Source organism: Haliotis cracherodii, unplaced genomic scaffold, assembly GCF_022045235.1.
Source record: "Haliotis cracherodii isolate W230 unplaced genomic scaffold, xgHalCrac1.p SCAF_10, whole genome shotgun sequence".
NCBI lineage: Eukaryota > Metazoa > Mollusca > Gastropoda > Lepetellida > Haliotidae > Haliotis > Haliotis cracherodii.
The window spans coordinates 37,290,322-37,362,410 of NW_027266265.1; the positions used below are offsets into that span (position 1 = coordinate 37,290,322).

At 39.5% G+C, this 72,089-nt stretch overlaps 2 protein-coding genes across 3 annotated transcripts; one reads left to right on the plus strand and one right to left on the minus strand.

The window, feature by feature from the left end:
• Positions 1-2,589: 2,589 nt before the first annotated feature.
• LOC139454349 (uncharacterized) lies at positions 2,590-24,766 on the minus strand. Of its 2 annotated transcripts, none has more exons than XM_071235989.1 (3): positions 23,649-24,766; positions 6,011-7,723; positions 2,590-3,904 (listed from the first exon to the last, which is right to left on the minus strand). In XM_071235989.1, exons 2-3 carry the CDS (start codon positions 7,702-7,704, stop codon positions 2,983-2,985), a joined length of 2,616 nt encoding a protein of 871 aa, XP_071092090.1. In that variant the 5' UTR covers positions 7,705-7,723; positions 23,649-24,766; the 3' UTR covers positions 2,590-2,982. The 2 variants fall into 2 exon arrangements, with proteins under 2 accessions (XP_071092090.1, XP_071092089.1); XM_071235988.1 differs by lacking the exon at positions 23,649-24,766 and adding an exon at positions 12,797-12,891.
• A 9,787-nt stretch (positions 24,767-34,553) lies between these two features.
• On the plus strand, positions 34,554-56,864 carry LOC139453791 (scavenger receptor class B member 1-like). The gene is made up of 13 exons (XM_071235258.1): positions 34,554-34,718; positions 36,276-36,433; positions 37,122-37,263; positions 37,924-38,124; positions 39,834-39,925; positions 41,231-41,280; positions 42,498-42,567; positions 44,517-44,698; positions 47,803-47,933; positions 49,331-49,404; positions 52,622-52,673; positions 54,424-54,573; positions 55,527-56,864. The coding sequence occupies exons 1-13, from the start codon at positions 34,593-34,595 to the stop codon at positions 56,862-56,864; spliced, it is 2,766 nt and encodes a 921-aa protein (XP_071091359.1). The 5' UTR covers positions 34,554-34,592.
• Positions 56,865-72,089: the final 15,225 nt, after the last annotated feature.

Here is a 72,089-nt window from a genome sequence, read left to right on the forward strand (position 1 = left end):
GATGTGGTAGGGGGGGGGGGGGGGGGGGGGGGGGGGGGGGGGGGAGGGGGCAGGCAGTTTTATTTGAATCAAGTTGGGGACAAGTGATACTTGTACAAACATTTGCCTCCCCCCCCCCCCCCCCCCCCCCCCCCCCCCACGACGTCCAGAAACAACACATCCGGGTCCATTCCATCACGCATATTTCTGCAACTTACAGGCTCACTGACATGGTTGATGCAAAAAATACTTGTAGCCATAAAAATTTAAACTTTGAGGCCCACGACGTCCAGAAACAACACATCCGGGTCCATTCCATCACGCATATTTCTGCAACTTACAGGCTCACTGACTTGGTTGATGCAAAAAATACTTGTAGCCATAAAAATTTAAACTTTGAGGCCTGACATATGGAACATAAGAAGATGCTTGTACAGCAATGTTTACTCATGGACCCGTGAAGATCCGGGGTAGAATAGGTCTTCAGCAACCCATGTTTGCCGTGAAAGGCGACTATGCTTGTCGTAAGAGGCGACTAACGAGATCGGGTATTCAGGCTCGCTGACTTGGTTGATGCATGCCATCGGTCCCAATTGCGTGCATCAATGCTCATGATATCAATCACTGGATTGTCTGGTCCAGACTCGAATATTTACAGACCGCCGTCATATGGCTGGAATATTACTGAGTGCGGCGTTAAACAACAAACAAATACAAGGTTTTTATTTGTCTTGTCCCGGATGGACACGCTCTGGTCACGAATGTGGGCCATTCGTCACCACTCGTCCCTTTCCGTAACCATTCGGATTGTCGTGGAATGACACGAGTTGGTCATTCATTGCACCCGACAAGCAGGCAGTTCCCTCTGTGAACACAGTTGCCTTGGAGTGACGAAATCTGGCATCTGTGTTATTGGTTACATCCACTAACATACAGGAGAATATACCCATATTCTAAACACACACATGTACTTTAGTCCTCAATATATTGAATTATTGTTCTTGTCATTGGGGTCGATGAGTGATTTTCAAAGGGGAGTTTGAGACCCATATGTCATAGCCACCCCGAACTGTGGGCCCACCACTGATTTGTCTTTCACATGGATGCTCTCCCTTTCCGATCTTCGTTACCACAAGCCGTTTCCGTGGTCTAGTGGATAGAGAGTAGACCTCTCGAAGAGCAGAGGTCATGGTTCGATCCCCGACCGCGTTATACCAAAATACGTTAAACGATGGTATTTGTTGTTACCCTGCTTAGCGCTCGGTATAAGGGGATAAACAAGGACTGGTCGACTCGGGAGTCAGTATACTGTGTCTGAGTGAGGTATTCATGTTAAACTGCAGCATAGTATCTCAGTGGGTTAGCGCAATAATATCGGCCGGACTAGTACACCAGCCACACACACAGAGCACGTTTTACAAGTGCAATAATCTTTCAAGAAAGATTGATCACAGGCCTGGCGGAGTTGCCTCCCCTGCAGTACATTAAAGAAGAGGTTTCATGCTTTTGGACAGCGAGCATACACAGGGAGACAAGCTGGCAATCCATAAACTCACTTCACAAAATATGTCTCCATCATGTTATTTCTGTCAAAGTACGATCATATATACTACTCAAAATAAGTCAATGAACACCTGATTTTTCACATGACTATTATGTCGGTGTTCTTTAAATTCTTTTGAGTTGTATAATTTACACTGAATCAATTCACCGCTCCCTTTCATCCCGATTCCATTCTGTCAAAATGTAAGAAACCCTCCACAGAAGGTCACGTCAGGTGACCTTTATAATCAGCCAATCAGCTTTGTACAAAGCCTCAAAATTTGAATTTTGAGGCTTTGTACAAAGCTGATTATAAAGGTTGTGAACGTTTTGCTCGCTTGCTGAGCCTTGGCATGGCGCTAGTATCAATACAAGAATATTGATTCTTGTGACGTTTGTCAGAAAAGGCACAAGGAAATGCAAGTGAATTTTGATTTTCATGGAAAGCGTTCGAGACTTTTTACCACGGACGTTTGTTAAGCTGCGTTTTGGTGACCCATTATATCCATAAATCGTGTCACTTTTTGGCAGTTAACATTATTTATATTTGGATACAGACTAATGTCAAAAAGGAGACACTTCCAAATATGCATTGATATTTCAGTGGGAAACTTTCAAAAATTATTTTCATGAAGTGGCGTTTCTTTTGCAGTTCAGTATAGATATATTTACGGTATATATGACTTGAATTGAGAATACTACATATACACAGCTGGTCTCAACAAATGTTTACCATTAGGCTGCATAAAGAAAATGTTTCTCAGGCACATTTTTCTATAAAGTGAAGAGGGAGGAGGATTTTTCTAAAAATAAATTACCGAAAAGAATGATAAAGGAGGAACACTTCTCTTTTCTTCCCCACAAAGAACACAAACATACACAGTTGGGCACACTTTGAATTCAGCTCCTTTACAAATTGATTTTATTTTGTTCAGCTAATGGGTAAATAAGACTTCATACAATCACCTGATATTATACCATGCTGCATTAAATCATCAATAATATCAACCACAAAAGCTCAAGTATATATACTGTATGCATTTATTATTTCAAATTACCTGAACCACTTTCAAGTGCATCAAAGTGAAACTCCTTACAGATAATTAATCAAAAAACATTCTGTCCTCATGCAAACAAAATTTCATCTTCGACTTCACAAGTCTGTATCACATACCAGTACATATTTCACCTCTGGAGTGAGTGTGTGAGTGAGTATGGTTTTAGGCTGCTTTTCGCAATATTCCAGCAATATCACAGCGAAGGATACCAAGAATTGGCTTTACACATTGTACCATGAAGTGAATCGAACCTTCGTTGTGACGAGCGACCACTTTAACCCCATCGCCACTTCATCTCGGGATGTCTGTAGAAAACCATTGATAGTTGCATTATAACAATGTATGAAAGTGCAATATTGAAAGTAATAAATAGCATTGAACATCAGAATTTGGACATAAGGTGTCAGCTCTCTATAGAAGCCGTATGTTGCTGAACTAGGATCGTCCCCTCAGACGTGGTGACAGGAACTAGATTAAGATTCATCCCCTCCAGTTCTGCCTCACTGGCCTCCATAGTGATGACAGTCGGGAGGTTGCCCTGAGCCCCATCGATCAGCTCCGCCTGCTGACTACTGGCACGCTGGAGCGCCTCAATCACCTCCATTGGCTGTTCGAAATAAACCTGTTCCGTTGCCTCCATGCCCTCCTCTTCAGCCCCCTCTCCTCCATCTCCTCCTCCACCTCCAGCAGGGACATGGAATGTGATGGTGTGGGTCGTCACCCCCTGCTCTGTGGAGGACGATTTGATGAGAGTCTGTACACCGCCAAGAATGTGAGCCGACTGGGTGGCATTGCCTTGTGTGTGCTGTGGGTTCTGGGAAATAGCACTGAGGGCCTGGTAGATCAGAGATGCTGCTGAGACATCCCCTGACACCAGGCCTTCACAGTTGGAGAGCTTGGCTAGATCCTCAGCACTGATCTGGGCCTCCCCACTGGCCATTGTCTGGACTTGCATCTCCACAGCCATAGCTTCCGGACTCTGACTTTCCCCTATGACAACAGCATGAGCTTGACCAGCCACATCCGTAGCGTTCTGGACAAGCACCTGCTTGGCAGTCGGCTTTACTTCAGGGACAAGGCCATTCTTGTGGTCAAGCAAATGTTGTTGGTAACTCTGTTTGTTGACTGTTCGGAAGATGCAAGTGTCACAAGCATAGATGCCTTCTTGGCCTGGATGTTTGTTTTTCATGTGTGTTTTCAGTGAGATGGCCTGAATACAGGAGTAGGGACAATACTGGCATTTATACTGCTTCTGTCCTGTGTGCCGCATCTTGTGACGACGGAGTGAGTTGTGGTCACCAGTTGCATACGGACAAACATCACACCTGGAATTGAAACAAACCCAAAGTCAAATTTTCCGTGATTAACAACATAAAATCACTCTCAAAGATCCACAAAGAAGCAGCATTAGAAATTGGCACTAGTCCTGTAGTCCTTGTCAAACTGCCCACTAGTTAAGGTATCATTAGGGCTAGTAGAAATTTGTCATTTTAAGGTTCTCGCTACCACTAAACAAAGATCTGAGGACATCCCATTAGGGGTCACGTCAGACCAACCTTTCATCCGCCAAATCAGAGCGTCGCTTACCAGATCATGAAAGTGACAGTTGGAATGTAATTTCTAACCATGCAACCACAAGAACTTTAACACGGGGAATTCCGAATGATAGTTACGTGTTTAACGACTGAATCCATACAATCTAGACCATCTATTAGCCATTCCAGAATGTTCTTTGGTTCAGGTTTCAATATTTTAATCTAGGATTTGTCAAAATATGTTTCGAAGCCTTGTCGCCAATTTGAAATAAGTGCCGTAAAGCATGAGAAAGCTGCATTCTAATTGGTCATTCCATTGGTCGGTCAAAGTTCGCGCAAGGTCGGTCTGACATGACACCTAATGGGATGTCCTCAGATCTTTGTTTAGCGGTAGCGAGAACTACGATCTGATTTTAATGAGATTGGTGGTACTAAAACCAAGCAATCATTGTAGCCTTGGTCTATCGACTAACTAGGACCAACAAGGTAGGGCTGGGACGACCCGGGTACCTGACCCCACCTATTATATTACTCGACCCTATCTGGGTACTTGTTGTAGGTGTCAAGAGCTGCGTAGATCTACAAAATGTCTGATTGGGAATTTTTGTACCAGAGCCCCAGAAAAACTATTTACATACACATATAGAACTATCATATCATGCATACACTGAAAGTTTATCTTTACTCAAACATATAAAATTCAAGAGGAATACATGCATGGTCAAGGAGAAATGTGAACATTTGCGACAAGTGGTGCAGCCATGGAGTTTTATCGGTATTGTCATTAAACAATATATCATGTGACCGATCATGGGTCCAGGTAGTCCTGTGGGTACCCAGGTCCTACTCAGTACCCACCTGATCTAAGTACCCATCCCAGCCTTATAACATATGCAATTACATACCTTCACTTATCATTATCAATACATACTTTACAGCACAGTACCTACCTATCAAGGTACTTCCTAAGACAGCTTTGCCATACAAAAACAAAAACTGACAAATCAGGAATCATCATGATTTTTAATGACAAGCCCCAATACTAAACAATAGGGTGATTTTAAGGGACACTTCAATCACATTCACTGAGGTTGCACCAGAACAGGTATATGACTGAGATTGAATACAGACAGACAGACAGACAGACAAACAGAAGGGAGGAGGCAGTGACTAGGAACACCAGGATTTGCTTCACACATTGTACCCCATTGGAGACGCGAAGCCAGATCTTCAGCATTTATAGGCCAACAATAATGAGCTACAAAATAAAGAAGCGAATGAGTGAACACTGCCAAATGGTGTAGTCAGCATCACAGGGATGAGAATGGGTACCGTATTTGACGTAATAAGCGCCTAGGGCGCTATCAAAATTAGAAATAGGGGGCTCTTATTGGAATATAATTTTGGTGAAAGAGTTGAGAGATCGTAAATTTCGTGGTTTATGCCGACAGCCTGAAATGATAGAAAAGAAAAGTCTGTGCGTATTATACACGACAGATATATTTTTCCAGAATTTAATTGCCCGTACTTAAGGGTGCATATTACACACGAGTGCGTATTATACACGAATAAATATGTCCTTTAACATTGATCAATCGGAAGGGTGCTAACTGGGATTGTTCACTGCCAATATATTAGCAAATATCGCCGTGGGCGATTATTAGAGCGGGGGCGCTTATTACGTCGAATACGGTATTTTCCTTTTCAGGTGAAACTTCTTTGCAATGGAGCATGGTCCATAATTTAGGGGTGTTTATGGGGGAAGCCATCAGATTTTAACAAATCTGTGGTCACTAAAATTCGCAGAATTTTGCGTAAGATTCCCACCCCTGGCAAAAGCACAGTCCCATCACCTAATTCCTACCACATTCACCAGTAACATCACTGACAACTTACTTGAAAGGCTTCTCCCCGGTGTGTGTTCGGACATGAAGCTCCAGCATGGCCTTCCTGGAGGCTGCGTGGCCGCAGTAGGGGCACACATAGGGCTTCTCCTTACTGTGAACTGCTTGCATGTGTTTCTTCAGACATTTTCGGTTGGCAAACACCCTCTTACACACTTCACACTGCTTTGTGCTGTACCAGCGTTCCGGCTCCTTCACCCTGTGTTCCGTGTGGATGACCTGATGGTTCCGCATCTGACTGAACTGTTTGAACCCCTTGCCACATATATCGCAAGTGTAGGGTCGGTTTTCGCTGTGTATCTCCTTGTGGATTGTCAGCTTGTGATAGGTGTCGGTCTTTGATCCACACACCTCACATTCAAACAAGTCACAGTCAACCTCATGCTTCTTCCACAAATGAATCCTCAAGTTCTTCCAAAGATCGAACTGTTCCTGGCATTCAATACAAGAAAAGTTAAAATCCTTATCATTGTGACACTTCACATGCATGTCTAGAGCACTTTGTGCTTTGAACTTTGCGTGACAGCCAAACAGCTTGCACTTTAGTGTATAAGCCTCAGTGTAGGTTCTTCTCTCTCTCTTCTTTTTCTTCCTCCTTCCAAGAAAGTAGTCTTCCTTCAGAGCTCTTGGAGGTCGAATCTTTCTCTTCTTGCGACTCTCTCTGCCTCCATTGATGTCATACCCCGGCTCCCAGTCGTCGTCATCCTCATCAGGATCTTTGGCTTTTGGGGGTGTAGCTGGAAGGGTAGACTTCCTCTTCCTCCCTGGCTTCTTCTTCTGTGCGACCTGAGTCCCAACACTGACAAGACCTGATGCCTCTTGTTCACCATTTTCTCCACCAGCTAGGAGGGCACTGTGAGCTGTGATCATATGTTCCCGACACTCATCAATACTGCCAAAACCTGTACTGCACTGCCCACAGAGAAACAACTCCTTAGTTACAGGAGCTGTTGCTTGGTTACCATTAGCTACAGGGTATTCTGCTATTACAGAGTACTGACCAATGTTAGGATTATATACTGCCCCACTGAGGCCTAGAGTTTGTATTGCATTAGCAGGCAAAGTTACTGATGCTTGAGTGGTGGAATTTGATGAAATAGTTAAAACCGTGCCACTGCCATCTTCAGCATCAGGATTCAAGCCATTGGGCAAAACTACAGTTCCTTCGGAAGGTGTTTCTTCCACTATAATAAACTGTCGTCCTTGCCCATTAGCCTCACTAGTAATAGCTAGAGCCACTGGAGCAACATCACCATCCTCTATTTCTTCATCCTCAGGACCTTTTACTTCCAGGTCTTGCAATGGTGTAAGGACTCCTTCCGAGGACACCTCCCCCACAATAGTTCCTGTCACTTCAGAAACACCCTCAAGTTCCGATTCTGCACTAGCAGCCTCTGATGGACAAACTGATGCATCCACCGTGGCATCATCCACTTCTGAAGGTGTCACCGGGTCCATTACAAGTGATGGATTGACAACAGACATGCTTGGAGGGCTATCTGGTTGCGTTGGAGACGAAGTGATCTTCCTGGACATGTGAATCCTCTTGACATGCCTGCCCATGTCTGATGGAGCTGTGCAGGTGAAGGTGCAGAACTTGCAGCTGTAGGTGGTGACCACATTCATGAAGTCCTCCCAGTTCATGTCCTCCTCGGACATCTTGTCCCCTTCTGTGTCCTCATCCATTGTTCACCCACAGGACAAACTGTAAAAGAAGGGAATAACATTCAATTTGTAAGCATCTCAACTTATCAGGGGTCACAAACTGCAATATCATTAGTTATAGCCTTCTGTAGTAGTAGTAACAGCGTTCCCAATTACCGGTAATTACCAGTTTTTTACCGGCAAAATTAGGCTTGGACCGGTAATTCATGTAACTGCCAGTCCCTGTGGACTGGCAAATAGAGTACCTTATAAATCTTTGTTGTTGAACAAAACATCAGCGATATTCATATAAGTATATTTTTCGAACGAAGTCAGCTTGTCTGTCACCATCAGGGTTTCCTCTTGTCAATTTTAGAGCAAGGAAATAACATTTTGCCTTGCTTCGAGGTATTAGCGTAAAAATATTTTTAAAAAGGAGAAATTTGTGACTGGACTTTGTGTGAATGACATGTAAATCTAACTAAGCTCTGCAAAGATGACATCATTGCATTGAACATGATGTTGCGGGGATTAAAACCAGGTAATTTTCATACGTTTTTTTTATTTGTTGAAAGTTCGGACTGACAAAACTAAGTGGGGACTGGTAATTTTTAGATTTGCCTGTCCAACAGCACTAGCAGTTTCAAAAGCCAGTGGGAACACTGGTAGTAGTGAGTGAGTGAGTTGGGTTTAACGCCGCTTTTAACAATATTCCAGTTATATCGCGGCGTGTCAGCTTAATGTGGGAGGAAAGCCCGAAGTGATGCAGGTCTCAGACGTTTACCACTTCGGTGAAACCCACGAGCACGGGTATGGTGCTGACAAACCTAGAAACATAATTGGGGCGAACCGGGATTCGAACCCACAATCACAGGTTTCTGGCGTGCCCAAGGGACGCAACTCTGCACAGCGAATCGCGGCACCTTAGACGACTGGGCCACCCATGCCCCCAACACTGGTAGTAAGTTACAAGTAACTGTAATAGTGAGAGTAGGTTTTATGCCACTTTGAGGAATATTTCAGCAATATTATGACAGGGGACAAAAGAAAAGGGCTTCACATGTGGAATCAAACCCAGGCTTCAGTTTGACAAGCAAACACTTCAACCACCAATCTATCCCACTGACCTAATTTGACCTAATTCTAATTGTTTGTCAGTTATATATCACTTCAGAAGACTCCGTCACATGACATGCATACTAAGTATCCTGGTTTCTTAGTATTAACCTACAAGAACTCTCAGATCAGAAAACAGATGCCCCTTCATGTCCCTAAACCAAGACTCACAGGGCGTTCAACTTCTCTGGTCATTTTCTCGGGAACTCTCCATCTCTTGACATGTGATGTCCCTTTTTAGATTTTGTTTGTTTGTTTGTTGTTTAACTATGTTAACGTCGCACTCAGCCATATTCCAGCTATATGACAGCGGTCTATAAATAATCAAGTCCTGACCCGACAATCCAGTGACTGACATCATGAGCATAGATTCACGCAATCGGGATCGATGACATGCATCAACCAAGACAGGGAGCCAGTCCATCCGATCCCGTTAGTCGCCTCTTACGACAAGCTTAGTCGCCTTTAGCGGAAAGCATGGGTTGCTGAAGACCTATTCTACCCAAAATCTTCACAGGCCCCTTTTTTTGTAGTGCATAGAGAATACGCCATGTGTATGGAATTCGCGCTACATAAGTACACATATTATTATTAAATAAAGGTATTAAATCTGTGTTGACTACATTAAGAATCATACAATATGATCTGAGGATCGGATGTTTACACCTACACCTACCAAATTTGGACCAGACAATGCAGTGATTAGTTAAACTTTAACCCATACTATCCCGAACAATATCAAGACTTCCATTTTCACCTATTTATAATATTCAATCTATATAAAGGCGGTCTGTAAATAATCGAGTCTGGTCCAGACAATCAAATGTTTGACATCATGAGCATCGATCCACACAATTGGGATACGATGAAATGCATCAACCAAGACAGCAGGCCTGACCACCCGATCCCGTGAGTAGCCTCTTACGACAAGCATGGTCACCTTTTGCGGAAAGCATGGGTTGCTGAAGACCTCTTCTGAAAGTAATGTTCTGAAATAAAAAGAGTGTTTTTTCACTTATACTTCTGTTTCCTCTAGCATGTCTATTAGACGCCTGGGAATGTATTAATTTCGCATTGACCAGGTATCTATTAGAATCCCAAATTCTAGTCACACAAAGGATACACTTCCAGGAAACAGTCATTAAGTTTGGGGAGTAATTACACGCCGTAAGTTAGCGTGATAGGGATCATTAATCAGAGCTCCAGATAAGCTGCGTATCTGTAAAAATACGCATCAGAAATGCAGAATATGCAGTAAAATATAATCCAAGCGTATCGAATACGCAATGAACATTACAAATACGCTACAAAAGTAAAACTTGTGCGTATCATCAAAATATTGTGAAGTAACCCTGCGTATCGATTAGCAAATCAGCAAACTTATTTTGAAATTATAAACCGGCATTCCGTCAACCTTGCCAAACTCCATGATGACAGTTACATCATGATCATTTGCCATCACACTTTCTTGTGAAAGTATCGTGGTATTTTTGAGTCCTATAAAGTTCTCAAACCCACACAACACCAGTTTGCAGGGACAAGATGAATAGTGTTTTTAAATATTAAACTTAAATACCCACGTGTAAAAACTAGTGGGTAACAGAAATTTGAATACCCAGATAGAATTACTGATACCTAATGATCTTAAAATGCATGGGTAAAATACACACAACACCAAAAGCTTATCTGGAGCTCTGATTAATGTCATAAAATGATGGACCCGCCCTCTATTAGTGTACCATACAGCTTCTATCTTTTGGACAGAGAATATTACCTGGCATCAGTTAAGAGGCGCATATTGTTTGTTTGTTTGTTGTTTATGCCACACTCAGCAACATTCCAGCCATATGACAGCAGTCTGTAAATAATTGAGTCTGAACCAGACAATCCAGTGATTGACATCATGAGAATGCTATTGGGATATGACAACATGCATCAACCAAGTCAGCTTGCGTGTATTGGAGGTCCATTATCTAATAGAGAAAATATGGTATTTGTTTAAATTTGTTTCAATACAAGCTATTAGCATGATTAGATTTTGAGAAGAAATTATTTGCATCCATCAATTATTTGCAAAAAGATAATTTGAGTTTCTACAAATGAAGCTTCCATAAAAGAAGCAATACATTGAACTGTTGTCATATTCTTATACTATAGCATGGTAACATGCTACTAAAAATTATTCATGGTTATTTTATTTTTTAGTTCCGTCAACCTTGACCTTCACAAAGTCAACCACTGTTTATCCTACTTTGGCCAGGCGGTCCTGTAGCCTATGCCTAGTTGGTGTAATGAATATGCTATCCTAAAAGCTACTGGTGCAATAAGCTGTTGGTTGTGCTTATTTTGTATGTATAGTGACCTTGACCTTCAAAACCTTTAAAGTCAGCTAAATATATGCCAGAAAGATCACTCAAGATCACTAAATATCCCGGTGCAACCAATGTTTGAGCCCCGCCTCTTTTTGATACCAAATGTGAATGCAATTGTTATATATCTGCTGGACATGTAACCATGGTAACGGTATTGTCATAATCTTATTTTCCCTCTTCTACATAATCAACTTACAAATCACAGCACAAAGAGTATTGCAACTGGAAGGACAGGTGCTTTACTGATGTCAACACCATCACTTAATGGTACATGTACTTAACCTGACGACATGATCTTCAACCTTTGCGTCATTCTTCTGTGGTTATTCTAGCAAAGCTGGCGATTATAGAATGCTTGACATTTGACTGTCTAAATCCTGCAGTTCGCCCATATAGATGGATTGAGCTCACAGGTAAAATGGAACACTATATGGACATGAATGCTGCCTGATTGTCAGTGCAGTATTGGATTGTGTTCTATGTAATATTTTCTGTAAGTTAGCCACAGATTCCAACAGCTTGTAAGGGCCATTGAATAATCTCAGATTCTCATATCTGTGCCTTGCAGCTGCTCTTGGTAAAGGCAACTGTCTCTGGATCATTCTTCCATATAAGAAGATTAATTATGTTACGAAAGACGCATCTTTGATATTACCCATAATAACAGTTGGGAGATGGAGCTTTGCACACAAAAAATTCCAGTTGATATTCATTATTCTTTTCCAGTACAAAGAACATTTTCAATCTAAATAATTGGTGTTTAGGTAAACGGTTTTGGAACTAGAGGAATAAAAATGTATTTCCAAGATATCCTCAATGTGTCCACTGACGTAGATAAGACGACTTTAGTACTTGTTTATTATGACTAAATCTTTGCTAAGTGTGTTTGTTTTCAAGGAGCCTGTTAAGTACTGTGTGAGGACTGTGCTCCTGGGGTACGTTACTGTATTTTGAAATTGGTTAGGGTACAAATCTGTGCTGAAAACGACCTCTTCAGGATTACTAACAACCTTCTGCTTTGCACCATGTTAAGATTTGTTTATTTATTTCATAAATCAAGCATGCAATTAAAATTTTAGATTGTTAAATCATTATGGAGTATATCGACATATATATAGTAGTAGAAATAATGAAATGTGTTCAATTTATTATTTTCAAGTCTTCTTGGGCAGCTTATTGGTTGTCCTTGAGTTATCAATTAAATTTGACTGAGCAACAGGGGATGAAATTATGTCATACTCTGAATTTCGTCATATAACTATTAACAGCTGATTAAGGATATATTGATTATAAATGGTTAATTTGTTGTCCACAACTAGATGTGAACGAGCATATAAATTATGTATTCTTAATAAAGCTCTGTACAACATTCTCACACAAGTCAAGTAGTTACATATCTTTTATACAATAAACAAATACAACAGTAAATAACAGTCGCCTGCATAGAAACAACTGCAGCAATTTGTAAACATTAGCACGTGTTTCTTGTAAACTCTCGTGCCCACAACAGCAGACCGAATGAACATCTATCCTCGACGCCATTTTGCTTTATACGACAACTAATAAAAACAGCTGGAGTAAACCGAATACAGAGAAAATAGGGGACACGCGATTACTTCCTTATAATAGTTAAGGTTTCATCTTACCTAATACATCGATGCTGGTGCAAAATGTCTTTGTGTCAATCTTCTACATGAAAAATATCTGTTATAAAACGATATCGCACGAGGCTTTTCGCAGGTCGGATTTGATTGGTTACGTTTATGCCTGCCATCTGTTGGTAGCAGTGATGGGTTCATTAAAGGGAAGCAACTCCTGTAGGCCTTGCGCACGTCAAGGGTTTGAGGTCTTGGAAATCAAAGCGCGAGAACTCATGAAACTGCTCCGACATCTGTTTGTCTCAAAGAAACTACAAATGTATCTTGCATTCTAATGGAACCCGATACTGATTTTAAATCGACCGTCATAAGCTAAGTCAGAGTTCACGTCAAAGGATATATCGTGGAAGGTTTTTAACCTGTATTTACTTTAAATTGTAATGTCTATACTATATATCTTTTACTCTAAAAAGGTAAAGAACACCCAGTTCTTTTCATATGACTATAGTTATCGTGTCGGGCGTTGGGTAGTACATAATTTAAAAAGCTGTAAAGTCGACTGAGTCGAATTTTACCACTGTCTCTGATTTAAAAGAAATGTAACAGCGACCGAGGCAGTAAACTCGAGATCACTTTCATGCTTACAGGTCAGTAACTTTCGACAAACTATTCACTAGATTAAATATGTACTGTCATGTTCTTAATAAGTGGTCGTATTTTGTTGTAGTTATATTAATAATTTTATCAAAACTTTTCTTTTGAGATAAAAGATACGTATTTAGTGTGTGTGTGTGTGTGTGTGTGTGTGTGTGTGTGTGTGTGTGTGTGTGTGAGGAGAGAGAGGGGTCAGAGGTTCTTGATGCACTAACGTAATGAAAAAAAATTACCCTCCTCAAATATGTGTATAATATTTTATACCCGTCTTCTTCAGACAGGACTGTCATATTTTCTGGTGTCCCTCCCTTAATCCCTGATTCCCTCCGACCCAACACAGGTGATTTGTTATGAAGCCTCCTAAAAAAAGTTACTATTCCAGTTACATCATGGCGGGGGTCCCCAGAAATGTTCATGGGATTAAATTCACACAAATTGTAACCATGTCGGGAATCGAACCAGGGCGAACGCTATACGCCACAGGCTGCAATATATTATAAACGGCTGCTTGTGAATAATTTGGACGAGGCAAACCAGTGAAGGTAAGCATGAACAACGCATGGACCACGTGCAAATAGATCAAACGATCAAATCCAACCGGCTCCACATCAGGGACCGGGGTTCTTTGGCACGCTGTGAGGTGGAATAGAGTTCAAGATTATTGCACGAGACACAGTATACTGTCTCCGGCCCGACCAGTCCTTGTTTTAGCACCTTAAAGTCAGGCGGGGAAAAAACAAGTACCATCTCTTAACGTATTTAGGTATGGCGCGCTCGGGGATCGAACCCCAACCTTCCGCGCTCCGGGCGGACGCTCCGTCACTGAACCACAGAGTGGGTCTCTTCAGCATGAGGTACTGGGGGACCAATATTCTACCCCAGAATCCCCACGGGAGGGCGCAACGTGAGGTGAAATTAAGTTTAACGTCACGTTCAAGATTATTGCGCTTATATAACGACGTGCATGCGTGCATGCGTGCGTACGTGCATGTGCGTGTGCGTGTGCGTGTGTGTGTCCGGACTAATTTTACCGATTTTACTTTAATTAACAAACGAACAAAAGCCGCTTTTTTCACATGGCTACCGATCGCGACGGGTGATCGAACCACCGATCTTCCGCAACGTTAGAAGATGGATCAGTCTTGTCCTGATCGTCAATTTGCTGTTATCAGTGTTGCCTACGTGATATTGTCGTACATATTGCAAAAGGCTCCGTAAAACCACATTCATTTACCTTTAGCGCTGACAGCATCACGATTAAATGATATAACAAGGTACTCTGAACATCGACGGATTTCATACTTTTTCAACTGATTCAGAAGATAGTGTTTTCGTACAAAAGACTTACCTTTAGGTTTTCGGGTAGCGGGTTCAAATCCCACACGCAACACTGTTATTGACTGATCATTTGATATTCTACCTCAGGTTTCTACAACAAAAAATGTTTGTTGGACTTGAAGTGCAAGGGCGGATCCAGCATTTTGTAAAAGGGAGGGGTCCAAAATATCCAAATCTTTAACTGCCAACATACTATTTTTTTTATTTATTTATTTATTTTTTATTTTTTATTTTTATTTTTTTATATATTATTATTATTATTATTATTATTATTATTATTATTATTATTATTATTATTATTATTATTATTATTATCATCATTATTATTATTTATTTTATTTATTTATTTATTTATTTTTTTATATATATTTATTTTTTTATTTATTTATTTATTTTATTATTACTTTTTATTATTATTTTTTATTGTTATTTTTTGTGTGTGTGTGTGTGTGTGTGTGTGTGTGGGAGAAGGGGGGGGGGGGGATAAGACAGACAAGCTGGTTAAACGTGGCACAAAACACACCCTCCTGCCACGACTCTTTCATACGGGGATACGGGTGACCTTGTCATCGGAGTTGACGCAATTTGCTATGCAGAGTTGCGTCCCTTATGTGTGCCATATTCCTGTGATGGTGGGTTCGAGTCCAGTATCCCCCTTGATAATGACTCTATCTGTGGTAAGGCCGTCACCGTTTGAGACCTGCACCACCTCGAGCATTAATTCACGACACGCAACGATAACTTTGAAGTATTAGTTAAACCCAACTCACTCACTCACTCACTCACTCACTCACACATATTAACCAGCCATGCATTTCCTCATTTTACAGCTGACTTGGTTGATGCATGTCATTGTATCCCGATTGCGTGGATCGGTGTTCATGATATCAATCACTGGATTGTCTGGTCCAGACTCGATTATTTACAGACCGCCGTCATATAGCTGGAATGATGCTGAGTGCGGCGTTAAACAACAAAAAAACCAACCAACCAACCAACCAACCTCATTTTACAACTCCTAGAGTTTGATATTCAACGATGCGAAACACGAAAATATAAAAAATCAGGTTAAAATGTTTCATCCATACAAATACACTGTATTCTAAAATACATGTTCAATGAGATATATTCAAAATCCCCCGACGTATATACACAATCGTGATAAGTCAATACAATGAACTGTATAGTGATCTTAATATAAGCTTTTGTGAATTAAATGTTCAGTTTTCAATTTGAAAGTTCACTCGTATTTCGACGTATCCTGGCACCTCTTTGTTTCATCGTGGTCCTTAATTTCACACAATGAACAAACACATTCACATAAAATCCTGTTGCAATACTGGAGTGAGTGAGTATGGTTTTACGCCGCTTTTAGCAATATTCCAGCAATATCACGGCGGGGGACACCGGAAATGGGCTTCACACATTGTACCCATGTCGGGAATCGAACCCGGGTCTTCGGCGTGACGAGCGAACGCTTTAACCACTAGGCCACCCGACCGCCCCGCAATACTGGAAAGATGATCCCAATCCTCCCATTGCTTGATCTGGTGGTCAGGCGCTTTAACTTGTCTGATTGCAATGATATTATATTCAATTATATACAGGCCGTCGGGATATCACTGGAATGTGGCATAAAACAACATTGGCTCACTATTAAATTAACCGATGATGCATATCTCCCAGATGAGTCCATGCGATGATCAGCTTTCTTCTATGCTTCCAGGACAAAGCTCGGCGGACTGGCTGTCCTAGGTTTAAATTTATGAAGACACTAAAAACATCACTTTCCTCGTGTGTAGCTCAAGTTTTATATTGTACATGTCACCCATCCAGTAATTGCTGATTGTGCCATTGACGCAGAAATGTCTCCATTTCACACATGGCACTGCTTGCTCATAGTCATACAGGAGTTGCACTATTACAAATATGACTTATTACAAGATCAGGGGCGGTCGGGTGGCCTAGTGGTTAAAGCGTTCGCTCGTCACGCCGAAGACCCGGGTTCGATTCCCGTCATGGGTACAATGTGTGATGGCCATTTCTGGTGTCCCCCGTCGTGATATTGCTGGAATATTGCTAAAAAATGGCATGAAACTCACTCACTCACTCACTATTACAAGATCAGGACCACGTTCCACGAAGACATCTTACCGCTACGTCTATCGTATGTCATACACTTACATATATATTACTTTAAAAGAGTAGTACGCAGCGCTAAGACTATTGCAACTCCCACACTTTAACACTGACTTACAAAAGTCTTAGCGCTAAGACGATCGTAACTCCCACACTTTAACACTGATTTACGACCATCGTAGCGCTAAGACGACCGTAACACCCATACTGTAACACTGAATTACGAAGTCGTTGCGCTCTGTGGAACGGGCCCCGGATCGTATAAGGCTTAAAGTCTCGATATTTACGAAAGTAGGACATCTTGTGGTGGGCGCATTTCCCAATCACGCCAAAGTCACTTGCGAACACTGAATATCTTTAAGCAGGTATGAGACAAAGTCTCAGAAAGCTGTCCCCTTTCACACGTGTAAACCGTGTGAGAGCGTGCTGTTTCATATCCAGCACATCTACAGCAGCTGTTCTGTCTTGATACACAACAAAGAGCTTGCCCATATAGAAAAGGATCCCACTAATATCCCCATCAAGCTGATTCACAAATGTCGCTTTCTTTCCAGACCCTGTCAAGTCAAGCCTGAAGATGTTTCTTCTGACTGTATAATACAACATGTTGCTGCGTACATCTAGAGTGAGGGGTTTCATCCAAATCCCTTCAGCAAGTCGTTTGATTCTGGATCCGTCATACTTCATTTTGACGATTGAGAAGGAGTAGGAGACGAATAGTAAACGTCTTTTTGTGTCCAGTGCGATGTTCCTTGGGTTGCCGTCATCCTTGTACTTGCTGACCACTTTGTAATGATGTCCAGTAGTGTTCATCACGCTGACCACCTTGGACGTCCAGTCAGACATAAACAACTTACGTCTTTTGCCATCAACTGCAAGGGAAAACACTATCTTCCCCTGTTGAAGCTTGGTAAGATCTGACCCATCAAGTTCAACAGAGAATACAGCATTATGCTGATGGCGATTTGAACCCCAGAATATTTTCCGAGAATTTGGATCAAAGGTAATGCCTTCGACAATTCCTTCTGTTTCCATGGAACCTCGAACACTGGTGTTTGTGAAACCGACTCTTGTCATTTCGCCGTCATCGTTCACAATCAGAAGACTGTCTTGGTTTCGAAAGTCTGGCATAGGCGGATGCACGTCAAAACGAATGTCAGCGGTGAGATTTTGAACAGGCGTTAAACCATATTGTTCGTATGTCTTCTTCGAAACATTACCAGCCACCCTGTGTCGTGTCGGGTCGGGTGTGTGTGTGTTTTCATTAAATACCGCCGACATGTCAAAAGCAGACGACATTACCGTATCAGCCGGCGACATCATTGGTCGAGCAGACGACAATATTGGATCAACTGACCTTCGATCGTCAACAGCTTCACACTTACACTTCATATTCAAAGATTGCTGTGTGTGACCAACTGTTTTAAGTTCCTTTTTTAGTAATTTATTTTCCTCTTCTAACACAATAAGCCGAGTTTGAATCTGCCGGACCACGGTATTCATTTCGAGATGATCAGCCTTGTCATTGTTCTTCGCCAGTTTTCGAATTTCCCGATCAACCACCACTTCCACAGACCGATTAACATTCTCGTTCAAAGCTTTCATCATCTTAGGAAGAAGTTTGTTTCTTATTTCACGTTTCATCTGTCTCCTAAGTTTCTTCATGGGCTGTGTAACTGACGATTTTAAGGCTGAGAGACCTTTCTCCATTGCACTGATCCTGTTTTCAATAGTGTTCCCTTGAACGTTGATTGCAGCCACTAACATCAGAATCCCCAGCATCCGTAGCACTCCCATTGTCACCGTCAGTGGAATGCTTCGCTTCATCTGGCAATACTGATTATATTCATGAGTGTGTCAGCTATAACCACCCAGTAGTTATATTTAGTGTGCGTAACCTCATTTTGACAAAATGGTCCTGAGTAATTACTCACTTATTACATAGCATAAAGGAAGCCGGATATTATAGACTGGAAACTTTGACCTTTTTGATGGGGTTTGTTGCTGAAGCGGTATCAATAATGCCTGTTTTTTTTGTGATCAAACAACTGTCGTCTGAATATTCATAATACATCCCCCACCTGGTTCCGTGGAAACTGTCAGGGATGAAATGCAATGATTGTGTGATGAAAAGATGATTTAAGTAAATATTGTGGTGTCTGGTGTGTAGCGATTTATAATTGCCCAACTCACGAGTAGTGACACAGTAACACCAGGGTGAACAGTGCATGTCTTGAGTCATTGAGTATGACACTATGAACCGTCGAGTGTGTGGCGCTTCTCCGACGCCAGCCAAGTTCGTCCATTTCCTCTCTCAGTGCCCTCCCGTAGCCCCCTCCCCATCCCTATGGGGGTCGTGATGTGCGTTCAGCTCGCAGTAAGCCGGATATAATGATTGTATAATCAGTAATTCATAGTGACCTCACTTAACTTGGACGCCAGCAATTAAAGGTTATGTGTGCCATGGGAATGGTCAGTGCCTTCATTGGGGCAGCAATATGTAGCAGTAGCCATGCTGAGGCACATGTTGTAGCGAGCTTGCCCTGACGACCTTCACGTAGAGCTGTCCATAGAGATGGTTTGTGGTGTTATGTGTCCCATATACTACTCTTTTGTTACTTTGGATACGAAAAAGGATATCAATTACTACTCTTGTATGTTATTTTGGATACGAAAAAGGATAGTTATTACTACTCTTGTATGTTATTTTAGATACGAAAGAGGATAATAATTACTACTCTTGTATCTTATTTTGGATACGAAAGAGGATAATAATTACTACTCTTGTGTGTTATGTTGGATACGAAACCAAATTATTAATTACTACTGTTGTATGTTATTTTGGATACGAAAAAGGATATTAATTACTACTGTTGCATGTTATTTCGGATACGAAAAAGGATATTAATTACTACTGTTGTATGTTATTTTGGATACGAAAAAAATTATTAATTACTACTGTTGTATGTTATTTTGGATACGAAAAAGGATATTAATTACTACTGTTGTATGTTATTTTGGATACGAAAAAGGATATTAATTACTACTGTTGTATGTTATTTTGGATACGAAAAAGGATATTAATAACTACTGTTGTATGCTATTTTGGATACGAAAAAGGATATTAATTACTACTGTTGTATGTTATTTTGGATACGAAAAAGGATATTAATTACTACTGTTGTATGTTATTTTGGATACGAAAAAGGATATTAATTACTACTGTTGTATGCTATTTTGGATACGAAAAAGGATATTAATTACTACTGTTGTATGTTATTTTGGATACGAAAAAGGATATTAATAACTACTGTTGTATGCTATTTTGGATACGAAAAAGGATATTAATTACTACTGTTGTATGTTATTTTGGATACGAAAAAGGATATTAATTACTACTGTTGTATGCTATTTTGGATACGAAAAAGGATATTAATTACTACTGTTGTATGTTATTTTGGATACGAAAAAGGATATTAATAACTACTGTTGTATGCTATTTTGGATACGAAAAAGGATATTAATTACTACTGTTGTATGTTATTTTGGATACGAAAAAGGATATTAATAACTACTGTTGTATGCTATTTTGGATACGAAAAAGGATATTAATTACTACTGTTGTATGTTATTTTGGATACGAAAAAGGATATTAATTACTACTGTTGTATGTTATTTTGGATACGAAAAAGGATATTAATTACTACTGTTGCATGTTATTTCGGATACGAAAAAGGATATTAATTACTACTGTTGTATGTTATTTTGGATACGAAAAAAATTATTAATTACTACTGTTGTATGCTATTTTGGATACGAAAAAGGATATTAATTACTACTCTTGAATGTTACTCTCGATGTAAAAAAATGTATGTAGAAATATTTATGATAATCCACGTGTGAAATTCTTGAAAAAGAAATTATACAAAATGACGAATTGTGATATTTGTCCTTAATTACCTGGTGTGATATTTTATCTGTATAGAACTTTCTGTAGTAATGGTTAGTTATCCTTTGTCTGCATGTTCTTAATTAACGCCCTGCGATTTTCTGGATACTGAAAAAAACCTATCCATGTTGACGATTGGTGGTGCTAATTAAGATTGCCCTTAAACACACCTGTATCCCATCCGTCTGTTAACCGTCTGTCAACTATTCTAGAAGTAGTAGTGTACCAGATTTAGACAGGTTTTAGTTCTTTTACATAATAATTTGAACTAATTCTAACTTATATCATGCACCGAAGGGTTTCCGGACATTAGTCGTTATGGCATTCACATACGACAGTCAATGAAAAGTTCACTATTTCTTACTTTTTAGTTTTGGGTGTCATCTGTCGCGATGGCGACGAGTCGAAAACCAGGGTTTTTTTCTGTGTCAAAAACAGCATAATTATTCCATACCAGCGCAATTCTGTGTCAATTTTTATTTTATTAGGCTATTTTAGGATGTGTGTCAATGTAACACCTTTGCGAGTTGAGGGTAGTTGGCTTAGTGAACTGCAAATTTACTGTCAAGGTGATTGGAATAATACTGCCTTGGTAGTTAGTACAAGACACGTACATTGATTTGAACAGATTTAAACAGTGATATTGATAAAAACTGTTCTAGTGTCTAGTTAAAAACAGTTAGTCCATATATTCTCTCATAGTATTTCAATCTGGCGTAGAATACCTTCTTCAGCAACCCATGCTTGCCGTAAAAGGAGACTATGCTTGTCGTAAGAGGCGACTAACGGGAGCGGGTGGTGCTGACTCGGTTGAAACATGTCATCGATCCCATTTGCGTGGATCGATGATCATGATATCAATCACTGGATTGTCTGGTCTAGACTCCACTATTTACAGACCGCCGTCATATAGCTGAGTGCGGCGTAAACCAACAAACCAACCACTCATAGTATTTCAAGTACAGTCGGTGGACTTAAAGTATTCGTCACTGCCAATGTGTAAACATCCTCATGCGGCTTTAAACAATAAGGTATATTTGTTCTGATAAAAAACATTTCCAAAGTCATAAAACACCTCTTGTAAGAGCAATTCCCATTGTATGATTCCGATTATATTATATTATATTATATTATATTATATTATATTATATTATATTATATTATATTATATTATATTATATTATATTATATTATATTATATTATATTATATTATATTATATTATATTATATTATATTCATTGTTTGTTTATAGTTTAACGTCGCCCTCAGCAGTATTCCAGCTATATGACGGCGGTATGTAAATAATCAAGTCTTGACCAGACAAACCAGTGATTGACATCGTGAGAATCGATGTACGCAATTGGGATATGATGACATTCATCAACCGAGTCAGCGAGCCTTACCACCCGATCCCGTTAGTTGCCTCTTACGATAAGCCTAGTCGCGGCAGCATAGGTTGCGGCAGCATAGGTTGCTGAAGATAAATTCTAACGCGCTTCATAACTGGCCGGGTCGACTCTGTCTCACATAAACTAATCACATCCGGGTCTACACATACAGATAACACATTTAACTATAAAACTGAGGTTATCTGTATCAACACGTGATAAGACCGCCATGTGTCAAAGGTGCGATAACTGATGACATTACACTGTTTTATGTATTAATAACCCACCAAATTGTTATTATACACACAGGATGCAGCTGGATCCCGTGTCGGACCTGGGGAGTGATTGGAATACAACCACCAGCGAGAGGTAAATGATTACCTGAAACATGTCATTGTATTCTGAAACATGTCATTGTAATTATCTAATTTAATAGTTCCAACTGCGAGAGGTATGCTATGGGATTTCGGACGCTTAAGAAACATCCTTAGCTTTCACTCTCATCACAAGAACAACTGTAAAACATCTCACTCAGTTACAAAAGACGACTTTATCTTAAAAAGAGGCCATTACCTGAGAATGTACAATGTCTGTGTGACGCCACACCCTTTGTTATATCACGATTTATCGCGATAAACATGGCCGTCCGAAAACGTATGATGTCCGAAAACCTATGATCTGACGATATATGATTATCTGAAACATCCCATTGTATTCTGAAACATCTCATTGTATTCTGAAATATCTCATTGTTTTCATGTTTCGTTGTTATCGCACCTATTTAGGGATCGGGTGGTCAGGCTCGTCATGCATGTCATCGATTCCAATTGCACCATATCCGTGCTCTTTGATTTAACCCAAACGGTAAACGTCTGAAACCTGCTTCACACCGGGCTATCCTCCCACATTAAGTTGAAACGCCGTGATGTAACTGTAATACTGTTAAAAGCGGCGTTTGTTCGTTTGTTAATTAAAGTAAAATCGGTAAAAAAAGTCCGAACACACACACACACACACACACACACACACACACTCTTGCCATAAAAGGCGACTCTGTTTGTCGTAAGAGGCGACTAACGGGATAGGGTGGTCAGGCTCGGTGACATGGTTGATGCATGTCATCGTATCCAAATTGCGTGGATCGATGATCATGATGTTAATCACTGGATTGTCTGGTCCAGACTCGGTTATTTACAGACCGCTGTCATATAGCTGGAATATCGCTGAGTGCGGCGTTAAACAACACACAAACAAACAAACAAACCGATCGACATTTATGATAACATATATCATGTTACATGTAGCATTGCAACACATTAAGTTAAACAGTCGAATCGCCTTATGTAGAAACAGGGTAACTAACAAAACGGACAAGTAAATACTTTGTTTATCATCTTTTATATCAGATAGAAAGTATGATGTTACACCAACCTTAGCAACAATCCAGCAATATCACCAAGGAGGACACCAGAAATCGGCTTCACACACTGATCCCATTTGAGGAATCGAACCCGGGCCTTCGTAGCGACGAGCGAACGCTTATACCACAAGGATCACGCGTGAAAAACATGAAAATAGAACATTTCCATGGTCCCTTGAATCACAAAATATTCGTTCAGCTAGAAAAAAACGTTCATGCAAACACTGGGGAGGTTGACGTCAGTTCAGCAAGTGATTGGCTAATAAAACATTCACGCGATAAAAACATACACCTCGCTGACAATGATTGGTATTTAACGCTCCTATCATAACCTACAGTAAAAACAACTCCGTAATAAGATTTTCATTTTGTAAATGTACATAAGTAAGTGACATAATCAGTTCGAAACACCCCTGGGAACTGAATACATATTGACTACTTTACTTGTGATTGGGATAATCAGATATATAACAAATATTAAATATACGCTTCATACATGAAGAGAATAGTTTTTTATGCATCATGGAAAGATAAAAAAAATATGTCCCTATAAAAAAAAGTAGTATTGTAGATGCTTTGGCTCAGTCTTTTGATTTGTCACTTGGGGCGGTCGGTGGCCTTGTGGTTTAAGCGTTCGCTCGTCACGCCGAAGACCCGGGTTTGATTCCCAACATGGGTACAATGTGTGAAGCCCATTTCTGGTGTCCCTCGCCGTGATATTAATTGTTGGAATATTGCTAAAAGCTGCGTAAAGCCATACGCACTCACTGATTTGTCACTTAACGAGAGTTGAATCGTATCGGCAGAAAATCAGGACAAGGATTTTTCCATTCACTATATGATCGGAAATTGAAATGAACAGAGATTAATATTGGTTTTGAACAATATTTCAGTTGTATCACCAATTATACAGTGGGGAGAAATCTCACAGTGACCCATGTCGTTGACTTTTACAGCTTTGGTGAAAGCGAAGAGTCCCAGTTAGGGGCTGATAGATCATTGATCATAATCAGGGCGAATCTGGGATTCAAACCTACGACCAGCGGATCCTGGCACAGCTAAGGGATACAAATCGTGCGATCATGATATGATCCCTCGTACATATATGAAATACTGTATGTGTAAAATAACTAACAAATCACAAGAACTGACTTACACTGTGAACACGGAATCCTTTACCATGCCACAAGAACAGAAAAGTCACGTTCTGGATTGTTCTCAAGGAGCAGGGATCAAACTCATGCGGAAACCTTCGCCTGGAAAAAACACAAACTGTCTCACTGAGCGATCCTCCAATGTCAGGACATCGATATTAGCATTGGCTCTCTGGTAGGATATATACAGTCTCTTGTCATAGAACACGAGCGTGTTGACAGCATGCTTCAGCTGGTTCACCACGACCTTCTTCATTGAAGCCAAATCCATCCGGAACAGATTCCTGTCATCGGTGTAGTACATAAGGCCATTAGCGTTGTTGATAACCATCGGCTTCATCCACTGACCATCGGTCAGCTTCTGCAGGTCACTGCCGTCATACCGCATGCTGAAGATTGCAAATGTAAAGGAGACGTACAGTCTTTCATTCCTGGAATCCAAAACAATCAGTTTTGGTTTGTTTGTATCGTAAATCCGATCCCTGACCACTCGGTAGTTGCTTCCGTCGGTTGCCATGACACTCACCAGATGGGATGTCCAGTCGGACATAAACACCAACTGTCGTTCCCCGTCCACTACGAGATGAATTATCCACCTTCCTTCGTCCAGCTGGCTCAAGCTTGACCCGTCAAGTCCGGCCGAAAATACATATTTACTTGTCGAGTTCGTATTTGGATTTTTGTTACATGCCCAGAACAATAGCTCAGAAACGGGGTCGTATGCAATGGTTTCTACGAAATTGTCTGTCTTGATGGTTCCTCTTACTGTTGAGTCCTCAAGTCCGACTCGCACCATCTCACCCTCACTAACAGTGATCAGCAAACTGGCTTGTTTGTTGAATGCCGGCATGTCCGACGAAACGTTGAATGAGATCCAGTCAGGCAAAACGGCTTTTCGCTTCTTTTTCATTTCTGATTTGACCTTTCGGGAGCGTTTGAAAGGAGCAGACGTCACTTTTAAGTTGTCGTCTGCGTCACCAAAAGAAGAAAATCGTGTGCGTTGCACGGGAGTACTCGCAGCCGACACGGGTCGTAAAGACACTCCAAGTTGACAGTTGCAGTTTCCCGCCAATGCTTCCGTCATGGTCTTCAAATAGGAAAAATGTTCGTCTTGTGTTGTCTTTAATGATTGCTTCAGTGCCATATTTTCTTCTTCGACATTAAAAATCTTTTCCTCCAACCTCTCAAGTTTCTTCTCGAACACAGCTAATACTTGTCCGACTAATTTCGCATTCTTTGCTGCTGCGTTTTCAGCCAAACCTTGCATCTGTTGTTCCATCGATTTCAACATTTTGGGGACCACCTTGACCTTTATCTCCTTCTTCATCTGTTTCTTCATCTTCTTCAAAGATGAAGTCATCCTTTCGTCCATGGCCGCCATGCCCCGTTCCAGGTCAGAAACTTTCGCCCTCAATGAACTCCCCGCAGTTGTAACTGTCACGGCAGCCGATACTGTTGCTATAAAGACATACAGCAGCATCTTCTTCGTCCGATGTCCAGTGTGCTCCTACACCTTGTCAGAAATACGTATGCACTTTTGTCAAATAGATGATGGATTCCCTCAAGGACGTCAGACGCCCAACTGGGTCAGCTATTTACAGTTCGGAAATAACAACTTAACCATTCACATGTCATATCAGCAAACAGCTGGGGACAATGGTATGTTTATGTAATTCTCCCGTGGGAGTATAATCCTGGGAGTAAATATTAACGCTGAGCGTATTGTGTGGGGAATGTTAGCTCACAATGGATTGTGATGCTAAACTCGTTAGATTTGACACACAGCGCCAAAGTATTCTTCAGGTGCATTTAGGTCCATTCCGCTTGTTTTGATATGTAGTAGTTCAACGTACGCACTTTATAACAATGGGGTTCTGTAAAAACCATCCCATGGCAAAAGTCAAATTTCAGAATGCCTAAATCAACAGATGTTCTACACTGAAATCAGTCCGTTTCAAACATGATTTTAAAAAATGATATAAAAAAACATAGCTGGGTCCAAAATGCATAAAGTCGGTAAAAACTTTTAGCTTTTTAACAATGTTGTTTTTGCATTTTTCTTGCTTATTTGCGTATTTGTTAAGATTATTTGAGGCATTATGTATGTGATATTATATTTATATGGAGACTGACCCGGTCCTCAGAAGGTCCACCTGGAAATTATTTTACAATTAAAAAGATATTTAGATTATGAATTAAGAATACGGGGTGTGACACGTGTCTTCCCAACTAGTCATAAAACCACATATGTAATACAACTGTTTATACAAATAAGTACAATACTTCAGTAATCTAGACTTGCCAAACATTATAGCCTTGCACGGGCTGTGTTGGATATATTTGTTTCAGGTCTGTATGACAGATTAGGATCGCCCATGCTGGTGCTGCAATTAATTCCAAGTGTTTCCTCGGTCCTTTGTTAATTTCAGTTCACCTTTAGACCTGGTTAATACCCATGTCCAGTTCATTTTCGCGGTCCTGAAATAATATTCTTTGCGTAACTTTCCAGAAAGGCGAGCGCAGGGCTTAGTTTAATAAATTTTAAGGCTTTCAAATGTAATGAAAAGAAACCATTAACAGTTTCAGGTGCCCTAGTCTGTCTGAATAAATTAAAAAGGGACTCCAACTCTTGTCTGGAATGATTTGGCAAGTCTAGATTTTGGGTTCCATTTGAATTATATTTTTTAGTTGGTAGATGTATATTTTTGGGACTAAAAGTTAGTCTACGGGCCCTCGTGCTTACAAAGGCTGGCTCTACATGATCATGATCGAGACATCGTTTTATTATTTATTCCCCATTTATTATATCAACAACTCACAAATCCTATTTTGAGATATGAATAAAACATTTATTGATATCACAAAAACGATTTTTAGGTATCAATAAAAAAGATGTACTATTAAAATATAAAAATGAAATTTGTAGTATCAATAAATGTAATACGCGTATTTACATAAGCTAGAAATAGATTTTTTATATCAATGATACATTTTGCGATATCTGTTAAAGAGTATTGATATATATTAGAGAACGAACTGTTTGATAGGCATCTTTGAGAAGTTTGTAAGTAACAGTAAAGACAGATATTTTGTTTTATATTTTATATTTTTATGATGCGAGGTTTCAAGCAAGTGACACTCTATTATCGTTATTGGAGGAGGTTTATTGTTGTGAAATCATCTTGTTCAATCAGAACGGCGTTATTCAGCACAATGTCCCCAACATAAGCGCAGAGTTCAACGGGCAGGCAATCGTGTGACCTTTACCTTGCATACTTTACCTTGAACCTTGACACGAAGGTCAATCCTCCGCGAGAGAAGCTTAGATGACACTGTCCATATTCAGTGTCGTTAAGTAATATGACAGCGCGACATGGTGGTGTTGGATTACCCTCGTATGTGGGGAAATGTGATCTCCAGTGATTATGTATGCTCAAATGGCTCGTGATGCACATCTATGTCGGGAAAACGTGTTCATTCATCGTCAACTTTCCATTTCCATCTGCACAACCCACGAAGTAAACAGTGGTAAATACCCTGTTTGTTTGGTGGTCTGACAGTTATAGCACTTTGTTGACAGGTAAACAATCTTTTTTAAGCCTTGATTTCCCACCTTTTTTTCTTAACTGTATTTGGCCGCCGATAATAGGTCATATATGTTCGCAGAACTGGGTCATGTTTCGTGATGTACATTAGGCCTGCTAACAGGCTAATATATTAATTAGCGAAATTCCCATTATCAATTTACCTTTATTTCAAGTTTGATTTACCACCTAATGTAGTAATGTAGGTAGCAATACTAGCTTATATATATATATATATATATATATATATATATATATATATATATATATATATATATATATATATATATATGTTATTTGTTAGTTTGTTGTTTAACGTCGCACTCAGCAATATTCCAGCTACAGATATGATGGCAATAAATAATCGAGTCTGGACCAGACAATGCAGTGACTGACATCATGAGCATCGATCCATGCAGTTGGGATACAATGACATGCATCAACCAAGTCAGCGAGCCTGACCACCCGATCCCGTTAGTCGCCTCTTCCGACAAGCATAGTCGCCTTCTACGGCAAGCATGGGTTGCTGAAGACCTATGCTACCCCGGATCTTCACGGGTCAAGCTTGCATATATAATATATATATAATACATGGGCAATGTGCCTGTGTAGGTTATAGCTGAAAAGCCTTGTTACTTACGACTATGCAGCAGGTGTCAGATAGTAGACACTGAACAGTACATAGCACCTGTAGGCAAGTTAGAACTGAGCCCCAGAAACCTATTATTGTATTAAGAAGCGACATATGATTGATCAGACCATGTGACTTCATTGTTTTGTGACTTGTGTATTGTTTACCCTGACAGCGAGGATCATTGCACACCATCAGCTGATAATATGAATATTGTATTCGACGTAATAAGCGCCCAGGGCCCTCTCAAAATTAGAAATAGGGGGCTCTTATCATGCTTATTAGAATATTATTTTGGTGGAAAAAACAGAGTTGAAAGATAAATTTCGTGGTTTATGCTGATGGCCTGAACTGTTTATATAATGCAGATATATTTTTCCAGAGTTTAATTGCCCATAATTAAGGGTGCATATAACACACGAGTGTGTATTATATATGAATAAATAAGTCTTGTGTACATTGATCAATCGGAAGGGGTGCTAATTGGGATTGTTCACTTGCCAATATATTAGCAAATATCGCCTTGGGCGCTTATTAGAGCAGGGCGCTTTTTACGTCGAATATGGTAACGTTTGTCTGGTCCTGAACTGTTTTAATGCAGCCTGTTGTCATATATATTGAGTGCATCATAAAACTAACCATTTAATATCAGGGGTAGGGAGATATAGTCGGATAGTGCTGGGACAAGTCCAGATGTACTGGGTATTACCTGGGTTGGAAATTGTTTTACCAGAGCCCTGGCAAAAACTATTTAGACACATGTGTAAAATGATCTATTCATGAATACACTGAACTTGACTGAAGCTTTATCTTTACACAAACATATAAAATTCAGAAAGAATGTGTGCAACGCAGAAAGAAATGCCTACATTAGTAACTTGTAGTGTAAATAATTGTTTTTAACAACACAGATTTTTTAGCACACCCAGAATGTCCAGGAAAAAATTATTATTTTAGGTAAAACCTATAATCCCAAAATATTTTTTCATACATTTATGGGAACAAATTCTATTTTTTACAAATATTATAATTATGGTTACCGGTACATGGCTTGATACACATATATAGTGTGCAGAGAATTACTGTCAGATGGGTTGTGTTCGTGATTTCAGATGGGATAGAGATTTCTTTTAAAATATATGGGCATATTATTTTTAAGAGATTATGTCAGGGTAGATAGAATATTGATAAGGTTATGAATTGTCCATGGTTCAATTTTGCTCTGCTGGTTTTGTAAAATGGACAGAATAACAGGAAAAGATACTCATTTTGTATTTCTGAAATGTTACGTGTCGAAAGTACACTCAGCGATGGCTCTAGTTGAGCTAGACAGCAAAATTTACATCAGTTTGTAAGGAAATCTCTTTTACATGCTAAAAAAGACATATTTCTCTAAGTATAAGTAGTGATTTATTAGAGGAATATACTTTCAAGAAAGTAGAATTTGTAAACTTACAATTCTAATATTGAAGTTCAATATTAGGAATGTAACAATTCACTAATACCTAAGATATCATCGATACTTAGTTACAGACGATATTTGAATGGTCCGTTTGTGAGATAGTGATATGCATAATGTAGCAAGGATAAGGATATGTATTTTTGTTTGACCTTATTTATATAGGTACACCAGTATCTAATACAACGACCATAATTGTTTACAAATACCTGAGTTCTTCCTAGCTTTGCTAAAGCTATTTGAGGATGATTGTTTCGTTACCGTAAAAGAGGATACAGAAATAGAATAGGTCTTCAGCACCACATGCTTGCTGTAAGAGGCGACCATGCTTGTCATAAATGGCGATTAACGGGATCGGGTGTCAGACTTGCTGACTTGGTTGATGCATGTCATCGTATCCCAATTGCGTAGATCGATGCTCATGATGTCAATCACTGGATTGTCTGGTCCACACTCAACTATTTACAGACCGCCGTCATATAGCTGGAATATTGCTGAGTGCGGCGTTAAACAACAAACAAACAATCATTTACCAACAGAAAGAAACTTTTAGAGGCCACACATTTTATGTTTTTCGTTTCACATAAGCAGCTAGTCTAAGTAATAGAATAAACATAAAAATGTCTATTTTTGTTATGTTGCTGTTTGCTGCTAAAGAATATAATTTTCTTTAAAGTCCAATTACACTGTCATCAACAAGTGTGACATCAAACGGGACTAACATGACATCACCTGAATTTTCTCTCACAAATATTCCTCTAGGTTCTCCATGTAATGTACAAATTCATTGACAAAAAGTATGAAAAGAACTGGACTTAACGTATAACATTGTTTAGTGCCACGTGTTGTAATATTTTATCCTGTTACCCACACATGCTGTGATATTTTCATACATATATTTAAGTGTAGTGGACAGCCTACAGTGAATACCTTTTTGAGTGATGAGTTCAGTACTCTGTGGGCATTATGTGACATAAAAATACATTTCCATTTGCTTTCTGTATGCACAACGTTTCTCAAGCCACTGTGGTTTATGACATTTTTAAGTATGCTTACAGTCTCTTGTCATTCCCATTGATCATGAAACACGTCAGGTTCAAGTGTCAGGTTGTCATGTAGAGTTTCATAACACAACTTCTTCTGAGTACTGAGATGTACAGTAGAACACGGATATAACGAACTACCTGTATTTGCATTGTGACAAAGTGTACATTTGCCATTGGGCAGTCAAAATTTTATCATATACATGAGTCAGATATCCTACCATTTTGATGGTACCACAGACCGCAATGGTGAGGATATACCATACTAGATTATTGGACAAGCAGATTTTTAATCATATATTGGGTATGTTTCTCAGCCAGATAAAGTCTTTGGATTAAAACAGTATCCTTTGGGGTCATTTACGGATAAATATGCAAATAAAAAAACGTCAGGTAGTTACTACTTTTTGTGTTTACAAATAAACATGGCATGCAAATTACAATGGTTTTCTTCCTGATACAGGATATTTTCCATTACAAAGCACTATCGCCTGATTGCCTCTGTCTTTTCTTTGTTCATGGACAAGTGAAAATTCTCTAGAAACTTAAATGAACTTTCAAAACAACTATTTAGACATAATGCATTGTAATTCAATTGTAATTAACTTGCTATGCTATACTTGTGAATAGTTATACTAATTCTTTGTCATTGATATTCAAGATGTGCAGTTTGTTTCATGTATGACATTGTTGTGACCTTTGAACAGACCTTTTGAAGTGGAAAGTATGTTTATAGCTTGATTTGCACACGGTCATTTAGACGGAGATTGTGTGTCACATGTGAGGACATTAATTATCCATCGACTTAATTGTGATCATGGTGACAATTAAATGAATTGTTTATTTACATCTGTCTCTCATTAAGGTCCACTACACTTACCATATTCACTGTAATATGAGCCCTGGGCACTTAAAAAACTGACACAGGGGGTGCTTTTTAACACCACAAGCAGTGTATAAATTTACCCCAATTTCAGTCAGACCACCGGACTGGCAACTTAGAAAAGTAACCAGACCAGATAAAATGTTGCCCGTCCAGATTTTTCTAGACAAACAGACCAAAATAACAAAAGGGTAAACATAAAAATAGTACTGTTTAATGTTAGTTCACAGAAAATAACAAGTGAGTATGGTTTTACGCCGCTTTTAGCAATATTCCAGCAATATCACGGCGGGGGACACCAGAAATGGGCTTCACACAATGTACCCATGTTGTGAATCGAACCTGGGTCTTCGGCGTGACGAGCGAACGCTTTAACCACTAGGCTATCAGACCGCCCCTCAGAAGCTGCAAGCCCTGACTAAACTCTTCAGGCCCTCATTTAAAAAACTGCTGCTTATTGTGACAAATAAACTGACACATAATAAATTTACTGCAGGCCGTAAGGATCCAAACAAATTTGAAACTATGAGCCTCACATGAGATCTACCTTGCCATGGTCCTATGGACAGGGGCTTATTTCGAACACTGGCCGTCACGTAAGTTTTCGGTCTTAATTGTGTTTTCTTTTAATGATTATTTACAGATAGGTCTAGAAGTTGGTCGTGGACAGGGTGCTTGTAAACAGCAGGGCACTTAATACAGCGAATATGGTATGTTGTTTGTAAATCAATACCAATACTAATTAATCAACTCATTTGTGATGATTTCAAACATGTTGCATGCTGATGTTTTGTGTTGTTTATTTGTTATTTAATGCCACACTCAGCAATATACCAGCTGTGTGACGGCAGCCTTTAAATAATCAAGTTTGGACCAGACTGTCCAGTTATTGTCTGATTGATATTGTGAACAATAATCCACGCTGTTGGTTTAATGGTCAGAGCATTTAGGATGATGTTGGACTGGTTGTTTATGCATCAACTGTAACAGGATATCTCTAAACACTTGTCAGTATCCCTACTTGTGATGATATATGTGGAGGTGGATTATCAGCAATCCTTGGGCTAGATAACCTGCATGATAACAAAGGTCTGGTTATCAAGGCTACAATTTGTCCATTATTTTGGACAGGTCAGTGTGAGTGCAGAAGAACATTGATGCAAGAAGGTTTGGTTTTATTATACATTACTTTCTGTGATCATTTATTGTTTGTGAGTGAATGAGTGAGTGAGTGAGTTGGGTTTAACGCCACTTTGAACAATATTCCAGTTATATCACGGCAGCCCAAGTGATGCAGGTCTTTAATATTCATTATCTTCTGTTATCATTCATTGTTTATGAGTGAGTGAGTTGGGTTTAACGCCACTTTGAACAGTATTCCAGTTATATCACGGCAGCTTGATGTGGGAGGAAAGCCCAAGTGATGCAGGTCTTTAATATTCATTACCTTCTGTGATCATTCTAGGCACTGCAATTCACTGTGCGGAGTTGCTTTCCTTGGGCACTCCAGAAACATATGATCAAGGGATCGAATCCCAGTATGTTTCTAGGTTTGTCAGCTCCATATCTGTGCATATGGGTTTGACCAAAGTGATAAATGTCTTGAGAACTGCATCAGTTGGGCCTTACCCCACATTCAGCTGACAAGCTGTACTATTAATGGCATTAGACCCTACTCACTCACTCACTCACTCGACCTGTGAGTAGAGACTAGGTCTATAGCAACCCATGCTTGCCGTAAGAGGTGTCTGTACTTGTTGTAAGAGGCGACTAATGGGATTGGATGGTCAGGCTCACTGACTTGGTTGAAGAATGTCATCGTATCCCAATTGCGCTGATCGATGCTCATGATGTCAATCAGTGGACTGTCTGGTTCAGACTTGATTATTTACAGACCACCGTCATAGAGCTGGAATATTGGTGAGTGCGGTTTTAAACAACAAACAAACAAATAAAGTCTCACTCAAACATTGACTTCCTGTGAAAAAATCGGTTGGAGCATGTAGAGCAGGCATCCTGAAATGGGATATGTCACGTTGTTAAAACCTCATCATGTTTTGTAATTCCTATGTTTACAGACGACATCTTTAAGACACGTGGCATGAAAGCAACAGAAGCTAAGTATACAAAGATATGGTTTCTTCCAGGGTTCCTCATGAGTGATCTGCTCCTGGTTGTGAGGGGCTCGGACTGATGACAAGATGGCGCTCTGCCGGACAGCCAGAGCCAAGACGATCGCAGTGGGTTGTACAGGACTGTGCATGCTGGCCATAGGATTAGGACTCATCCCTGTCATTAATGTTGTAGTGGACAAGAAGGTTAGACAGGTGAGTGATTTGTCTGTCTGTCTGTCTGTCCGTCTCTCTGTTCTATAATGCTTCACTCAGCAATAATCCAGCTATATGACGGAGCCATTAAAACTGGCAAACCTGGACTAGACAAACCCGTGATTAATGTTATGAGCAGCTTCCCTGGGTATGGTGACATGCAGCAACCTAGTCACTGAGGCTGACCACCCGATCCACTAACCTGCCTTGTATGATGAGAATAGGATTCTGGAGGCCAGTGTGAACCTAGCACCCCCACGGGGTATGGTGAGTGATGAGAAACAAAAGAACCATTATATAGCATAAGTGTAAGTCATTTTAAGCTAGACCACCTCCGTGGTCTAATGGTAGAGCATCCGCCCGGAGAGCGGAAAGTCCGGGGTTCGATCCCCAGCCGCGTCATACCAAAAGACGTTAAAAGATAATACTTGTTGTTACCCTGTCTGGCGCTCGGTATTAAGGGGCTAAAACAAGGACTGGTCGGCTCGGAGTCAGTATACTGTGTCTGAGTGGGGTATTCATGTTAAACTGCGGCATGTTATCTCAGTGTGCTAGCACTATAAATCTGCATCAGTCCGCACTAGTACAAGCAGCCACACACACATACACATGCATGCACGTTGCTATATAAGTGCAATAATCTTGGACGCGACGTTAAACCCCATTTCACCTCACCACCTCACATTTTAAGCTATTTATTTCTGGTCAATTCAAATGGCTTCCTCATCTCCCTGGGGAGTATGCAACCCAAGTTGCTTGTCAGGTGCTGGAAAGTTTTGCGTTTGTACATTTTAACAACTAGGTACCTACTTGCTGCTTGGCAAATGTAGGCAAATTTCTCTTGCCTTAGAAGGAGATACACACATATTTTATAACCTATGATTCAGTGTGGAGCAGGAAGGATGTCCTCTCCCAGCATGGGCATAAGGGCTGTGTATTAGCCTAAAATGCAGGTATCTGTATTGCAATATATATTGCGATATTTTGGAAGTGAACAATGATAAACACTGATTGTACATGCAGATCCTATTTTCTTAATAGTGAAGTAAATATGGTCAGTCACGGCCATTTTGTAGTCATGGATACAGGGGAGATAATAACGCAAGAGAAAAATCACTTCTGCATTTCTGCTCTAATGTCAATCAATTTAGAAGGGAGGCACCATTTGTGAATGAATTTCAGTGTAGATTTTAGGTTTAAAGATTCAACCCATGTTAAACCCATGTGATTGTGTTCCAGAGTGTCATCTTGAAGGAGGGGGGTCTCCAGTATGACATCTGGAGGAACATGACAATCCCGGTGTACATGCAGTTCTACATGTTTAACCCGTGTCTGTGTGTTCCAGAGTGTCATCTTGAAGGATGGGGGTCTCCAGTATGACATCTGGAGGAACATGACAATCCCGGTGTACATGCAGTTCTACATGTTTAACCCGTGTCTGTATATTCCAGAGTGTCATCTTGAAGGAGGGGGGACTCCAGTATGACATCTGGAGGAACATGACAATCCTGGTGTACATGCAGTTCTACATGTTTAACTCGTGTCTGTGTGTTCCAGAGTGTCATCTTGAAGGAGGGGGGTCTCCAGTATGACATCTGGAGGAACATGACAATCCCGGTGTACATGCAGTTCTACATGTTTAACCTGAAGAACCCTGAGGAGGTACACAACGGTGAAACTCCGGACATGGAACAGAGGGGCCCCTACACATACAGGTATTTCATATCTATCTCATTAAAATCAGATCTTAGTTCTCGCTACCGCTAAACAAAGATCCCCTTAGGGGTCACGTCAGAACGACCTTTCAACCGACCAATCAGACCGTCGCTTACCAGATCATGAAAGTGACCGTCGATTTCTAGTCATGCAGCTTCGAAAACGTTAAAACAGGCTATTCCGAACGATAGTTATGGGCTTAACGACTGAATCTATACAATCTAGACCATATTTTAGCCATTCTAGAATGTTCTTTTGTTCAGGTTTCAAATTTTTAGGCGAGAATTTGTCAAAATATGTTTCGAAGCGTAGTCGCAAAATTGAAATTGGTGCCGTAAAGCACGAGAAAGCTGCCTTCTGATTGGCTACTGTCGACTTCTTGTCAGTAATTCCATTGGTGGTCAGAGTTTGCGAAAGGTCGGTCTGACGTAATCCGTAATGGGATGTCCTCAGATCTTTGTTTAGTGGCAGCGAGAACTAAGATCTGATTTTAATGAGATTGATTTCATATACACATACATAGGTGTTCACGTGGTATTTGTTATAACACAAGTGCACAGAATTATCGAGGCATTTTCAGAGGGCGATATTCTGACCCAGGTCTACGGGAAGTGTCAGTAAAATTTAAGGAAGATGTTTACAGCACCTGGTTAAACTGTGGTCTCCATGTCATGTTTGTGTTTCCAGGGAGACAAGATACAAAGAGAACATAACCCATCACGACAACGGTACAGTCTCCTACCGTCAGATGAGAGTTTTCAAGTTTGATCGCAACATGTCCGTGGGGGACGAAACAGATCAGTTCACCACAATCAACCCTCCACTCATGGTAAGCACAACCTTCCGTTACCAGTAATTACTGTATTCTTCCCATTAAATATAACTTGGAATAGATATTTCAAATTTTCAATGGGACAGGCATTGGCTTTGTTGAAATTTGTGTGATTACAAGATAACTCAAAATAGCTTGGTGAAATAATATCACCATGGCAATTCATGCTTATCGGCAACCCATGCTAGTTTAAAAGGCGACTGGGATCGGATGGTCAGGCTCGCTGAGTTGGTTGATGCATGTTATCGTATCCCAATTATGCAGATCGATGCTCATGATGTCAACCACTGGATTGTCTGGTCCAGATTTGATTATTTGCAGACCACAGTCATCCCGTCAAGATTCGGGGTTAGAATTGGTCTTTAGCAACCGATGATTATTGTAAGAGGTGACTAACAGGATTGGGTGGTCAGGCTCGCTGACTTGGTTGATGCATGTCATCATATCCCAATGGCGTAGATTGATGCTCATGATGTCAATCACTGAATTGTCCGGTTCATATTTGGTTATTTACATAGCCGTCATATAGCTGGAATATTGCTGAGTGCGTTGTTAAACAACAAGCAAAACAAACAATCAGACCACAGTCATATAGCTGGAATGCTGCGGAGTGCAATGTTAAACAACAAACAAACAAAACTTATATTTTGGATTCAGACACTTCTCACAGCCCTGAGGTTCCAGCCTGAGGCGGTGAGGACGGTGATCAGTGGGGTGCTGAGGCTGACGCCCGCTGAGCTGTTCATGACGAGGCCGATGAAGGAAATTATCTGGGGCTACCATGACCCCCTACTCAAGGTTGCCAAAAAATTTGACCATGAATGGTTCTACACTGACTACGTTGGATATTTCATCAATGTAAGCTATGTAGTCAAGTTTTGTTGTTATGCCAGTATGGTTTTGTTTCCTAACGATACAGTGATTATCGAGTATTTCTGATTCACAAAGGTCTTTAATCCTATGAGAGAGGGGGCACGTCTAAGTCGGCGCGATTCGCTGCACAGAGTTGGGTCCCTTGGGCATGCCAGAAATCTATGATTGTGGGTTCGAATCCCAGTTCGCCCTGATTATGTTTCTAGGTTTTCACCGAAGTGGCAAACGTCAGAAACCTGCATCACTTTGGGCTTTCCTCCCACATTAAGCTGACACGCCGTGATATAACTGGAATACTGTTAAAAGCGGCGTTAAACCCAACTCACTCACTCACTCACTCACCTATGAGAGAAGTTCTGAATATTTATGAGCCTGTTAGGACAGTGGTGGAACCTTCTGGTTGAGAGACCTGGGTTCGGTTAACTGCATGGGTACAGTGTGTGAAACCCATTCCTGGTGTCCCCAGGATTTGCCTGTAATATCGCTTAAAGTATAAAAGCCATACTCACTCACTATGAACCCTGGTATCTAGCCCTGGCATGTAGACCTGGTAGCTAGTCTAGTCCTAGTGTATATTTCCCGGTGTATAGAATCTAATTTTATATTTATTTCAACTGTTGACTAATGATTTTGAGAAGTAAGCAACTAAAAGTTAAAGACTTAAGGGACTGGTTATTTTTTATGGTGGTGAGGGGGATTGGTCTTTGGACTGTATCACATTTTGCTGTCGCCGTCCCCTCCCCCCCAATAATGTTGAAATGTACAGCTTTTTTATTTGACAAAAACACAACTGTGTCATATTTTCATACCCCCCACCCCCAATTTAGTTGTGATAAATTTAGGACCCCTCTCCTATTATAAATGACCACTCCCCAACTGAAGAGTTTCTGTTAAGGTAACACTGCAACACAAATGAGCGTAATTCTCAAGCTCCTCACAGCGATAGCCCGTTCGCGGAGCTCTCTATACTATCGCTGCCACCAGTCTAAACTCCCCACTGTGATAGATGGCCCCAACCATGCTTGGAGTTGAATTTGCAACCGAATGACCGTTATGTTTACAAACAAGTGACGACTGTCGTGACACCGAATACACTTACCGCTGCTAAATTACTTTCTCTGTTTGTTAATTTGAATTTCTATTTCATTAAAACTATCATGTTATTGATATAGTAAGATTGTAAGGGTGAAGTTGGTTGATTTTCCGTTAGTCTGCAATCTTGAACCAATCTGATTATACAAACAACAAAGTAAATTCATCTGGAAAACATGGTCAGTCGTAAACCTTTTCAAAATTCAAAATGATGGCATTCCCAAAGACATAAACAAAAGTATCAACGTTACTACAGTTGGGGTTAGAGGGCAAATTTCAAGATTCTTGTAATGGCGGCGCCCACACTGGTGGCAGCGATGTTACCGAGAGTGTAACAAAGGTGTCACGCGCTGGGAAGGAGCGTGCGTAATTCTTATTAAAGGGAGATAATCCTTGATGCCAATAACCTGAAATTGCTACTAAGTTTGTTAACATTTTTTTTTCTTGTATTTTGTAAGTTATGAAACTATTTTTGTAGTCATAGTAATTAATATTAAAAACTATTACTGTAAGTGTGAACCAAGTCAGTACTTTGAAGTATATAGCCTGAATGTATAGCCTGCATTTTGTGTTGTGAGAATATTTGTGACCTTCACCTACAGAAAAACAACACAGACGATGGAGAATACACAGTGCACACCGGGGAGACGGACATCAGCCTGCTGGGGGTCATTGATAAATACAATGGGTCTAGGTAAGCGAAACAATCTTCAAGTAAAAGGAGTATGCGTATACTCCGACACGTTGTGTTCCTCATAATAAAGAAGTTGACATCCATAAATTCTCTGCCATATGCGTATCACTTCTAAATGAATTCCAAAGATTTCGGTCTCCTGTTGTCATGGGTTTGTTCAACACGACCAAGTTTGTCAACTTAAGTACCCTGTTTGGTGTATGGCCTTGGGCTCTGCAATGAGTTCAATGCCACCAAAGTAAAAAATATTGAACATTCGGTACTTAAAACATAATCAGCATTCTTTTTTTTACAAACTAAACCATCTGACCAAAGTAATTATAGATGGAAAATGTTATCAATGCGATAAACCAGTTTGATAAAATTGGTATACTTATTCGATAACTATGTAAAGGAGGACACCAAGTACGAACTATTTTTAAACTTTGAAAATCGATGCAATGTTTGATGAATATATTATTGGCTGACGCTCCTTGTAGGTAAAGATAGGGGATTCCCCATGTGTGGCTGCTTCTGAAGACAAACATGGCTGTAAATCATTTGGAACAATATGATAAATGGGACGGTTCACCCAAACATATTCATACGCGGCTTCTAAAGTTAATTACGTCTTAAACATGATTATTTTAAGAATAACATCATGGAATAAAGAGATTATAACACTCATGTGTTTCTGTATCATAGTGAGTGAGTGAGTTCAGTTTTACGCCGCTTTTAGCAATATTCCAGCAATATCGCGGCGGGGGACACCAGAAATGGGCTTCACACATTGTACCCATGTTGTGAATCGAACCCGGGTCTTCGGCGTGACAAGTTAACGCTTTAACCACTTGGCTACCTGACTGCCCCTTCTGTATCATAAATATCATTTTTAGTAATAAGTAATTAGTAATAACTCGCAAAGGCTCACACAATACGTTATTATTCCTAACATGTGATACTTATGATCTGAAACACTCGGCTAATAATCTCTCTATATATTGTACAGCAGACATACTGGATGACCTCAATAAAACTGTGTTGTGAATTATATTACAAAGTAAACACAATTTATGGGTAACAACTTCTTTGAGGTCTTTGAAAGGCATTTAGAAGTGAAACACATAAGGAACAGAATATATGGATGTTAACTTTATTAAACTGTAAGAGCCACATTTCCTTAAATATCCTTATACTGTTGTCAAGTTATTGTGTCTACTCTGTCATGGGTCAGCTTCTAAGAATGGCCTGTCAAACAATTCAAGTTGTAGTATGACAAATCTATTAGTGTTGTTTTTGTCTTTTAGTAAATATTTGTTGTTGCAGTTACCTGAACTTCTGGTCAACCCCGTGGGCCAACATGGTGAACGGGACAGGTAGGTCTTGCTGCACATTCATATGTGTGTGTACTCTTTATAGTGATGTGTGTTACTCAGTCTTGATAGAATGTGTGTAGCCTTGATAGTGAATGTGAGTGGCCTTGACAGTGAATGTGTATAGCCTTGATAGTGAATGTGAGTGGCCTTGACAGTGAATGTGTGTAGCCTTGATAGTGAATGTGTGTAGCCTTGATAGTGAATGTGTGTAGCCTATATAGTGAATGTGTGTAGCCTTGATAGTGAATGTGAGTGGCCTTGATAGTGAATGTGTGTAGCCTTGATAGTGAATGTGTGTAGCCTTGATAGTGAATGTGTGTAGCCTTGATAGTGAATGTGAGTTGTCTTGATGGTGAATGTGTGTAGCCTTGATAGTGAATGTGTGTAGCCTTGATAGTGAATGTGAGTGGCCTTGACAGTGAATGTGTGTAGCCGTACTAGTGAATGTTTGAGTGGCCTTGACATTGAATGTGTGTAGCCTTGATAGTGAATGTGAGTGGCCTTGACAGTGAATGTATGAGTGGCCTTGACAGTTAATGTGTGTAGCATTGATAGTGAATGTGAGTGGCCTTGACAGTGAATGTATGAGTGGCCTTGACAGTGAATGTATGAGTGGCCTTGATAGTAAATGTGAGTGGCCTTGTCAGTGAATGTGTGTAATGTTGACGTTTAGCTTACTTTTCAATTTTAAAACAATGTAAGATTTAAACATATTTTTAAATATTGAAAGGACAATGTTGAACATTAAATTTCCCCTCACATTAAGCTGATATGCTGTGATAAAACTGGAATACTGTTCAAAGCGGCATTAAACCCAACTCACTCACTCCCTCACTCACTCAAGGCCAGTGTTAAATCAATGTTGAAAACAACATCACTTTCAAACATATCTTCAAATATGGAAAGGCAAATGTTGAAATAATGTAATGTTATTCAACGTAGCAACTGGGGCGGTTGGGTAGCTTAATGATTAAAGCGTTGGCTCGTCACGCCGAAGACCCAGGTTCAATTCCCGACATGGGTACAATGTGTGAAGCCCATTTCTGGTGTCCCCCGCCGTGATATTGCTGGAATATTGCTAAAAGCGGCGTAAAACCATACTCACTCACTTACAACGTAGCAACTTCAGATCAACCAAATATAAACATTGAAACAATGACATTAGCTTGCTGGGGGAAAGCTTTGATCATCTCTGGATTGTCCCCATTGTTTTCTAGATGGGACAATAGCTCCACCTTTCATACAGGATGTCACAAGACTGCCGACATTCTCGTCCGATGTGTGCAGGTAAGTCCAGTTAGGATGGGTATTGGAGGTTGAAAGTGCATCACAATATTTTACGATGCTCAAGGCCGTATTGCAATACTAGCACGATATATTGTATAATTATTAATTTCGAATTTGAAAGCAATTTGAAACTCCATTGTATTAATTGAAGTTCATATTCAGGCCTCAAAGTTGCGATTTAAACGGTCGCCAATCCAACCTAAATTTCAATTTTTTCAACTGTCTAAAATTCAAAGGTAGTTCAATGTCTTCCTTAAAAAATATCCTGTTGGAACTCAGTTCTTATGCTTCATATTTGAAGACTCAAAACTAAATAAATTAGCTGATTTGTGGAAAACATGTCTGCTAATAATTGTACTTGTGTATAATACGTCCTAAAGTCGACAATGAACAGAAATACATAGATATTAATGTCATTAGTATCTTATTTCAGTTGACAATGCTCATTGGATAAGCAAGGATATACCTAAATAATCTAGTAACATAAACTACATCATTGTTCGAGTCACAAATAACAAAAATCAAGTACATGTTCCACTAATATTACAGTTTCAAGCCTAGTGCTATGATTTGTACATATTATTATAGTTATTTGATAAAAGATAATTTCAAATGCTTGTGGCTGCCTACAATATTGGCTTAACTTCTTGATTTTACCACTGGCTACCTGGAAAAAAATACTTGTAGCCATATGGCTACTTGGTAAATATTTAAACTTTGAGGCCTGATATATGGAACATAACAAAATGCTTGTACAGCAATGTTTACTCATGGACCCGTGAAGATTCCAGGGTAGAATAGGTCTTCAGCAACCCATGTTTGCCGTGAAAGACGACTATGCTTGTCATAAGAGGCGACTAATGGGATCGGGTGGTCAGGCTAACTGACTTGGTTGATGTATGTCATCAATCCCAATTGCGTGGATCAATGCTCATGATATCAATCACTAGATTGTCTGCTCCAGACTTGATTGTTTACAGACTGCCATCATATAGCTGGAATATTGCTGAGTGTGGTGTTAAACAACAAACAAACAAACAAACATTCAATAAATACACACAGATACATGTTCCAGGTACTCGTATTTGGGAAGTGTATAACATTAAACACATGATAAGAATCACTATTTGAAATCACCCAAATACTGAGTGTTAAAACATGATACTGCAGTATGTGTCGTGGAAAGAATGAACATCAATTTGCCGATATACAAATTTTCCAATGTCACAGAAAACTTATTTCCAGCCAAATCAGTAGACCTATAAGGAATGTCACTGTTAAGAACTTGAAGTACATACTAGTACACATATATCTGTAACATTTGCGGGATTATGTAACTTCGAGTGGCTTTTGTCTTTAATATGATATATATTTTTATTGTTTTGGTATACAAGCTTTCCAAACCTAAAAATCAAGAATGTGAAAAAAATAAGAAGTTCAATTGTAAACTTTTTTTCTGAAACAAATATATCACAAATTGTTTCTCTGATTACTCAGACAAGTGATACCTGCCCAATGAACCATGAATACCTGCTTAAAGCTTGAGATGTAGCCATGACAAATACTATGTCTAGTTTCACCAGTATTCCAAGCAGTACATGGCATTATTTCCATGTAAATGCAATGAGAATGCAATAGAATGCAATAGAGAAAAATAATTTTTTCCCATTCTACTGACCACTTTACAAAAAATAACATTTTGAAGTGTCAAATTTTATGTTTAACCTTTAGGCAAAAATTTATGATATGAAGAAATAAACAAAAAAAACGTTTAGGAAACACCAGTGAATTTATTAGATTGCAGATAAAAGAAAAATGATAAAAATAACAATAGAAATAGAAAAAAGTATTACTTGCAGTACAACACCATGCTCTTCCAACACCGCAGCATTTCACAACTATAACACGTCGATGCTGATAAAGGTATGTGTTTTCCCGTCTTTCTACAGGTCGGTGTATGGCCTCCACTCGTCGGATGTGAAGACCACCCAAGGGATCCCCCTCCATCGCTTCACAGGGAACCAGGCGGAACTGGGAAATTTGACGCTGAATCCAGACAACATCGGCTTCTGTACCCCACAGTCCAGCTGTTTTGGAACTGGGGTGCTGAATGTCAGTGCCTGTCAAAGTTGTAAGTTGTCCAATAATATTGTCGTCTAAACTTCACTCATCTTCCTGAGGCAAGGGAGTTAACTGACTATAAAAGTCCAGTTTCCACCCTTGCCGAACCAGGCTGAAATTTCTGTGCTCAATCGTAGGACCATCAGTGGCTATTACGAGTTACGTCCCTTCTATGTCCCTCCTACTGACCAATCAGATTCCACCTCTCATATTGCTTACCGTATATGACCGCGGATAAGCCGACCCCGTAGATAAGCCGAGGTGCTAACTTGACCATTGAAATACGAGAGAAAATGATATGACCCGCAGATAAGCCGAACCAGGAATTGAAAGGCAAATAACACTGCGAAGTCGGACTGCAAGACATGTGCCGGTACTCGCAGATATTCAAAAATATAAGATGAAAAACGTTTTAATTATATTGAAAAAGTCATTATTATTTCTAATAAAGATTTAACAAACCAGTCATCCACTTTCATAATGTGGGAAGCTGTTTCTCGTGGGTTTTTTTAATCTCATAATGATCGTTATATGTTGCCATCAACAACAAGCGCCATTTTGTGAATCGGTGTATATAGAATTACGAACCCGTGAGAAAATATATCAGCTAGAGCGAAGACTCGCAGTTTGAATTCAGCATCGTAAGCATGGCGTTTTCGTTTCCAACTCATGATGAAAATGTCAGTCAGTAAAAATATACCAACTTTTATAACCCCCTTTACACCACTATTGTATGTTAATCCAATTGAATTAAATAAACTATCATACTATGAACACATTGAATGACCATCACTTACTCACAGGCTTCTCCAGTTTATTAAACTAATCTCTCGAAAACAAAGGAATTAAGTCCCTACTCCCAACACGATCGCTAAGCACCCACAACTTGAAAATGTTTGTGTAAACAACATGACAAGACCAATCGGCCCGTTATTATCAATGCTCATTTCCTTGTGTACCGTGTTGCTTTTTCAACAGGAAGCAATCACAGTGGTCACCGTTTGTGACGTCACAGGAAACAGCTGATCACATGTTTTTGCAAATGGCGAACGGAATAACTCGCCGATACAGTTGTTTATTTGCCTCTTTCAATAAAGGTAGACACTTGTTCACTATCAATTTATGAACTTTGCAAAACGTACGTAATAGCTATTGGCGATTTCATCCGGGGATTATATATTTTAGCTGTGAATTACATATATTGTTACATGTAAAGATTGTGAAGTTTACGGAGAACGATAAACTTTGAACATTCAATTGAAAACTTATTATCGGAAGTAGTCACATGCATAACATTTTTTTAATAATGACAACATTGGTGTATAATAATAACTTTATTGATAATTTATAACAATAATGGCTCTAGTCGTGGCAACTTCCAAACTTTCGGGAAGTTGTGATCTATCAGACCGTCATTCAGGCGATGTTTCTGACAGATCACGATCTGAAAAATACTATCATGAAAGTGTATCCCGTGGATAAGCCGACCCCTTTCTACAGAATCTTTTTTCTGGTCCTCAAAATTCGGCTTATACGCGGTCATATACGGTACATTTGCTTCAAACAAAATAGCTGCGCCCTGTTCAAGATGATCTTAACGATAATTAAATCTATACTTATAACAGGTCTTAATTCGCATTAAATTCGCAAGTGCATCAATTCACGTGAACATCTTGAAACATGAAATGATTTGAAAAATATCTGTTGATGCCGAGTTAGCGGTACGCATGCTTTGCAAATCCTGCAAGTGACCTAAATTTGCATGGCAGTTTAGTAACCGGATTTCAGTACGCGATTCTGATTGGACTATGCATAGACTCGTAAGTCCAGCTAAAATATAACTTCATAATCGAGTCTGAACTTGACAATCCAGTGATTCATATCGTGAGCATCGATCTATGCAATTTGGAAACGATGACATGCATCAACTAAGTCAGCGAACCTGACACCCGATTCCATAAGTCGCCTTTTATGACAAGCATGAGTTGATGAAGAGCTATGGTAACCCGGATCTTCAGGGGTCTGAAGACGTTGGATACAATGGTTCTGGTGCACCCGAGTTCACGCTGCTGCATGCGAGTGGCTGCTATGAATTACCTACCTTGACGCATCCTGTTTCCTACATCCGCAAAACATTGACAATGGATCCGGAAGACAAGGATGTGAATGTGCGCTTGTTACGCACATAGCACTCAGCATGACAGGGGTGGGTTATCAGAAAGCTTCTTCATTGAGAACTGCCAATAATATACAGGCAAACAAAAGGAGGAAATTTGGTGCTAAATTAGGTAGCAAGTTTTAGCTGGCATCAGACATCGTAGAAGTGAACATTACTGATAACATTGATAGTGCCAAACTCGACTCGAGCAAGTGGTGGAGGAAAGATGAATTGGGGTTTCTAGCTCAAAGTTTAATCTGTGTGGATTGCAGCTTTGCTTTCTATTGCATGAACTGAATAGGTACATCACAGATCTCTGATGACTGTGTCATAATTTTACATAAATATTGCTGTAAAATGTAATAGGATGTGCACATAATCTTGAAGTTCCCACAGTTTGATGACATCAAGCCCAAGAATGGATGACAAATTACACATATCCCAGGAATGAATGATGTAGCATGATACATATGATCGTAGTTGTGTGGAAAAGTAAAGCTTCAAATATGAATTGTCTAAGCATGCACTTGGTGCATGTAGCAATAAATATTAATTTGCACTTTTCAATAATAGGTTGCACTGGGGCATGTTATATATAGCTAAATCGAGAGATGATTTGAGTAATATACCAAAATATATATTTTGAAACACACTGAAAATAGATAATCAACTGTAACTTGAAATGAATGGCAAGAAAACAATTTTGGCTGTTCATCTCAATACACTTTGAATAAGATTCGAACCTGTATGATGAGATTGTTGTGTTTGATGATCTCACGCCTAATGATACTTGAACATATTTTACCTTAGGCTGGTCATGCTCAATGTCCTTGTAAAATGTGTGCAACAAATTGCATGTCTTGAAAGGTGACAAAACATAATCTGTGCGTGATGGTTATTGAAAACCCATTATTAAATGGCTGGTGCTGACAGTCTCCATGCTTGCTTTTTTTCAGTGGACTACTTCCAGATTCCGGGCGTGGTCTCGTTTCCTCACTTCTATCTGGCAGAGGACAAGTATGTCCATGGGGTGTATGGCATGGCACCCAACAAGGAGGAACACGAGACGGCCATTGATATAGAACCGGTGAGTAGTAGGAGGGGATGATGTGGGGGAAGAATTAAGGAACGGGTGGGAGAAGTGGGGATGGTACTGTGTGTAGAGGAAGTATTGAATAAAGAGTTTCAGAGAAGAGGTTTGGAGATTGTGTGTGGAGGAAGTATTGCAGAAGGGATGGAGAAGAGGTGATGGTAGGGTGCGTGGAGGAAGTATTGAAGAAGGGGTTCAGAGAAGTGGGGATGGTACTGTGTGTGGAGGAAGTATTGAATAAAGGGTGTCAGAGAAGAGGTGATGGTACTGTGTGTGGAGGAAGTACTGAATAAAGGGTTTCAGAGAAGAGGTTTGGAGATTGTGTGTGGAGGAAGTATTGCAGAAGGGATGGAGAAGAGGTGATGGTACTGTGTGATGAACAGGGGGTTCGGAGAAGTGGGGATGTTACTGTGTGTGGAGGAAGTATTGAAGAGGGGTTTCGGAGAAGAGGTTTAGGGATTATGTGTGGAGGAAGCATTGAAGAAGGGGTTCGGAGAAGAGGTTATGGTATTGTGTTATGAAAGAAGGTTATGGAAGAAGAGGTTTGGGGATTGTATGTGAAGGATTGAAGAAAGAACTGTGGATTGTGCAGAGGAGATGTTCAGTACCATTCTCCGTCTAGGTCTGACAAACCTTCCACAGGAGGTCACTTCCGATAAACACTGGTAAAACTATGACTGCCCAATAAAAATCAAATGTTTTTTTTGTTTTTTGTTGACATTTTTTATTCCTTTCGAAGAGTTTTACATCAGGTTCAGTGGTTACACAGTAGGTTTAGTCAATTGTAGTGACAATATGTTACATAGATGTACATTTCTTGTGATATAAATATAGCATGCATAATTGAAACACACACACACACACACACACACACACACACACACACACACACACACACACACACACACACATGATATGCCTCAAGTAGAGCATGAAAAGTTGTATCGATAGTCAGATATAACTAAAACAATTATGGTAGTATTGCAAAAAATCAAATGTTGCATAGGTTCTTTCGCAATCAGATATCTGTTTTCTAAAATGATTTGGTTTCATTTCTTTACTACCTTCTTTGTTCCAAGTCCAGTAAACCTTTTTGGTTGTTGATATCACAGTTCTAAGAAATGACAGGATATTAACATTTACCATAACATACACGTATTCATATGTGCCCTTTATTACTATTCATTCAGAACTGCCCATTTACATTCATTATCAATGTACTGAAATCTGCTTCATTCACTAACTCCCAAGAATTTGGAAGCCTTCATTCTGATTGGCTGATTATAAAGTTCACCTGATGTGACTGCCTCTTTAGGGTTGGTCAGATCTTGACGGAGAGAGGTATCAAATCGGATTATTAGAATGGCTGGTGATGTCCTCCTTTGTTCTGACAGCTGACTGGTCTAGTGCTGCAAGCTGCGAAGAGACTTCAGATCAACATGCATGTCATCCCCATCCCAGAAATACAGTAAGTTAGCATACCACAGTAGTGTTGTATTAGATGTATTGGGATACCATAGTAGTCTTGTATTAGATGTATTGGGATACCTCAGTAGTCTTGTATTAGATGTTTTGAGATACCACAGTAGTCTTGTATTAGATGTATTTGGATACCACAGTAGTCTTGTATTAGATGAATTGGGATACCACAGTAGTCTTGTATTAGATGTATTGGGATACCACAGTGGTCTTGTATTAGATGTATTGGGATACCACAGTAGTCTTGTATTAGATGTATTGGGATATACCACAGTGGTCTTGTATTAGATGTATTGGGATACCACAATAGTCTTTCATTGGTTGTATTGGGATACCACAGTGGTCTTGTATTAGATGTATTTGGATACCACAGTAGTCTTGTATGAGATGTATTTGGATACCACAGTAGTCTTGTATTAGATGTATTGGGATACCACAGTAGTCTTGTATTAGATGAATTGGGATACCACAGTAGTCTTGTATTAGATGAATTGGGATACCACAGTAGTCTTGTATTAGATGTATTGGGATACCACAATAGTCTTGCATTGGTTGTATTGGGATACCACAGTGGTCTTGTATTAGATGTATTTGGATACCACAGTAGTCTTGTATTAGATGTATTGGGATACCACAGTAGTCTTGTATTAGATGTATTGGGATACCACAGTAGTCTTGTATTAGATGTATTGGGATACCACAGTGGTCTTGTATTAGATGTATTGGGATACCACAATAGTCTTGCATTGGTTGTATTGGGATACCACAGTGGTCTTGTATTAGATGTATTTGGATACCACAGTAGTCTTGTATTAGATGTATTGGGATACCACAGTAGTCTTGTATTAGATGTATTGGGATACCACAGTAGTCTTGTATTAGATGTATTGGGATACCACAGTAGTCTTGTATTAGATGTATTGGGATACCACAGTGGTCTTGTATGAGATGTATTGGGATACCACAGTAGTCTTGTATTAGATGTATTGGGATACCACATTAGTCTTGTATTAGATGTATTGGGATACCACAGTAGTCTTGTATTAGATGTATTTGGATACCACAGTAGTCTTGTATTAGATGTTTTGAGATACCACAGTAGTCTTGTATTAGATGTATTTGGATACCACAGTAGTCTTGTATTAGATGAATTGGGATACCACAGTAGTCTTGTATTAGATGTATTGGGATACCACAGTGGTCTTGTATTAGATGTATTGGGATACCACAGTAGTCTTGTATTAGATGTATTGGGATATACCACAGTGGTCTTGTATTAGATGTATTGGGATACCACAATAGTCTTTCATTGGTTGTATTGGGATACCACAGTGGTCTTGTATTAGATGTATTTGGATACCACAGTAGTCTTGTATGAGATGTATTTGGATACCACAGTAGTCTTGTATTAGATGTATTGGGATACCACAGTAGTCTTGTATTAGATGAATTGGGATACCACAGTAGTCTTGTATTAGATGAATTGGGATACCACAGTAGTCTTGTATTAGATGTATTGGGATACCACAATAGTCTTGCATTGGTTGTATTGGGATACCACAGTGGTCTTGTATTAGATGTATTTGGATACCACAGTAGTCTTGTATTAGATGTATTGGGATACCACAGTAGTCTTGTATTAGATGTATTGGGATACCACAGTAGTCTTGTATTAGATGTATTGGGATACCACAGTGGTCTTGTATTAGATGTATTGGGATACCACAATAGTCTTGCATTGGTTGTATTGGGATACCACAGTGGTCTTGTATTAGATGTATTTGGATACCACAGTAGTCTTGTATTAGATGTATTGGGATACCACAGTAGTCTTGTATTAGATGTATTGGGATACCACAGTAGTCTTGTATTAGATGTATTGGGATACCACAGTAGTCTTGTATTAGATGTATTGGGATACCACAGTGGTCTTGTATGAGATGTATTGGGATACCACAGTAGTCTTGTATTAGATGTATTGGGATACCACATTAGTCTTGTATTAGATGTATTGGGATACCACAGTAGTCTTGTATTAGATGTATTGGGATACCACAATAGTCTTTCATTGGTTGTATTGGGATACCACAGTGGTCTTGTATTAGATGTATTTGGATACCACAGTAGTCTTGTATTAGATGTATTTGGATACCACAGTAGTCTTGTATTAGATGTATTGGGATACCACAGTAGTCTTGTATGAGATGTATTGGGATACCACAGTAGTCTTGTATTAGATGAATTGGGATACCACAGTAGTCTTGTATTAGATGTATTGGGATACCACAATAGTCTTGCATTGGTTGTATTGGGATACCACAGTGGTCTTGTATTAGATGTATTGGGATACCACAATAGTCTTGCATTGGTTGTATTGGGATACCACAGTGGTCTTGTATTAGATGTATTTGGATACCACAATAGTCTTGTATTAGATGTATTGGGATACCACAGTAGTCTTGTATTAGATGTATTGGGATACCACAGTAGTCTTGCATTAGATGAATTGGGATACCACAGTAGTCTTGTATTAGATGAATTGGGATACCAAAGTAGTCTTGTATTAGATGAATTGGGATACCACAGTAGTCTTGTATTATATGTATTGGGATACCACAGTAGTCTTGTATTAGATGTATTGGGATACCACAGTAGTCTTGTATTAGATGTATTGGGATACCACAGTAGTCTTGTATTAGATATATTGGGATACCACAATAGTCTTGTATTAGATGTATTGGGATACCACAGTGGTCTTGTATTATATGTATTGGGATACCACAGTGGTCTTGTATTAGATGTATTGGGATACCACAGTTGTCTTGTATTAGATGTATTGGGATTCCACAGTGGTCTTGTATTAGATGTATTGGGATACCACAATAGTCTTGTATTAGATGTATTGGGATACCACAATAGTCCTGTAATGGTTGTATTGGCATACCACAATAAACTTGTATTACATGTAGTTGTATTGGGATACCACAGGAGTCTTGTATTAGGTGTATTGGCATATCACAATAAACTTGTATTAATTGTATTGGGATACCATAGTAGTCTTGTATTAGTTATATCTTGAACCAGTATGACAATAATCTATACATTACCCATTGAATAAAATGCATATGAAATCTCATATGTCTGTTGAATTAGCATGTATATTCATAACAGAGATACATAAATGAGTTCTTCTATTTGCTTCACAGACAGACTGCCAACATCAAGCCAGTAGTGATGCCAATATTTTGGGTGAATGAGGTAATTATACCCCTGGGAAGTCCTTCCTACTTGAACCCTGGGGAACCCTTGAAGTCTGGAGCAGAGTGTCTCCTCAGTACCTGATGCTCCAAGGGATTCCCTGGCACAATACGTCCCCAGTATCCCATGTTTGTCTCTCTTTGGGGATTCCAGGGCTCAATACCTCCCCAATACCCCATGCTTGTCTCTGTGGGGATTCCAGGGCAGAATACGTACCCAGTGTCCAATGCTTGTCTCCCTGTGGGGTTTCAAGGACAGAATAGTTCATATATGAATAGTATATATATATACTCACGACAAAAGAAACGTGAATATCATACATATTGGTTAACATATGTAGAATTACTCATATTCAAGAGATATTTGATATATCATATATAGTATAGTATGATATGATATATTATAAACAAACATACTGGTATGTTGGGTGAATTGACACTCATAAATGCATCACATATGATGTCATAGATCCATGACTCGAGATGCACCATTTGTCTCATGCTGAATGAGCGTGTAAAGTTTAGACATCACGTGTAGCATATCGTGATAAGAATAAAGACACTCTGTGGTTAATTGGTACACATTGGAAACATCTCTTCGCAACGTACACACTTCTCTATATGTTTCTGGGGTACACGTTTCTTTGGGCAATGAGCTAATATAGTACCGGAACATCTGTTATATATCATAAATAATTTGGGATACATGAAATATATTAAAATGCATAATCTTAAGTCAGTATGCAGCACGACAGTCTGCATCTTCCCGAGGCAAGAGAGTTGACTATAAAAGTCCAGTTTCCACCCTTGCTGAACTAGGCTGGTATTATCGATTTACATTTTGGCTGGACTAACGAGTCTATGCATAGTCCAATCAAAATCGCACAAAGAAATCAAAATCCGGTTCGTAAATTGTCGCGAAGATTTCGGTTGATTGCAGTATTTGTAAAGCATGTGCACCACCAACTCGTTGTCAACAGATATTTTCCAAACCTTTTCATGTTTTTAATAAAGGTGCCCGCTTGATTTGATGCACTTCGCAATGTTAGACCCTTTTTATCACAACCTGGTTCTGGATTATCGATCAGATCATCTTGACTTGGCGCCACCGTTCTGTTGGAAACAAAGGCAAGTGATGGAATCTGATTGGTCCATAGGAGAGGCTTAGAAGGAACATAACGTAATAACCACTGGTGGCGCTATGATCGAGCACAGGAATTCCAGCCTCGTTCGGCAAGGGTGGAAACTGGACTTTTAAAGTCAGTTAACTCCCTTGCCTCAGGAAGATGGACAGTCTGTTGTCATTTTAGCTGCTGTGTACATATGCAGGTGCGCCCTGTTTGATTCACCACATGGGTACAATGTGTAAAACCCATTTCTGGTGTCCTCTGTTGTGATACTGTTGGAATTTTGCATAAAGCGGCATAAAACCTTACTCACTCACTCACTCACTCACTCACTCACTCACTCACTCACTCACTCACTCACTCACTCACTCACTCACTCACTCACTCACTCACTCACTCACTCACTCACTAATCAATCTGATACCAAATTTGAGACACTGCGCCATTCCTTGGGGCCCAATTAATGTATAGACAGAATTGGTATCATCGCCATGTGTGAATGTGAAGCATTGCAGTGTTTCTGTGGGTTTAGTATCGGCTGGTCCTTTGGATTATTTGTGGTTCATATTACATCACAACTAATCTTTTTTGTGAACTGTAAACACATGTTACTTCTGTTGGCAGAGTGCCGCAGTTGACGATGTCCACGCTAAGCAGTTGCAGGATCTGCTGTTTACGCCGCTGCTGGTCACAGATATAGTCAAATATGGACTTATTGGTGTTGGGGCGGCCATGTTTCTCTGTTCAGCAATCTATGCAATATGGTTCTTGAAGGTAATGTGTTTGTAAAGTTGGACACACATGGAACTATTTTGTGTCATTTGTATAGTTGTCTGTGTGTAGTAGTAGTGGTACCTCATGCTTGTTAAATGGGGACTAGGTGGATTGTGTGTCCCTTGTCCCAACTGGGTCAATGTTCGTGCTATCAACCACTGGTTGCTTGGTCCAGATTCTATTTTGTACAGGGCACCATGATGTACCCGGAATATTACTGATTGTGGCATGGAATAACTTTCACTTAATTACTTATTCCATTGCTCTGAGTTGTAATGCCAGAGGGGCACTGTTTGCTGAGGCGCCGCAATTCCCTGTGCAGAGTTGCGTCACAGTATGGCTGATGGGGTCGTTCCAGGGTAGCACAGTTTGTTGTGCAGAGTATGTGCTGTTTTTTAACCCATCTATCACAATGTACAATGATTTTTCGATTGTACCTAGGTTCCTCTTTGTCCATTGGGTGGAACTTTATGACATAGTGCTTCAATTTGTAATGATTGATTGGACCTGTTAAGATCCGGGGTAGAATAGGTCTTCAGCAACCCATGCTTATCGTAAAAGGCAACTATGCTTGTCAAAAGAGGCAACTAACGGGTTCAGGTGGTCAGACTCGCTGACTTGGTTGATGCATGTTATCGTAACCCAATTGTGTAGATTGATGCTCGTGATATTGGATTGTCGGGTCCAGACATGATTATTCACAGACCGCTGTTGTATAGTTGGAATATTGTTGAGTGCGGCAATAAAACAACAAACATGATGATTGCTTAAATTACTGAAGCATTGACGCTCATCAATTTTTCGATCACACTCCATCACTGGAAAGTGAAATATCAACTGTTATCAGTAACTCAATACTCAGAACTGATAATTAGCTAGTCTAGAACGTACCTTATGGTTAATGTTTATCTCCACCAAGATTTGTTGACTTTAGAACTATCCATTACTTTCAGTCCCCTGTGACTTCAACGAACAGCAGTGAAAGATCTGAGCCCCATCGCTGTGATGACAGCCCAGATGAGACCACACCCTTACTGTATGATGAAGCTTACAGTGGTCACAATAGCCACATAAACAGGCTACAACGGGGCAACACTGCCCCTAACAACAACCAGCTGGAAAGGGACACTGCAAGGGCTAACACTCACTCTAACACTGATAATATGCAAGAGGAAAGAGATCGATCCAACACTCCCCAAAACACTGATCATGTGCAAGAGGAAAGAGATCGATCCAAGACTCCCCCTTACACTGATCATATGCAAGAGGAAAGAGATCGATCCAAGACTCCCCCTAACACTGATCATATGCAAGAGGAAAGAGATCGATCCAACACTCCCCAAAACACTGATCATATGCAAGAGGAAAGAGATCGATCCAAGACTCCCCCTTACACTGATCATATGCAAGAGGAAAGAGATCGATCCAAGACTCCCCCTAACACTGATCATATGCAAGAGGAAAGAGATCGATCCAAGACTCCCCCTAACACTGATCATATGCAAGAGGAAAGAGATCGATCCAACACTCCCCAAAACACTGATCATGTGAAAGAGGAAAGAGATCGATCCAACGCTCCCCCTAACACTGATCATATGCAAGGGGGCACTGCAGGGATTGACACTCCCCCTAACACTGATCATATGCAAGAGGAAAGAGATCAATCCAACACTCCCCCTAACACTGATAATATGCAAGAGGAAAGAGATCGATCCAAGACTCCCCCTAACACTGATCATATGCAAGAGGAAAGAGATCGATCCAACGCTCCCCCTAACACTGATAATATGCAAGGGGGCACTGCAGGGATTGACACTCCCCCTAACACTGATAATATGCAAGAGGAAAGAGATCGATCCAAGACTCCCCCTAACACTGATAATATGCAAGAGGAAAGAGATCGATCCAACACTCCCCCTAACACTGATAATATGCAAGAGGAAAGAGATCGATCCAAGACTCCCCCTAACACTGATCATTTGCAAGAGGAAAGAGATCGATCCAACGCTTCCCAAAACACTGATCATATGCAAGAGGAAAGAGATCGATCCAACACTCCCCCTAACACTGATCATATGCAAGAGGAAAGAGATCGATCCAACACTCCCCAAAACACTGATCATATGCAAGAGGAAAGAGATCGATCTAACGCTCCCCAAAACACTGATCATATACAAGAGGAAAGAGATCGATCCAACGCTCCCCAAAACACTGATCATATGCAAGAAGAAAGAGATCGATCCATCACTCCCCAAAACACTGATAGACCACAAGCAGGGATAAATACATGATTATTATAGTGTGTGACCTTTCACTGACCAATTGTGATGGGATAAATACAATGGCAAACGGTACAGTATCTGCTCTCCAAATGGAAAGGACACAGAATTTTTTAAACTACTGGTCTGTGAAGAGAGTATTAAGGGAGAGCAAGACCACTCAGGTGGATGTTCTATTGTTGGGCATGATCACGTGTTTGCTCATCATGAAGAAGAAGGACCTATTTATTCCAAACACCTCATAACAGGGATGGCACCAAAGGGGGGTAACTCTAGAAATTTTCTACAACCTCTCAAACCTATAAGCAATCACAGGTTCTAGTTGGAAGCAGATAGGAATATCTGTGGCCAAGTTCATCTCTATCAAAAACAAAGTGTTATTGGTAAGGATTGTGTTTGAGGTAAATAAGCTCAATACATTTCTGATGATTCTGTTAGTATATGCAAATAATTCTGCTCTGCATGATATTTTTTATATTGACTGAGAAACAGTGCTTCGGAGTGCGAAGGTCAAATTGTTTTGTAAGAGATGCTATAATGTAAACCTGTTTATCCAGACAGAGATATTTTCTGAATTAACAAAGAACATGGAATGATGAGGACTCTTTTGGGCCCAGGAGATAATTTAAGAAAGGAGAAAAACCATTACAAATCATTATAGCAATTATCAGATGTGTTCATATGAATGAGAATAAGACTTTGTCCATTGCATACCATATTTTCTTGAGTTATTTAATTAAAACAATACCCTATTCGACACAATAAGCGCCCTGCTCTAATAAGCGCCCACGGCGATATTTGCTAATATATTCATTAGTGAACAATCCCAATTAGCACCCCTTCGGATTGATCAATGTACACAAGACTTATTTATACGCGTATAATATGCACTCGTGTGTTATATGCACCCTTAATTATAGGCAATTAAATTCTGGAAAAAGAAATATGTGTTTTTAGGAATTGGTGCTGTCCATCCGTCCATCACGTTTCGTTTCTGGAGCAGAACTCAAGAAACATGAGAGATATCTTAACCAAATTTGGCACATAGATATGTCTAGTGGTGAATTCATGCCTTTTGATAGTTTGGGATTTGTTAAAAAATTATTTTTTGAGTTTCCATGGCAATGACTTTCGCTTAGACTGAAAATGGCGGTTGTGTTCCTTTCTGGAGCAGATCTTGAAAACCATACTATTTTTCTTCACCAAACTTGGCACATCAATAGGTCTAGTGGTAAACTGGTGCCTTTTGGTAGTTAAGGACTTTTGACAAATATATATTTTTCGAGTTTCCATGGCAGCAACTTTGACTGAGACTGAAAATGGTGGTAGTGCTCATTTTCACAGCAGAATTTAAAACCGTACAATATTTTTTGCCATGCACACCACCAGACATGTATTTCATGCTTGTTGTTATAGTTTTGGGGAGAATCTGTGCTGTTGGGAAGTGGATGTTGTGTTTGTTTTTTGCAGTGCCACAAGTCCTTACATATTGGTTGATCACAGATCCAGGGATTTCCAACTTGCCACTGACCATCTGCGGGTCAATATTATGCAATTATTTTTTAATCTGTGTATAAAGAACTATGTGTGAAAAATATTGTAATGGAAAAAATTACCTCTTTTGCGAAAATGTCATTGAAAATTGCAGTTACAAAATCTAATTATATTTTTGTACTGATGTAAAGGTATTTTTTGGAAAATGTGTTTCTAGATGTGATTTTGGGTATGGTCTATGCAAGATGCTTGAAACACTAACCTGCCGTCTATTTATCTTAGTTGTTTCTTGAAGTGGTTGTATATTCAAGAGTTTTGAGTATTTGTCTTCCATTTGTGCCAAAATTATTGTTGATGTTGTGTATATTTTGTACATAGATACTTAGGCATTTCATTTTTCATTGATTGGTATACAGATTCACAGGCCAAACATTTCACAAAAGTGGAAAAAACTTTTATAATGTTTTCCTCCACCTAAGTCTGTTAACCTAAATAATACCTCTGTGAGGGTCCCCATCTTCCCAAGGCAAGAGAGTTAACTGACTATAAAAGTCAAGTTTCCACCCTTGCCGACCTAGGCTGGTATTATGGAGTTACATTTTGCCTGGACTAATGAGTCTATGCATAGTCCAATCCAAATTGTGCCACGGAATCGAAATCCGGTTTGTAAACTGTCGAGCAGATTTCGGTCGATTGCAGGATTTGCAAAGCATGTGCACCGACAACTCGTTGTCAACAGATATTTTCCAAATCTTTTCATGTTTTTAATCAAGGTGCTCACGCATTGCGAGATGTAAGACCCGTTTTATCACAACATAGACCATGATTATCGATCAGATCGTCTTGGCTGGGTGCCACTGTTATGTTTGAATCAAATGCAAGTGACACGAGAGGTGGAATCTGATTGTTCTAAAGGAGAGGCTTAGAAGGGACATAACTCGTTATAGCCACTGGTGGCACTACAAAAGAGCCCAGGAATTCCAGCCTAGTTCGGCAAGGGTGGAAACTGGACTTTTATAGTCAGTTAACTCTCTTGCCTCGGGAAGATGGAGGGTCCCGGGATACAGTCAGTCAGCCTATGTTGGCAAGATGATAGATTTGGTGGTCGGACTTGGATGATTGCTTGTCTCAAGGGTGTGGATTGTAGCTCATAACGTCAATCACTGGTTGACCTGTGCCAGACTTTGTTGTTTACAGGCCATCACCATAGCTGGAACATTACTGACTGTGGCATTAAAAGGATCCGACAAACAAACTTCAGGGAGGAAATATTCAATGTTAGTCAGTATGGACATGACAATGAGAAGTAACAAAAATGTTCTTTTTCATTTTTTTCTTTACTTCACTCACCTGTCAATTCTTTTAAAAGATAATTGTTTTTAACAGATATATTTTTATATTACATGTTTATTTCTATATCAACAACCAAAATTTGTATTTTGGGTAAAAATAAAAAATCGTAATGTGAATTATGTTTACTATGCTATTTTTATGCATTCTTCTTATCAAATAGCTTTTATGAATCTTAGGTGTTCTATGTTTGTTTTAATTGTTTTATGTGTAGATTTGCATAATGGTTTTACAGACTAAAATGGCTAAAAAAAGGTGTCCAACTCAAGGCAAGAATGATTTGGCAAGTCTACCAGCAAATTGCCTCTGGGGATTGTTCTTGGCTCCATTTGGATTATATATTTGTCATTTTGTTGATATATATCTTTATTTCTGGGATTAAATGTCCATCTACATTATGCTATTGGTTGTATGATAATAGTGTACTATATGGTTTGTTTTATTGTATCCTTGAGTTGTTTAAATAGTGGGGTGGTGAAGGGGTTCAAGCGTGTGCTTGTCAACGTGAAAACCCATTTTTGATTTCCCACAAAAGTAAAACGTGTGAAGCCCAATTTTGGTGATATGGCTGGACTATGGCTGATATTTAAAACCTCATTCACCCTGAGTTGTTTGTATTCATAATGTGACATCTGTTTGACCAGAGACCATATAATAGACTATTATATGGTCTCTGGTTTGAATCTATATTTATGATCTGTTATGTTGATTGTCTGTTCTGTTTATGAGTGTATAGTTGATACCCATGGCTCTAATGTTTGCTTGTCTTAACACAGTGGTATCTTTAAGGACAAATGAACTAGGGCTGAAATGGTATGCATTGTCCGATATGTATGTAATGATATGTATGTCTCAGGGGCGAATCTGCCCAAACACTATATGTAAACCATTATTAATTTAACTTTAAAAACCAAATCAGTGTATGACACTAAAGATCAATCATGATGATGACATCACGCTATTGTTGTCGCAGTGGATTCTGAGTTAGGAATTCACTGACCATTCTGAATGTATGTTTTAATAAATATAAATGATGCAACTACAGGTCATTAAGCAAAATTATAGAGAAATTATATATCAACCATTAAATGGTTTAAGTCGGAGAAAGCACCCAAATATGTTCATTCAGGAAGTAGAATCAACAGATTTTAGGAGCGGTCAGGTAGCCTAGTGGTTAAAGCGTTCGCTTGTCATGCTGAAGACTTGGGTTCGATTCCCGACATGGGTACAATGTGTGAAGCCCATTTCTGGTGTTCGCTGCCTCGATATTGCTGGAATATTGCTAAAAGCGGCGTAAATCAATACTCACTCACTGGCAGATTTTCATGATTCCTCCATTACGTCCAACATAAACATGTTTGGTTAGCTTGAGTGAACAATTCTTTCAATGAGTAGGGACACATTCACATGCTATCAGAAACAGTGCTGTTTGTGTTATGTGCAGCATGTATTCTACTCGATTGAAGTTAGAGAATACTGGAAAAAAGTGCCTCAAGGCAGCATGTATTCTCATCAAGTCGTTATCAGTCATTAAAATTTATTTTTGCAGTTTAAAATGTCAGTCAGTATAATCTGTAGAAACTATCAACAGTCACTATAAAATGTCAATAAGTCAGTCTAAGTTGTTAACAAGTCATTGTGCATAGCCAATGACTATAAGTACATATTAGTCAACAAGTCAGTGTAAAATGTGAAAAAGTATTTACCAATTGTTTACATGTCGGTATATGTTGTTAAGGAAGTGTAAACAGTCAACAAGTCAGTGTCAGTTACTAACAAGCCAGTCTACGATGTCAATAAGTCGGTATAGGTCAGTGGTTAACAAGGCAGTAAAAGCCGTTAACAAGGCAGTATAAATCTCAACATGTCAGCATAAATTATGTAAGTCAGTATTAATTTTCAATACATCACTAAAATTGTTAAAAAGCAACTATCATACGGCCAATCAAGCTAATAACAATTTTATTATTCAGCGTATCTGCTACGAGGTAAATATACGAAAGACTTTTAAATATGCATTAGCATCATGCTGATGAAACGTTCGTAAAATATGAACGACACAAGCGGCTTGCACCACTCACAACACGTTGTTGTGGAATCAGATAAATAGTTTGCCGTTTTACAAAATCAAAATGCTCTCGGCCCCGTTCCTCAAAGCGATCTTAGCACTACGGTTGTCGTTACTCTATGTTAACGTATGGGAGTTACGATCAACCTAGCGCTTAGATCGCTTTGTGGGACAGGGCCCCTATGTTGGCCATTGCAGTACGTATCAAGATGTTAATTAAGAACAAGTTAGTTTCCACACTGACATTCGGCTAGTCATCTGGATTTAAAAAGATGACCACCTTTTTAATTGTGTCTTAACTCTGCTGTGTGATTAATGATTACGTTGATTTTGATTTTTCTCTCTACAATATTCTTTGAATAATATGTTTTTTTGTTACAATTCTGTGATGCTAACATTCCAGGTTTTGAAATCACCAAAGGACAACCGTATAATTGCAGCCTGAATGGCGTTTGTTTTCCAATACTCATCAAAATATGACACCAATGTGATGAAAATAAGCTGGTGCAGTTCTTCAATCTTTCACCCACCAACTATGTTATTACCTTGTTATATCGTTTCCAAAGAATGAGATTTGAAATATTGTTTTGAATAAAATGCAATTGCAGATGAAATTGTTTTTGTTTTTTATTTTAGAATTTGATGACATTTTCCAAAGATCGGTGTCTTTATATTCAACAACAAGCCTCGTTAGTGATAGCATCCCTTATTCAGTAATCGGATTCACGAGCGACTAGGGGTGGACTTTGTATACTACTAAAAAGACCCAGTATACTCCCATGTTTATTCAAATAACTGGTTTGTTTGAGATAGGTTCAAACAAGATCTTTTACTAATAGTTATAGACCCGTGACGATACGGGGTAGAATAGATCTTCAGCAACCCATGCTTGCCGCAAAAGGCGACTATGCTTGTCAGAGGCGATCAACGGGATCGGATACAGGATGGTCAGGCTCGCTGACTTGGTTGATGCATATCATCGTATCCCAATTGCGTGGATCGATGCTCATGATGACAATCTCTGGATTGTCTGACCAAGACTCGATTATACACAGACCGCCGTCATAAAGCTGAAATATGGCTGAGTGAGTTAAACAACAAACAAATAGTTATAACGCTGAATCGTGTGCGAAAAAATAATTCCACTGTGACGTATATATTGCGTTTTATTTTAAGTTTTCCATCCTTTTCCATGGAAACTGACAAGAGAAAGATTGCTCTTGCGGCCCTTCCTCCAGTAAGGAAGCGGAAATATGTTGAACTGAACAACCGTATCTTCAGACTCAGTGAGCACCTCCTCGCTGGATTGTCAGGTCCAGACTCGATTTTTTACAGACCGCCGTCATACAGCCGAAATACTGCTGAGTGCGGCGTTGAACAACAACAACAAAAAAATACTTTCCCGCTGATCGTAAGACACCCCTCCAGTTTTTGGACACTTCTTTTGAAACTATCTTAAGAACTTGCTGAATGACATTGAATGATACTTGTAACTTGAAATGGATGGATTCATGAATGAATCAAATGCTTACTCCAAAGAAACTTTTTTGTCCTTTTCCCATTTTGACTACACCAACGCAGACGCAGCACCGCTAGTTCATACACAAACAATGAATGAAATCAAGTAAATCACAACTGTATGATAAGCAGAATCGGTAAGATTGACAGAAATAATGGCCCACAGAGGTTAATCGACCTTCCTTGAAAGTGTCAATATCAGGAATGACGCCCTCGCACGTGTGTGGCGCTACAGCGTGCGGTACGAGCAAACTCCAGGACGTGTTTCAGACATAAAGGTATTGCATAGGATTCCAACACTTGGTGTTAACATATATATTTCATTACCCCCTACTGTTTAAGGTGGATAGAATGGAGATATAACACACGACATAGTTGAGGATGGGCAGGGCACTATGGCGTAGTTTCACTGTTGCTTACTATATTGTATGGGGACTTTGGGGTGGCCTCGTGGTTAAAGTGTTCCCTCGTCCCGCCTAAGGCCTGAGTTCGATTCCCCATCAATTCCTCTCAATAATTGAAGCCCATTTCTTTTGTCCACCGCCATGATATTGCTGGACCCCCTTATAATCACGCCAACAACAGGAAGTGTTTATCGTCAGCCGAAGTGAGTTATTTGAAGAAGAGAGTTTTCTTTAAAAGAGACACAGCACCACACTTCCAACTCAATATAGGCAGCATATCAAAACGGCAAAACACACACAATACGAGTTGTATATCTAAGTGCTCTTTCATTTCCTTTGTCCGAGTGAAAGCAGTCTCTATAACTTCTCTTTTACTAGAAAAGCTGACATATTTCGAACTAAACGGACGATGGGGTAGTCTGGTGATCAAAACCTTCGTTCGTCACGCCCAAGACCCGGATTCGATTCCCCACATGTCCGAAGCCAATTTCTGGTGTCCCCCTCCGTGATATTACTCACATATATTGCTAAAAGCGGCGTTAAACTATATACACTCACTCACTCAAACTAGACGATTCAATTCCTGTTACTTCTTTGAATGAATAATATTATAGATCATATAAAAGATTTTCACGAGGAGGTTTGTTGTCTGATACAGATAACAATGCAATGAACTCATCTGCAAGTCAGGTTAATCAATTCGTCCTAATCAAATGTTGAAAGGCTTCAGAGTTATATTACATGGCAGGGAAACCATTTAAATGTTTAGGTTAACGCAGAGTCGGCGGTTTGTGGAAGAGAAATGTTTGCCAATTATACCCAATAACATCATTAAACCCACGCTGCAAGACATATTGAGGGTCCTCCGTTGATATCGGTTCGTTCTTCTGTTTATTTGTGTTAAATATGAGTACTTTAGCGGTACGCCACAGAGTGTGCTATCCATGACTGCGACAACTGTTACAACAATTAATATAAAAAAGTACTCTTAATGTAAAATAAATTACATCAACAGGTACGTATTAATATTATTTTTACATTAATGCTTGAATCTGATTGATCAATAGGAGGGACATAGAAGGGACATAACTCGTAAGAGCCACTGGAGCCTCGTACGGCAAGGATGGAAACTGGACTTTTACAGTCAGTCAACTCCCTTGCTTACAATTGGTAAGGTTAAACCGTCTTACCTAGATTCCTAGTTGAAACAGTAGATGATTTAAATCACCTTATGCATCATGAACTTGAGTAGGAGGACCAAAATACTGAAGTAAACCTGAAGTGCATTATCTGCGATGTACCTGGAAGAGCCATGATCAAGAAGATCAAGCAGTATTCAGGATACCACGGATACGGAACACCATAGTTCTGGGTCTGGAATGCACGAGTAACGTATCAGGAAGTGGACTGCTTGACATTGAGGACAAACAATTCATTCTGGAACAACACTGACGAAGAAGGTCATAATCACTTCTCTCCATTCCGCAACTTACCCATAGACAAGCTAAACAAGTGTCCTGTCGACTACATGCATCAGGCATGTTTAGGAGTTTTGAAGAAGTTGCTACTGTTATGTATCAGAGGGAAAAAGGCGTGAAAATGTCAGCAGGCCAGACAGAAGAAGTAAGTGACAGATTAGAGAACATTAGGTCTTCATTCCTAATTAATATTTCTGCTTGAAAACCAAGATGGTTCGATGGAATGCAGTTTTCTACTGTACACAGGAAGTCTCGTTCATAAAGGAATCTTGAGGCATTGCCTTTCTTACCATTTCACGGCTCTCAGAATGTGAATTCTTGTCAGCCAAAATCTGGCACGAGGTCACATGCATTAAGAACAGGTGTTGTTAGAGTACTTTGTCAAACAGGGACGTGGTTTGTATAGCCCACAATGTCTCGTTTACAGTCTCCACACCATGGTCCAAATTGAAGCCGACATAGGTCAGTATGAAAGTTTAGTATATTGTGCGTTCCGATTTGAAAATTATTTACAGTGTCTTAAGAAGATGGTTCGTTATGTGAAGGATCCACTTGCACACATATTGAAGAAATTGGGGGAGGTTGTGAAGCCAAAAAACCGTTGGAAAGTCTACATAAGAGAAAAATGGAGAAAAAGCCCAAAACAATTCATATTTTTTTTAAGTAGATCCTGCCTGTGAAAAAGAGGCTATAACAAATATAGATTGTGTTGTTTGCAGCAATAAGCTGCTTGTTAGAGTATATGAGAAAGCTGGGGAACTGTTCATCAAACCATGTGACCCATACAAGGCTGATGGTCGAAACACGGCTATGAAGCAACTTTCTGTGAAGGAATGTAAGTCAAGACCGTAGAAGAAGGGTCTTAACAGCACAACATGAATTTTGAGCAGTTTCATCATCGTTTGTTTCTTATGCTTTGATTTATAAACATTGATACACGTTTTATTTTATAGCCTGGTTTGACACATTGTACATATTTTGATGATGAAAACTTTAACCATGTTGATTTGGTTGGTTGTTTAACGCTGCACTCAGCAATACTCCAGCTATATGACGGCGGTCTGTAATATAATCGAATCTGGACCAGACAGTCCAGTGATTGATATCATGAGCATCGATCCACGCGATTGAGATCGATGACATGCATAAACCAGTCAGCGAGCCTGAGCATAGTCGCCGCTTACGACAAGCATAGTCGTAAGCATAGTCGCCTCTTACGACAAGCATAGTAGCCTCTAATATTACGACAAGCATAGTCGCCTCTTACGACAAGCATAGTCGCCTTTTACGGCAAGCATTAACCATGTTGATGTAGAACATCATATCATATCAACCATATCCATGGTATCACAATATATTATTTTGAATCGTTGCATGTTTTCCAATTATGACTCACCATCAGCATCCCACACTTTCCACGTCTATTTACATCAATGATGTTTCCTAATCATGCAAAAGATGGCTGTCTTCTCACAAATGTCCCGACGGATTTCCCAGTATGGCTTTGTTGATTGATTTGTTGATGCAAATGACAGTTGAGATTATTCTTCAGCCCTTGATTAAGAGCCTAGAAAATGTAATTATGTTCAATATAATCTCATTACAAGTTATGATATATCATGATAATGATAAAGGCCATCCGATCAGGATGTTTAATTATACTCGAAGGATATGAACATTTGCTTTCTTATTCTAAACAAGATTACACTTGAATGTCAAAACGATGGTAAGGTTAATCTAGAAGTTTTCAATAACATCATTAATGGAGATACACAATGACTTCTTTTTAGTACTTTCAATATGACTATAACAAGACTATCGAGCTTTGTAAGCAAGTAGAGGAAACCTTCAACCTCCAAAATTAAAAAGAGGGGCCGGAAGAAAGACGCAGGAAGAAACCAAAGCGTTTGACGAATCAGTGGTAGAAGAGAGCGCGGCTGATGGTAAGTGTTGCAATATCCATGTATTGTTTGGCTTTGGTTTTAACTTTACGTTATAGTTCAAAAACCGATTTTTTAAGATATCAGTCAACAGGTCATTTGAAATATGAAAAGGTCGGATAGAGTCACTTATATGTACTTTTGTTTGAATCGATAAAACTATAAGTTCTTTTATAAGACGAAGTTAAAACATGAAACCTTTAATAAGAAGTTCAAATAATTAAAAACGCAATTTAGTTTTTCATTAAAAATGGCTTTTTACACAGACGAATAAGAGATCGACACATCGCCCTATATTCCAGCTCGACCATTAGGACAGGGATGTAATATCCTTTATTACCACTTGCTGTCTAAGTACATGCATGTCATCGTATCCCAATACCGTAGATCAATGTTCAGGGTGTCACTCACTGGATTGTCTGCTCCAGGCACGATTATTAGGAACCATAATTTAGTTGCATTATTGCTGTGTGTGGCGTTAAACAACAAACAAAAAGTTGTGCTTCATTAATAGCTACTGTTGAGTTTTTGGCATTTTTATATTTTCATGTCAGTAGGAGCAGTTAAAAAACTATCACCACACAGAGTCACACCAAGCGTCTCTACAGGTATGTCTTTCACAGTGTTAATGTGTTACTGAAGGACATTGTCTGTAGGGCACTTTTTTCACAAGTATATATTTTGAAAGAAAAATGTTACTTTGTCTGTATTAAGTTTATATTCCTTATGTATATATACAGTGGAAATAAATTCATTATTGTTTTTGTCGTGACCATGTTGACAGATTTACAGTTTACGAATATTAGGAATCAAGATTACCAGCAATTCCTAATATAACAAAAATGTTTCCAGATATTTCAAATATTTATCACTATTCTTGAAGTACTTTTCTTTTGCTGTTTTAGCACCTGTAGCAGCTCTCACTGTCAAGGTAGGTTATGTTTTGTAAATCATCTTGATAGACCTGACTGCCTCCGCGGTCCAGTTAATAGTTCGATCCCAGGCAGCCTCGTCATGCCAAAAGACGTTAAAAGCTGGCACTTGTTGTTACCCTGCCTGGAGCTCGGCTTTAAGGAACCAGAACAAGGACTTATCGGCTCGGAGTCACTATAGTGTGTCTGAGTGGAGTATTCATGTTCATGGTATCTCAGTAGGCGAGCATTATAAAATTGGCATTAGTCCGCACTAGTACAAGCGCACGCACGCACGCACGCACGCACGCACGCACACACACGCACGTCCATGCAAGTCGCTATATAAATGCAATAATCTTAAACCCAATTTCACCTCACCTCACCCATTCACCTAATCAAACCTAACGTGCGTCTATTTTTGTATGTTACTGTTACTGTTCTGCTATTATATATCAAGAATAATATTCCAACCACCCTATATCAGAAGTGCCAGTTCCAAGACGAGAGGCTGAAACCCAACAGCCAAGAAGACTATGGAATTTGGTGAAGGTTTGTAGGACGACACATGATCTAGCATACATTTATGTTGTTATATGATCTGATAAAAATCGCTGTGGGTCTCTGTCTGATGACATGAGGTGGGATACTATCATTGACAACCAGAGGGAGATTCTCTCCATTTTCAGGAATCGTGCAAGGACATGTCAAGACCCAGCTGAAGATATCCTTCCAGGTCAAGTTTCCACCCCAGAGGAGCTTGTGGCTCCTGGACAATAATTTCTGAAGAGGGAGCCTTCAGGAAAAAGTTGGTAATGATAATATATACTGAATAAATTTGCATGTTTCTAGATCTTTGAATGTGTTGGCTGTTGTACATTATTATGTACTGTGATTCCTGGCTAGGCTAAGAAGCAAGAGGATTATGAACAAGGTTGTGTTTAATGTCGTTTGTGAAACAAATAATAACTTGAACATATTGGAAATGACATTGAATATAAGTGAAATTCAAGGGGGCTTAATTCTGGTTAATCTAATACAAAAGCTAACACATTATGGTGTTTTCACTGATGTTATTATGATACATGTCATTTGTCATTTAAAGATAACCCATTGAATTAGAAACAAGGACCATTATCGTACTAAACATACATTTTGACCGAATCATATAAATGTTGTAGTTTCTGTTACCCACTATTGGTTCTCTTTGTGACATCTTACGTTATCAATTCTCACAATAATTACATTTAGTGATACCGACTAAATGTTTTTATCGCAGGTATATCATGTTATGTTTACAATTTTACCTACTTTCTGTTGTGTCATTGCACGTGCGTGTCCTGGGAAGTTACGTAATCATCTCGTGGTGACGTCATCACTGCTTTTTTCAATTACTTAACTGTCTCTCTTCATCATTTTCGCACAGCCGTTCATCGCGTTGTACATCGCATTGTCGCTTTCTGCCTTCCCAGCCGCCCGCTCTGTTTACCTCCATCTATCTCATTTCCATTGTACATCAACTTTTATTGTCCATGACAGGTACCAGAGACAACAAATTGTACATATCTAATTATCTATCTCTCCAGAATATTGTACATATCTTATCAATGTGAATAAAACAAGTCGTGGAGTGGGGTGGTTCTTCTGGGCTACCTCCTATATTATCATAATTTATGTTAATATATATACTAATTAGGGTTTCCGGTTACCTGCTTCCCAGCGGGGTCCCAAACTGGATTACCTTCTTACCGGTTGGAACCCAGTCTTTCCCGTGTTCTTCACATGGGAATCTAGAAACAATTATATTTGGCAATGCAATTTGCCACAAAGATGGGCCTGGCGGCGTTCGCTCCCATTCAGACCCGCAGCGTTGGTCGGGTTGCGTAGTTTCCGCCATTTGGGCCTTAGCATTAATTATCTATTAACAAATATGTTTGGCGACTCAAGTGTCCACATAGCGAAATTTGGCCTGGCATGGGTTATGCCATATAGGCCTTTAATAGTATTTATTCCATTTCTAAATTGGTGTAGCCCTTCAGAACCTCCACACTCTCGGCCATTAAATCCACTGTTGCGTCTTTGTCATTCTTTCAACATAGCCTCCATCTTCCCGAGGCAAGAGAGTTAACTGACTTTAAAAGTCCAGTTTCCACCCTTGCCGGACTAGGCTGGAATTCCTGGGCTCGCTCGTAGCGCCACCAGTGGCTATTACGAGTTATGTCCTTTCTATGCCTCTCCTATTGACCAATCAGATTCAACCTCTCGTATCACTTGCATTTGTTTCAAACAAAACGGTGGCGCCCAGTCAAGGCGATCTGATCGATAATCAAGATCTATATTGTGATAAAACGAGTCTTACGTCGCGAAGTGTATCACATCACGTGAGCACTTTGATTAAAAACATGAAAAGATTTTTAAAATATCTGTTGACAACGAGTTAGCGGTGCATATGCTTTGCAAATCCTGCAGTCGACCGAACTCTGCATGACAGTTTACGAACCGGAACTGGACTTTTATAGTCAGTTAACTCACTTGCCTCGGGAAGATGCACAGCCTCAGGTAGGTGGGCCCTCCCTGTAATATCCTGCAATAATTGTGGTTGCTATATTTCTGTCATACTTAGATCTGCTTCTTGACATCAATAAGCATTATTGTTAATCGATGGGTATAGTGCCATGGACCATGTCAGAAGGGTAATGAATTACATAGGAACAAGTGATCTGTGGCAGCCTCAAGTGAAGAAAATATGAAAATCCATCGAATAACCAGTCTGTAGAGTCATAATAGTGAGTGAGTGAGTATGGTTTTACGCCGCTTTTAGCAATATTCCAGCAATATCACGGCGGGGGACACCAGAAATGGGCTTCACACATTGTACCCATGTCGGTAGAGTCATAATAAGTCAGTTCCCTGGTTTGTCATTTCTATGTGGTAAATATACACTGCATAAGCAGACATGTTTCTCCTTACGGATCTTGAAAAGAAACATGGGGCAATGAATGTATATAAATTACGGATTTTAAGAATATTATATATCAAGTTCTGAACTGAGGCATAACTATTACTTCTAATTTGGAACGTATTACTACATGTTCACAAATGCATACACGTCTTTATTTCAACATACTTTTAAATTGGTATCAATTGTGTCCAATGGTTTTACCAAGAGCGCATGACGGAAATATACCTGTTGCATTAGGGGTAATAAGCATCGTTATCGAAGATGTTTGGAATGGCCAAACGAAGGCTTGATGACCTAGGTCAGTTCAGTTGATGTTAAGCTGTTAAACCTGCATGATAAATCAACACAGCGATATAAACATTCATATCGAGAGATCTGCCCATGTCTGACTGCCTGGAAGGGGTACAGTCATTCGATTTTTGTAATGAGAGTAAAGTCGACTTCACCTGCTACACGCTGGTTAAAATGACCACTGACAAACAGCTGAAACTACTTACAGATTCTTAGTGAACTACTGGTATGGCATTTTAAGGGTAAACAGGTATGTACGTGCCCAATAAGCTCATAAACATAGTTTCATGTTTCTTTCTGAGGGGAGGCTATACAAATATATTAAATTTAAAGAAATCAAAGAAAATATATTTGTGTGCAGTTTCTTGTGTTTTATGCAAATGAATTTGAATTCCTTCCAATGTGACTCTACTTAAATGGCAGATTAGTCATTAACACAACCTTTATCAGTCTTCGTATAATTATTACAATTCATACAAATTATTATTTAGTGATGTACAGAATTCTCTCAGGAGACTTATTCAATGATCACTCTGAGGGGAAATGAGGATCGTACAGAGTGCATGAAACATGTCCCAACCAAAAAGGGCGTGGCAAGATTAGAGGTAAGACATTCATTCAAACACCTCTTTGGGGACATTGTTTTATTACAGAGTCTGAGAAGGATGGAACATATGTATTTATATATTTCTCTTGTGCGATGCATAGTATTTTTGCTTAAAATCATTTATAAAATTCAGAAAGCATTACGAAATACTGATTAACCATTTATATGGAAGCAATAAGTTAGGATATTTATTATAGTTCATAACAACTATGAA

What these genes read in the sequence shown, in the direction of transcription:
- LOC139454349 (XM_071235989.1), bottom strand. Translation starts at nt 7,704, where the DNA reads ATGGATGAGGACACAGAAGGGGACAAGATGTCCGAGGAGGACATGAAC. An exon ending in ACCGGGGAGAAGCCTTTCAA is followed by an intron (nt 3,905 to 6,010) that starts GTAAGTTGTCAG and finishes TTTCAATTCCAG; the next exon opens with GTGTGATGTTTGTCCGTATG.
- LOC139453791 (XM_071235258.1), top strand. Translation starts at nt 34,593, where the DNA reads ATGGCGCTCTGCCGGACAGCCAGAGCCAAGACGATCGCAGTGGGTTGT. An exon ending in GATAAATACAATGGGTCTAG is followed by an intron (nt 39,926 to 41,230) that starts GTAAGCGAAACA and finishes TTGTTGTTGCAG; the next exon opens with TTACCTGAACTTCTGGTCAA. An exon ending in CAACATGGTGAACGGGACAG is followed by an intron (nt 41,281 to 42,497) that starts GTAGGTCTTGCT and finishes ATTGTTTTCTAG; the next exon opens with ATGGGACAATAGCTCCACCT.